Source organism: Lissotriton helveticus, chromosome 3_1 (genome assembly GCF_964261635.1).
Source record: "Lissotriton helveticus chromosome 3_1, aLisHel1.1, whole genome shotgun sequence".
NCBI classification, from domain to species: Eukaryota; Metazoa; Chordata; class Amphibia; order Caudata; family Salamandridae; genus Lissotriton; species Lissotriton helveticus.
In genome coordinates, this window is record NC_136061.1 from 455,686,317 (window position 1) to 455,758,405 (window position 72,089).

Below are 72,089 nucleotides of genomic sequence, written 5' to 3' on the forward strand. Positions count from 1 at the left end.
ATTTATTTAACCTTTATTATATTATGGTTGCAATAACTATTTTTATTTTATCGTGATGCACGATTTGCAAAATTAGTACGCACATTTGCAAAGTTTTGCTGAGTGTCATTTCAAAATAAAGGAATATAAAGGAGACAGGTTCTGAAATTACAGATGAGCTGTCAGGATTTCTATGGCTATCAATGAAAGAATAAGGCCATGGATGCTCAGACAAAGGACAGGTAGGAGATAAAAACATTCAGAGCAATTGAAACAGCCTAACATCAACGTCAGTGGGAACTGTCATGAACCCAGACTGAGTGGACTAGTTGAGGTCAACAGCCCCTTTTATGTTTATGTTACGGAGGGCTGATAACTCTGACAAAGGTCCCCTGCGTTGTGAAGAAAATAAGCAATGTCAGTGATCAATTCACTAATCACAATGCTGCTGAAATTCAGTCTTAGAAAGGCAACCACAAAGGAGAAGTTGTAATCATCTAAATAGGGGGTATTTGAGAAAACTTCCACTGATATGCATGACTGTGTACATCTACTGGCCGGTTGGCAACTGACACTAATTTTATTCCTTAAGTTAGACTTGAAGAAAAAATGCAAGTATGTTGTAGAATGAGATATTGTATTGATTCATTCTGTGATGGAAAGGAATTAGTATGTCAACTGGTTTTAAGTTATTATACAAAATAATTTTAATTGGCACTGACAATGTACCTGTAAGTCCCTAGTATATGGTAGGGCGTGTAGGTCTAGAGGTCCACTAGATTTAATGTACTAAGTGCGCACTACTATGGGGCTTGCGGTCATTTTAAAAGCCAGCCCTGCGTTGCAGGCGGCTTTTAAACTTAAAGTTATGCAACTTCGTCTTTGGAATTAAAGGTACTTCCAATGTCTCCAACTACCTTGATTTTACAAATTAGTCACCCGTAAGGTCACCCCTAGGTGTCTCAGGGGTAGGTTGCCTTGTAACTATAAGTATGTACATTATAAAAGAAGTTTAAAACTGCCAATTTCGTTTTCCCCCATTGTAGCTCAATGGCTGCAAAGGCTAACATGGGAATACTTTATTAAAGAATACCTATGAAAGAAAGGAGCTAAAAATATACTTCAAAGAATAAATATGCTAGTTAGAACAAATGCAACAACTTGCCACAGTAAGATTTAGTAGAAAGAAGTTATGGAACTTCTTTTTCTGCAAGCCAAAGTTCAGTCTACCAGCAGCCCTGTTCTGATTGGTCGGGATCTGCCAGGCTGATGTGTGAAGTGGCCTAACTAGAGACAAAGGATTTCAAATGAGAGGATAACTGCAAGCTGTACAGCAAAAGGCATGCCGGGGGTGGAGTAGCCAAACTGTTCTTCAAGGAGGGATTACAGTTTACGGCAGCACAAGCTCATCCCATACATCTTGCACCGCCAGCCAGGCAGGAGCCCCTATAAAACAATTAACTGAGGGTCTGGAAAGGGAGTGTTAGGGAAACTTAGCCACACCAATGGGATGGCTTAGCCAAATCTTGACCTCCAGGAGAAAGTTTCTCCACTTTGGATCTTGGAAGAATAGTGCTTTCTTGTACAAGAATAAGCCACACTTTGGAGGGAGTTGTCTTACCTGACGGTGGCACTCTGAAGCCCATTTGTCAGGGTTGCCCCTCTGCTTTTTGCCCAGGAACACTGGATTAAAATGGAAGAGGCACCTAGCAACTAAAATCCCTGCCTTGAAATTACAAGAAGCAGGACTGCACTGCTGGACCCTTAGACTGCACAAGAGAGGACTGCACTTACAAGGACTGCATCTGTGGCACACTTTGGTCTTCAGCCCAAAAAGGGTTTTGCCTATCTTAAAGGATAAGGAGTGACTCCATGATCATCAACATGTAAACAATTGTAGGAAGGGATACCTGCAACATCTATTTATTTATTGAAAGTTTTCTATAACGCGAACAAGAACCTTGGGTATCAGAGCGCTTAACATAGCATGAAATAGGTTAAAACACGTCTTATATAATATAACGAGATGACACTAAAGAAATTAGTTATGTGTACTTCCACAAAGGGTCGATGAAGGAAAATAATGTAAGATAAAAATAAATAAAGGTACGGTACATGTTTAAACACGAATATACAATGTTCTGAGGTAGGTTAGGGACTACTTATATTATATAAGCTGTACGAGGTCTTTCCGTATATGATAGTTTTTTGTGACTTTCCCGTAGTCCTCTATCTTCTCCAGTCCCAGGGTTAGTAGCATTGTAGGAGGTGTGGTCCCAGAACCCAAGAGGCAAACTTGAGCATTTGGAACCTACGGCTGGTTCTTTGGACCACTTTCTTTCATTAAGAAACACTTCTGGAAGTAAGTGTGAAAAACTCTTGATTTGTCCCAGTCCAGCATGACCTTTTTTAAGCCTTTGAGCTCCATTTGCTTCTAAGTGCTGGTTTTACTTTTAATCTTTAAAATGTATATCTCTGGTTCCCTACATTGGAATTTTGTCTGTTTTCGTGTAATTGTACTCATAAAAATATTACCTATTTTTATAAATTGGTGTTGAGCACAGTAATTATTTATTCAGACCTTGACTGGACCTTATATTGTGATTGTGGCCTTATTTCTAGTGGGAGGTACCTAACTACCTACTAATAAACCACCTAACGACACCATAAATGGATGGTTTTCCACTTACCCAAGAAGCTCATCCCATGCAACAGAAAATGGGTAAGATGGAAGCTTATTTAGAGAATTTACTATTTTTATAAGTCTTAACATACTGATACATGTCTGTTGACACTGGCATAGTAGGATCCTTCTTTGCAAAATCAGTTATGGCAATGAGCACAAACATTTTACTCTCACTTCAGTGAGAGAAAAGGGTGGTTCCTCTTTTAGGACTTTGGGCTGTTGTCCCCCACATTTGTGCCCCCAGGCTCTATTTGTAGCCCCCCACAGCCCCTTTCCATTGTACCCAACAGTGTAGCACTATAGCTGTTTAGATGTAAAAGTGTGGAGCAGAATATTACCTAATAGCCTTTTTAAGGGCGCTGAAATATCACCAGCATCGTGCACTCACCTCAAAGAAGTGAAAAGCTCATTTAGAATGAGGGATCTATCATAAATTATACTAAAAGTTTGCTAAATTGCGCTACAGAAAATTGTTTCTTATTTGTGCAGTTTACAAGCAACTTTATTGGAATCATATTTTCTTCACCCCTTGAAATACATTTCATGTATGTTTCCTCCAAGTCCTCCACCATTTCTCAGCATTTCAACAGGGTATCTCTGTGTTTTTTCATTTAACTGTGACAGGAACACACTTGCACTTGCAGGATCGGTGTAGAGTTAATTATTGTGATACGAGGCTGTGCAAGACAGGGCTGACCAACGTTTGCGATCTATAGAACTGAAGAGGATTGGTTGGATGGCTAGAGATGGCTACTGATGTTGCAGGAGATCTGAAGCAACTAGTGTGACAGGATGAGTCTGGCTTAGTGTCCAACATCATAAAGTTAGGAACTTTATATTATTAGGAAACACGTGTAAGTAATGTAACTGTAAGACTAATTTGGCAAGTAAGATTGGTCAAATCATGCTAGGATAGACTAGTGTGATACTATGAGTCTAGCTTAGTGTCTAACATCATAAAGTTAGGAACTACCCACGCTTTCCACTTACAGTGAAGGTGTCAGGTAAATTTGCAACAACCGTCCCTCATTAAGCCAACGCTGAAAGCAACCACTAGTCACAAAACAGAAAACAGGAAAACAATGTCTGAAATATTTTATTCAGTGCTGAGGAAACATCTCGCAGATTCATGGAGGCATACATTTTAATAAAGCTCTTGGACACGTCTAAAGGAGCCAACCCTGGCATTAGCTGCACCCCACTCAGTGAACCTCCTGTATTCAGCAGGTCTCAGGTAGTACTGTCGTCCTCTGTAGTTGGGCTCTTCAAAGAATATCCAGTGACCCTCAAGCACATTGCAGGAGTGGATGTCATTGTAGTTGAACTCTTCGAAGACATTTGGGCAATCCTCCGTGAACTCCATCATCTGACCTCGAAAATCTTCTCTTTCATAGACTCGAATTCGGAATAAACCACGGTACTGGCAAAAAGGGAAGACAATAAGGGGAATGTAAATGTGTGTTTTGTTATATGGAATGTAATTTTATGTCACAAAAACTGTTATAAGTCACAATTTACCTGAGAATAAAATCATGTGGATCACTGTATAAAAGCTGACAGTGAATGCACGTTAACTTTAGTGAGTCTGTAAAATGAAGTGTTCTGTTCGAACATCCGAGTGATTCAGTCCCTCTTGGCATTATCAACCATTTTACCAATAGGCCCTTCATCGAACAAAGTTACCATTAGGCCTGGGTGAAATTGCAATTACATTGCCATAAGAGGAAATATTTTGAGAATTTGGCATTAACCTTGCTCAGCAAAATTCCTAAAATCACCCCATTACACTTTGTTGAGTTATTTTGTCCTATTCTTGGCAGAAATATAGTACTGTAGTGCAGGAACAGCATGACCAATCAGAAAGCGAGCGCCCATTGTTCGAGGCACTTCTGTTTTTGGTGCTATTTTTTTTTAAGCACGAAATGTGCATTTGTGTCCAAAATGAGACACAAGAACACATTTCACACTAACATATAGCTCTAAATGGAAGATTTGTATTTCACATAATTATGTAAAATTTTGCCACATTTTCTTGTAATTTCACGTAACTACCCAAAAGCAAATTATGCGAATTTCGCACACCAGAAATGACATTCCATGTATGGACTTCTAAAGTTTTGACAGTGCACACCTATGTTGAACATTACAATGTTGAACATATGAACATGTTTTCTGCAGAATTTAAGCTCATGGCTCCTATATGCTCTTGCTGTGCAGTTTTGGCTATGAATTAGCCAAATAAAGATCCGTGCCCAGCCTATTAATGAGAAAACTAGATATTGCCTAAATCGATTTTAGATTTTCACTGCCTACTGCATGGTCTACAGGTAAATGAGAAGAAGGTGCATGTGGAACGCCGCCTAACTTCAATCACACAAATTCTGAGATAAACTCCAAAATAGAGATTAATTAGATACGCATATCAATAACGATCAATCGCCTTGCCCCTCTTAAGCTAGTGCATTAGTACCTCTACTCCTAACATCCTCCCTGATGCTCAAAGAAGTTAGGTGCTGCAAGTGCCTTTGAAAGAATCTGGAATAAATGTGGTGAAAGGACAGATTAGGACACATGAGACGTAGAATGCTGGGAATATTGAGGAGGTAGCCCGCAGGGAAATGGAAGACACAGAAAAGTCCCAGAAGATTGACATGTCCTGGAGTCAGGTGTGCAGCCCAAGCCAATATAAGACATGCACACTTCCAGGTCAATAAGGACAGCAAGGTATTTAGAGCCACCCTGTACAGAACGACCTTGTGTGGCAACATAAGTGGTTGTGGCTACTCACATCTCATTATAGTTTGTACCTGAATTGTTCCGTTCCTTCAATTTGTTGTATTTTTTCCCTGTTTGGCTCCCTGGATTTCCTTGTTCGTTGATGTCCTGTTACCTGCCTTATTTAATCTATTGGGCATTTCCTGTTCCCATGCTTCCTCCTTCCAGGTCCTGTAGTGGCTTTCCAGCTTTAGTTTGGTTCCTGAGCAGCACTTGCATTACTATTGGGGAATATTTACAGCATTCCATCTATTCACACCTAGCGAGTCCTGATTTATTTGGCCTCAAGTTTCCTTTGTATTGTGGAATACCTTTATTAATTTATGTTCTCTCGTCTCTAGGTGGAGATCAGACCAACTATATAGTTGGGACTTTAGACGCTGTGCCTTGTTGATCCAGTTCAGAGTTTCTGAATACTAGCCTGCAGTATGCATCTCTCTTTCACCTCCATTTCTCCTCAGTGTGTGTCTTCTGAACCATCCTTGACCTATTCCAATGTTGTGAGTAGACCTATAGGGGTAGAGGGAAGGATTTACCTCAACACCCACACGTTCTCATCACTGTGGTTGTGACAGTGTGTCTGCTATTTCTAAGCAGACTTATGAAGCGGCTGTTAACAACTGCACATATATAATTGAAAATAAAAAGCCTCCACATACTTCTATTCCTCCAGAATACAGTCAGCTGGTAATTGTTCAAGTATACTGAAGAACTATGCAGTTCTTTATGCTGGTATTTTGAGGACGATGCTCAAAATATCTGGCAATCATTAAGACACTTGTCCTTTCCGTGACCCAATTCATCAAGTTTACATCTTCAATTGATCCTGCTCCTGCCTTAACTGTCTCCAAAGCCCTTTGCATTTAGGCACAGTCGTTAATGATCTTTACGATACTTCTTTTGTCTGTGCTGTGCGTTAGACTGGGCCTCATCTTTCCTTAGCGAACGTACTCAAGCATCTCATATGCCTTCTCTTTGTTTATCCCCACAGCCGTTTCATGTGGGTTGTACTCAGGGCTCCTCATTAGGTCCTACTCTTTTTAATCTGTATCTAACCAACTTGGCTTTAATAAACAGGTCTTTCCTCTTTTGTCTGATGCCACAGAGAAATGACACTTAAGATTATTGCCTCCTTCAATGACTTTGACTTTTGGTGACTGCAGCATCAGTACCACACCTGTCTTTCTGCTAAGGCCACCTGGATGCAGGCAAGCTCACTTAATGTCAATAAAACAAAAGTGGAGCCCTGATATTTGGAGGACCACCTACATTATGGTCCCCAAACTGCTGGTCTTCTGAACTTGGACTCACTTATACTCCTGTTACATCTGCCATAAGTTTGATGATTGTCCTTTATATCAATGTGTACTTAGCTGAACAAATAAACAAAGTAACAAGCAAAGATCACCAGTGACTGAGATTAATTTAAGAAATCCTTTCATCACTTTGTGATTTGTTGTAGTAGATGCCCTAAGTGCAAACGGTGAGTTCAGAAATGTTCATTGTGCCATAGGACTCAAGCTGTACCTCACTGACAAGGCCTAAATGGGCCATAAAGGATCTGAGGATGATTGTGTTCCCATTACAAGGGTACATGTCAGTTTACTGATTGTGCTGTTTTGGAATCGGACCAAGGCTGGTCTGCATATGGCTTGTCACTAAACAAAGTAACATAGTGAGTGGAAAATGATGGAATAGAATGCAACCCCAAGAAATCACCAGTGACTAAGATTAATTCAAGCAATCCTTCCACCACTTTGTTTTTTGCAATTCAACAAAGTGTCATCCTTCTGCTTTTACTATGTTAAGGTGCTCAGGAAGTTCATTCCACTGCTCCGATGAACTGCAGAAAATTGATTATCAAAGCCATAATTTTCTCCCCTATAGATTATTCATGATTCTTAGGCCTTCCTGACCATCTCATTCATAAACTAAAACATGACAAACATGGTAGTAAGCTTTCTATAAGGGTTCATTTTCTTGATCATTCATTTTCCATCATCTCATTGACCTACACTGGATTCCATATTCCAGGTTCTTGAGGTCTGACTCTTTCGAGGTTCTCTTTCTTCCGAAGATTCATCGTAGGCACGTAGCTGGCAGATAATTTTCTGGCATGCAGTTAGACATTTTAGAACTCTTCAAGTTTTCTTATATTCTGAACGTTAGAATTTATTACTTCAATATGGCCTTAAAATCTAGCTGTCCCAAAAGCACTAATCCCAGTGGAACCTATAATTTCCTCCCAGTGCTAGGGCAGCCTTTCTTGGGTGTCAGTGCACTTTATAAATATTTCTTACTCATCAGCCTTGTATTATGACCCTTGCATCTCAAGCACTCCAGAAAAAAGCATTCTTCTTATTTTTGCCAAATGTATATGCCCAATCATTGACTTTGGCAAGGAAGTGTAAGGTAAAGGGTAGACGAAGATTAATAGGAAGGTGCATGTTAGACACGCGATATCTGCAGAACAGAACTCAGTTTTCCAAGTATTTGTTAAAAGAACACACGCTGTCTGCATGTAAAGTCATCTGACAGTATGTCAGTTTTTATTGCTGTTAGATCTGGGGGTCTCTAGTTGGCAGAGGTAGATACCACTGTTCAAATAGGGACCCTTGCTTCTAGGCAGGGCAAGGGGGATACACTCTTTAGATAAACGCTGCTCACCCCCTTGGCACCTTGGCACGAGCAGACAGGCTTATCAAAGGCAATGTGTAAAGTATTTTTACCAACACTCACAGTAACACAGTGAAAACATCACAAATGGACTCCACACCAGTTTAGAAAAATAAAGTATCTTTATCTAAACTACACAAGACCAAAACAACAAACATCCAACATACACAGTTCAAGAATATGATTTTCAAAGAGTTCTAGGGTTTGCTTCAAAATAATCCACTGTTGCGTCACGATTAGCCCAAATTACCTGTAGATGCGACAAAAGTTCCAAGTGGACGCTGCAGCGTTGAAAAACAAGCGATAAGTCAGTCCTGAGACCCTGGGGAGGGGATGCGACAGCCCGCTGCACGCAGTAGGCGTGTTGAGACGAATCCAGTCTGTATGGGGAGGGATGCTAAACCTTGTATGGATTCTGGTGCGCAAGTTCGGTAGGAAGCGCCTCGCACAGGCACGTTGCGACGATCTTCGGGGCGGCGACGATTTCAGGTGCGGCGGCAATGCACAGCATCAAACTTCTTCTGTCATGACCCCTCGATGCGATGGCTCTGCGACGATGTTCGCAGCGACCTGATGCGGTCCGCAAGATAGCGGTGCGGCGATCTCACCCAGGGATGACAGGCGCTGCGTCGATCTCGATCTTCACTGTGGCGGGAATTTCCTCACAATGTCGAGGATGCGCTCCGCAAGCGAGCGATGCGTGAACATTGCAGATTGTCTTCTTTTCTCCTTGTCCAGCTTCCCAAACAGCAGGCACAACTTCAAGAGGCCCCACGATTGGATCAAGCACTCTAGGAAGGGCAGAACTCATGCAGGAGAGCTCATGGGTGAAGCTGGGGGTGAAGTCCTTTTGTTCCTGGGACTTCTTAACAGTAGGCCAGCTCTCCTCAGGCCCTTGGAGATCTCTTCAAGCAAGGGGACACAGCACACAGCAAAGTCCTTCCCCTCTCCTTGGTAGCAAATCAACTGCAGGTCAGTCCACAAGCACACAGCAGGACAGTACTTCTTCTTCTGTCTTCCAGCTTTCTCCTTGGCAGAGGTTCCTTCTTGATTCCAGGATGGTCTAATTTTCTGTAGTCTGGGTAGCCCTTTTTATACCAGTCGTTCCCTTGTTCTCTGGAGGCAGAGAGGCCTTGGCTTAGTCAGAACTAGTTCTGGTCAGTCCTGGAGCACTTTGTTTTCCTGACTTTTTCTTTCCTTTCAGAGAGAGGAGCAGGGTCGTCAGCCACCCAGCATGAGGTGGAGCCAACATTGTGGAAGGCAGGCACAGCCCTATTCAGGCCCAGGTGCTCTCTCCTCCCACCATTCAAGATGCAGACGCAGCTATTCAGCCTAGGGCTGACTCGGCCAGCTTCATGGGGGGTCCCCAGCCCCTTTCACTCACAAACCAGTCAATTGACAAACAGGCCAAGGCACAGAGAAAGGTTAGACAAGAGAACAGCCACTTTCTAAAAGTGCTGTTCTCAAACACAGGATTTAAAAAACATCCTTCCTAAAAGATGTGTTATTAAATTCTGAGCTCAGGGATACCAGACTTTAATTTTCTATCTTGCTCCTATGGGAAGATATGCAAGTAAACATTATACACAGCATTTCCCATTATAGCCTATGGGCAAGATAGCCCTCTCAATAGTGAAAAACGAAAATGGTTGTAATTCACTACCAGAGCATGTCACACACACAGTACATGCTCTACCTTTCATATACACTGCACCCTGTCCAGGGGGGTACCTAAGGTCTTCTATAGGGTGTCTAATGTGTACAGAAAGGGAAGGGTTAGGCCTGGCCAGTGTGGATACTGGCCAGGGCAGCATGAAAGTTAGCAACTGCACCCAGGCACCGTGGTGGCAGGCCTGATACACCATTTTAGGGCTACTCATGTGGGAGGCACAATCAGTTCTGCAGGCCCTCTAGTAGCATTTGAATCACCAGCCCTGGCACACTCAGTGCACTTTACTAGGGACTTCTAGGTAATACAAATATGCCAATCATGGATAACCAATCACAATACCAATTTACTCAGGAAGCACTTGCACTTTGACACTGATCAGCAGTGGCAAAGTGCCCAAAGCATCTAAACCAGCAAAAATTAAATCCAGCACAGCATGAAAAATACAGGAGGTAGAGGCAAAAAGTCGGGGGAAACCACGTCAAAGATGCCAGGTCTAACAATTGCCCACTACAGTTCAGTTGAGTGCTCTTCACTTACCCAACAGACAGCATTATCTTGTAACTATTTATTCAGGCTATGGAATTTCAAAGTTTTAGGTCGGCAGATCCTTATTATAAAAGCAGGCAGCAAGACAAGCAGATCATGGTAATATACCATTTCTTAAAATAAACCTGAAAGATTTTTTCCTCTAATATAAATAAAATTTTGACCTGTGATATAATAGTGAAAACATATTTTAAGCTTTTCTTATTTAGTAATAAACAATAGCAAGAGTATAGGATCCTTTCTGAGGTAACACAAATCATTTGCAGATCACAATAAATTTTCTGTGTCCACCTCGTAGTCTATTCTTCTGTCTTATAAAACAACTACAGACCTTTTTTCAATCACATTATAAGCCATTGTGTAATCAGTCTAAAAGCTGATCTGCATTGTTAGAAATTGGGTGTTGGTTGAATGGGAATGAATCCCTACTCAAAAAACAGGTACAATCCTGATCACCAAAAGGTCACTAAATTAATGTGTGCTTAACCCTCTGGTAGCTTTCCACAAAAGCAGTCAGGTTTAACTTAGAGGCAATATGTAAAGCATTTATTCATCACACAAACAGTAATAAGGTGAAAACACAACACAAGAAAAATCGAACACCAATTTAGAAACATAGGGGCCTATTAGGATGGCGGCGGATCGCCCCTGCCAGGCCGGCAGTAGCCACCGCTGGCCCGGTGGGGGCGATCCGCCCGCCATCCATACCAGAGTGACTACCGCCATACTAGTATGGCTGGGGGATCCACGGCAGACAGAAAGACCGTCCGCCGCTTTTACATCGGTGGACTCATTGACCGGGCGGAAAAGGGGCATGATATGGTGGCAGTGTCTGCAAGACACCGCCATCCATATCACGATGCAGGTGGAGAGCTACCTTTTCATGGTGGAAGTATCAAAGATAAAAATGTCCTCCTGGAAGACTGCAAGAATTGCGTTCACAATAGTTTGATTAGTGAAGATGGACCCTCGCTTTGCAGGATGACAGAAATGTTAATGTTGCCAAATTTCAATGCATGACGGATTTGCCATCACTTTTTCTTTACCCTGAAGTTCCTGTTTCCTTGGTTGTGGACATTACCGCTTCAGGGGGAAAATGAAAGGGATAAGGAGATCAACTCTTGATTTGGCTCTGCCACCCCAGGCATTTGGCACCCAGTCCACTGAACTATAAATGATCCCCAGTGTCTGGACAAGAGGAAAATGTCGTCTAATTTACTATATTTTCTGTTGCTACCGCACATTTTCATATTATGTTGAGCATCAGGAATGGTGATGCCCTGTCCAAAAACCAATTTCTCTGAACAGCTTATGTGGTCTGTGTAGGTTATTTAAAAAACGGTGATGGGTTAAAACCATGATCTATTGACTTGGTAAGAGTATTCTGCATCATTCAGAAACTCTGTCCATCACCACCCCCCTTTTCCAAAATCGGTTTTATCCACATTATGTGTGGGAGGGTATACTCAGACGTGAGTCCCTTGCTCATTGCACCATCAGGATTCAAGCAAGCCGGGCCGAAGAAGGCTGTGATGCCAGAAACCGGTCCCCGGAAGCTTGTTTCCTTCCCAGTATAAGAATTGGCTTGGAAGTTTGGTTTGCCCTGTTCCCATCATGCACTGGGACAGGAACAGACTAATTTGCATATAGCCAGGTTCTGAGCTGGGATGGTGCAGTGAGCTAAAAAACGGTGATGGATTAAAACCATGATCTATTGACTTGGTAAGAGTATTCTGCATCATTCAGAAACTCTGTTCATCACCACCCCCCTTTTCCAAAATCGGTTTTATCCACACTATGTGTGGGAGGGTATACTCAGACATGAGTCCCTTGCTCATTGCACCATCAGGATTCAAGCAAGCCGGGCCGAAGAAGACTGTGATGCCAGAAACCGGTCACCGGAAGCTTGTTTCCTTCCCAGTATAAGAATTGGCTTGGTAGTTTGGTTTGCCCTGTTCCCATCATGCACTGGGACAGGAACAGACTAATTTGCATATAGCCAGGTTCTGAGCTGGGATGGTGCAGTGAGCTAAAAAACGGTGATGGATTAAAACCATGATCTATTGACTTGGTAAGAGTATTCTGCATCATTCAGAAACTCTGCCCATCACCCCCCCCATTTTCCAAAATCGGTTTTATCCACACTATGTGTGGGAGGGTATACTCAGACGTGAGTCCCTTGCTCATTGCACCATCAGGATTCAAGTAAGCCGGGCTGAAGAAGACTGTGATGCCAGAAACCGGTCCCCAGAAGCTTGTTTCCTTCCCAGTATAAGAATTGGCTTGGTAGTTTGGTTTGCCCTGTTCCCATCATGCACTGTGACAGGAACAGACTAATTTGCATATAGCCAGGTTCTGAGCTGGGATGGTGCAGTGAGCTAAAAAACGGTGATGGATTAAAACCATGATCTATTGACTTGGTAAGAGTATTCTGCATCATTCAGAAACTCTGTCCATCACCACCCCCCTTTTCCAAAATCGGTTTTATCCACACTATGTGTGGGAGGGTATACTCAGACGTAAGTCCCTTGCTCATTGCACCATCAGGATTCAAGCAAGCCGGGCCGAAGAAGGCTGTGTTGCAAGAAACCGGTCCCCGGAAGCTTGTTTCCTTCCCAGTATATGAATTGGCTTGGTAGTTTGGTTTGCCCTGTTCCCATCATGCACTGGGACAGGAACAGACTAATTTGCATATAGCCAGGTTCTGAGCTGGGATGGTGCAGTGAGCTAAAAAACGGTGATGGATTAAAACCATGATCTATTGACTTGGTAAGAGTATTCTGCATCATTCAGAAACTCTGTCCATCACCACCCCCCTTTTCCAAAATCGGTTTTATCCACACTATGTGTGGGAGGGTATACTCAGACGTGAGTCCCTTGCTCATTGCACCATCAGGATTCAAGCAAGCCGGGCCGAAGAAGGCTGTGATGCCAGAAACCGGTCCCCGGAAGCTTGTTTCCTTCCGAGTATAATAATTGGCTTGGTAGTTTGGTTTGCCCTGTTCCCATCATGCACTGGGACAGGAACAGACTAATTTGCATATAGCCAGGTTCTGAGCTGGGATGGTGCAGTGAGCTAAAAAACGGTTATGGATTAAAACCATGATCTATTGACTTGGTAAGAGTATTCTGCATCATTCAGAAACTCTGTCCATCACCACCCCCCTTTTCCAAAACCGGTTTTATCCACACTATGTGTGGGAGGGTATACTCAGACGTGAGTATCTTGCTCATTGCACCATCAGGATTCAAGCAAGCCGGGCCGAAGAAGACTGTGATGCTAGAAACCGGTCCCCGGAAGCTTGTTTCCTTCCCAGTATATGAATTGGCTTGGTAGTTTGGTTTGCCCTGTTCCCATCATGCACTGTGACAGGAACAGACTAATTTGCATATAGCCAGGTTCTGAGCTGGGATGGTGCAGTGAGCTAAAAAACGGTGATGGATTAAAACCATGATCTATTGACTTGGTAAGAGTATTCTGCATCATTCAGAAACTCTGTCCATCACCACCCCCCTTTTCCAAAATCGGTTTTATCCACACTATGTGTGGGAGGGTATACTCAGACGTAAGTCCCTTGCTCATTGCACCATCAGGATTCAAGCAAGCCGGGCCGAAGAAGGCTGTGTTGCAAGAAACCGGTCCCCGGAAGCTTGTTTCCTTCCCAGTATATGAATTGGCTTGGTAGTTTGGTTTGCCCTGTTCCCATCATGCACTGGGACAGGAACAGACTAATTTGCATATAGCCAGGTTCTGAGCTGGGATGGTGCAGTGAGCTAAAAAACGGTGATGGATTAAAACCATGATCTATTGACTTGGTAAGAGTATTCTGCATCATTCAGAAACTCTGTCCATCACCACCCCCCTTTTCCAAAATCGGTTTTATCCACACTATGTGTGGGAGGGTATACTCAGACGTGAGTCCCTTGCTCATTGCACCATCAGGATTCAAGCAAGCCGGGCCGAAGAAGGCTGTGATGCCAGAAACCGGTCCCCGGAAGCTTGTTTCCTTCCGAGTATAATAATTGGCTTGGTAGTTTGGTTTGCCCTGTTCCCATCATGCACTGGGACAGGAACAGACTAATTTGCATATAGCCAGGTTCTGAGCTGGGATGGTGCAGTGAGCTAAAAAACGGTTATGGATTAAAACCATGATCTATTGACTTGGTAAGAGTATTCTGCATCATTCAGAAACTCTGTCCATCACCACCCCCCTTTTCCAAAACCGGTTTTATCCACACTATGTGTGGGAGGGTATACTCAGACGTGAGTATCTTGCTCATTGCACCATCAGGATTCAAGCAAGCCGGGCCGAAGAAGACTGTGATGCCAGAAACCGGTCCCCGGAAGCTTGTTTCCTTCCCAGTATATGAATTGGCTTGGTAGTTTGGTTTGCCCTGTTCGCATCATGCACTGTGACAGGAACAGACTAATTTGCATATAGCCAGGTTCTGAGCTGGGATGGTGAAGTGAGCTAAAAAATAGTGATGGATTAAAACCATGATCTATTGACTTGGTAAGAGTATTCTGCATCATTCAGAAACTCTGTCCATCACAACCCCCCTTTTCCAAAATCTGTTTTATCCACACTATGTGTGGGAGGGTATACTCAGACGTGAGTCCCTTGCTCATTGCACCATCAGGATTGAAGCAAGCCGGGCCGAAGAAGGCTGTGATGCCAGAAACCGGTCCCTGGAAGCTTGTTTCCTTCCCAGTATAAGAACTGGCTTGGTAGTTTGGTTTGCCCTGTTCCCATCATGCACTGGGACAGGAACAGACTAATTTGCATATAGCCAGGTTCTGAGCTGGAATGGTGCAGTGAGCTAAAAAACGGTGATGGATTAAAACCATGATCTATTGACTTGGTAAGAGTATTCTGCATCATTCAGAAACTCTGTCCATCACCACCCCCCTTTTCCAAAATCGGTTTTATCCACACTATGTGTGGGAGGGTATACTCAGACGTGAGTCCCTTGCTCATTGCACCATCAGGATTCAAGCTAGCCGGGCAGAAGAAGGCTGTGATGCCAGAAACCCGTCTCCGGAAGCTTGTTTCCTTCCCAGTATAAGAATTGGCTTGGTAGTTTGGTTTGCCATGTTCCCATCATGCACTGGGACAGGAACAGACTAAGTTGCATATAGCCAGGTTCTGAGCTGGGATGGTGCAGTGAGCTAAAAAACGGTGATGGATTAAAACCATGATCTATTGACTTGGTAAGAGTATTCTGCATCATTCAGAAACTCTGTCCATCACCACCCCCTTTTTCCAAAATCGGTTTTATCCACACTATGTGTGGAAGGGTGTACTCAGACGTGAGTCCCTTGCTCATTGCACCATCAGGATTCAAGCAAGCCGGGCCGAAGAAGACTGTGATGCCAGAAACCGATCCCCAGAAGCTTGTTTCCTTCCCAGTATAAGAATTGGCTTGGTAGTTTGGTTTGCCCTGTTCCCATCATGCACTGTGACAGGAACAGACTAATTTGCATATAGCCAGGTTCTGAGCTGGGATGGTGCAGTGAGCTAAAAAACGGTGATGGATTAAAACCATGATCTATTGACTTGGTAAGAGTATTCTGCATCATTCAGAAACTCTGTCCATCACCACCCCCCTTTTCCAAAATCGGTTTTATCCACACTATCTGTGGGAGGGTATACTCAGACGTAAGTCCCTTGCTCATTGCACCATCAGGATTCAAGCAAGCCGGGCCGAAGAAGGCTGTGTTGCAAGAAACCGGTCCCCGGAAGCTTGTTTCCTTCCCAGTATAAGAATTGGCTTGGTAGTTTGGTTTGCCCTGTTCCCATCATGCACTGGGACAGGAACAGACTAATTTGCATATAGCCAGGTTCTGAGCTGGGATGGTGCAGTGAGCTAAAAAACGGTGATGGATTAAAACCATGATCTATTGACTTGGTAAGAGTATTCTGCATCATTCAGAAACTCTGTCCATCACCACCCCCCTTTTCCAAAATCGGTTTTATCCACACTATGTGTGGGAGGGTATACTCAGACGTGAGTCCCTTGCTCATTGCACCATCAGGATTCAAGCTAGCCGGGCAGAAGAAGGCTGTGATGCCAGAAACCCGTCCCCGGAAACTTGTTTCCTTCCCAGTATAAGAATTGGCTTGGTAGTTTGGTTTGCCATGTTCCCATCATGCACTGGGACAGGAACAGACTAAGTTGCATATAGCCAGGTTCTGAGCTGGGATGGTGCAGTGAGCTAAAAAACGGTGATGGATTAAAACCATGATCTATTGACTTGGTAAGAGTATTCTGCATCATTCAGAAACTCTGTCCATCACCACCCCCCTTTTCCAAAATCGGTTTTATCCACACTATGTGTGGAAGGGTGTACTCAGACGTGAGTCCCTTGCTCATTGCACCATCAGGATTCAAGCAAGCCGGGCCGAAGAAGACTGTGATGCCAGAAACCGGTCCCCGGAAGCTTGTTTCCTTCCCAGTATAAGAATTGGCTTGGTAGTTTGGTTTGCCCTGTTCCCATCATGCACTGGGACAGGAACAGACTAATTTGCATATAGCCAGGTTCTGAGCTGGGATGGTGCAGTGAGCTAAAAAACGGTGATGGATTAAAACCATGATCTATTGACTTGGTAAGAGTATTCTGCATCATTCAGAAACTCTGCCCATCACCCCCCCCATTTTCCAAAATCGGTTTTATCCACACTATGTGTGGGAGGGTATACTCAGACGTGAGTCCCTTGCTCATTGCACCATCAGGATTCAAGTAAGCCGGGCCGAAGAAGACTGTGATGCCAGAAACCGATCCCCAGAAGCTTGTTTCCTTCCCAGTATAAGAATTGGCTTGGTAGTTTGGTTTGCCCTGTTCCCATCATGCACTGTGACAGGAACAGACTAATTTGCATATAGCCAGGTTCTGAGCTGGGATGGTGCAGTGAGCTAAAAAACGGTGATGGATTAAAACCATGATCTATTGACTTGGTAAGAGTATTCTGCATCATTCAGAAACTCTGTCCATCACCACCCCCCTTTTCCAAAATCGGTTTTATCCACACTATGTGTGGGAGGGTATACTCAGACGTAAGTCCCTTGCTCATTGCACCATCAGGATTCAAGCAAGCCGGGCCGAAGAAGGCTGTGTTGCAAGAAACCGGTCCCCGGAAGCTTGTTTCCTTCCCAGTATAAGAATTGGCTTGGTAGTTTGGTTTGCCCTGTTCCCATCATGCACTGGGACAGGAACAGACTAATTTGCATATAGCCAGGTTCTGAGCTGGGATGGTGCAGTGAGCTAAAAAACGGTGATGGATTAAAACCATGATCTATTGACTTGGTAAGAGTATTCTGCATCATTCAGAAACTCTGTCCATCACCACCCCCCTTTTCCAAAATCGGTTTTATCCACACTATGTGTGGGAGGGTATACTCAGACGTGAGTCCCTTGCTCATTGCACCATCAGGATTCAAGCAAGCCGGGCCGAAGAAGGCTGTGATGCCAGAAACCGGTCCCCGGAAGCTTGTTTCCTTCCGAGTATAATAATTGGCTTGGTAGTTTGGTTTGCCCTGTTCCCATCATGCACTGGGACAGGAACAGACTAATTTGCATATAGCCAGGTTCTGAGCTGGGATGGTGCAGTGAGCTAAAAAACGGTTATGGATTAAAACCATGATCTATTGACTTGGTAAGAGTATTCTGCATCATTCAGAAACTCTGTCCATCACCACCCCCTTTTCCAAAACCGGTTTTATCCACACTATGTGTGGGAGGGTATACTCAGACGTGAGTCCCTTGCTCATTGCACCATCAGGATTCAAGCAAGCCGGGCCGAAGAAGACTGTGATGCCAGAAACCGGTCCCCGGAAGCTTGTTTCCTTCCCAGTATATGAATTGGCTTGGTAGTTTGGTTTGCCCTGTTCGCATCATGCACTGTGACAGGAACAGACTAATTTGCATATAGCCAGGTTCTGAGCTGGGATGGTGAAGTGAGCTAAAAAATAGTGATGGATTAAAACCATGATCTATTGACTTGGTAAGAGTATTCTGCATCATTCAGAAACTCTGTCCATCACAACCCCCCTTTTCCAAAATCTGTTTTATCCACACTATGTGTGGGAGGGTATACTCAGACGTGAGTCCCTTGCTCATTGCACCATCAGGATTGAAGCAAGCCGGGCCGAAGAAGGCTGTGATGCCAGAAACCGGTCCCTGGAAGCTTGTTTCCTTCCCAGTATAAGAACTGGCTTGGTAGTTTGGTTTGCCCTGTTCCCATCATACACTGGGACAGGAACAGACTAATTTGCATATAGCCAGGTTCTGAGCTGGAATGGTGCAGTGAGCTAAAAAACGGTGATGGATTAAAACCATGATCTATTGACTTGGTAAGAGTATTCTGCATCATTCAGAAACTCTGTCCATCACCACCCCCCTTTTCCAAAATCGGTTTTATCCACACTATGTGTGGGAGGGTATACTCAGACGTGAGTCCCTTGCTCATTGCACCATCAGGATTCAAGCTAGCCGGGCAGAAGAAGGCTGTGATGCCAGAAACCCGTCCCCGGAAGCTTGTTTCCTTCCCAGTATAAGAATTGGCTTTGTAGTTTGGTTTGCCATGTTCCCATCATGCACTGGGACAGGAACAGACTAATTTGCATATAGCCAGGTTCTGAGCTGGGATGGTGCAGTGAGCTAAAAAACGGTGATGGATTAAAACCATGATCTATTGACTTGGTAAGAGTATTCTGCATCATTCAGAAACTCTGTCCATCACCACCCCCCTTTTCCAAAATCGGTTTTATCCACACTATGTGTGGAAGGGTGTACTCAGACGTGAGTCCCTTGCTCATTGCACCATCAGGATTCAAGCAAGCCGGGCCGAAGAAGACTGTGATGCCAGAAACCGGTCCCCGGAAGCTTGTTTCCTTCCCAATATATGAATTGACTTGGTAGTTTGGTTTGCCCTGTTCCCATCATGCGCTGTGACAGGAACAGACTAATTTGCATATAGCCAGGTTCTGAGCTGGGATGGTGAAGTGAACTAAAAAATGGTGATGGATTAAAACCATGATCTATTGACTTGGTAAGAGTATTCTGCATCATTCAGAAACTCTGTCCATCACCACCCCCCTTTTCCAAAATCGGTTTTATCCACACTATGTGTGGGAGGGTATACTCAGACGTGAGTCCCTTGCTCATTGCACCATCAGGATTTAAGCAAGCCGGGCCGAAGAAGGCTGTGATGCCAGAAACCGGTCCCTGGAAGCTTGTTTCCTTCCCAGTATAAGAATTGGCTTGGTAGTTTGGTTTGCCCTGTTCCCATCATGCACTGGGACAGGAACAGACTAATTTGCATATAGCCAGGTTCTGAGCTGGAATGGTGCAGTGAGCTAAAAAACGGTGATGTATTAAAACCATGATCTATTGACTTGGTAAGAGTATTCTGCATCATTCAGAAACTCTGTCCATCACCACCCCCCTTTTCCAAAATCGGTTTTATCCACACTATGTGTGGGAGGGTATACTCAGACGTGAGTCCCTTGCTCATTGCACCATCAGGATTCAAGCAAGCCGGGCCGAAGAAGGCTGTGATGCCAGAAACCGGTCCCCGGAAGCTTGTTTCCTTCCCAGTATAAGAATTGGCTTGGTAGTTTGGTTTGCCCTGTTCCCATCATGCACTGGGACAGGAACAGACTAATTTGCATATAGCCAGGTTCTGAGCTGGGATGGTGCAGTGAGCTAAAAAACGGTGATGGATAAAAAACCATGATCTATTGACTTGGTAAGAGTATTCTGCATCATTCAGAAACTCTGTCCATCACCACCCCCCTTTTCCAATACCGGTTTTATCCACACTATGTGTGGGAGGGTATACTCAGACGTGAGTCCCTTGCTCATTGCACCATCAGGATTCAAGCAAGCCGGGCCGAAGAAGACTGTGATGCCAGAAACCGGTCCCCGGAAGCTTGTTTCCTTCCCAGTATATGAATTGGCTTGGTAGTTTGGTTTGCCCTGTTCCCATCATGCACTGTGACAGGAACAGACTAATTTGCATATAGCCAGGTTCTGAGCTGGGATGGTGAAGTGAGCTAAAAAATGGTGATGGATTAAAACCATGATCTATTGACTTGGTAAGAGTATTCTGCATCATTCAGAAACTCTGTCCATCACCACCCCCCTTTTCCAAAATCGGTTTTATCCACACTATGTGTGGGAGGGTATACTCAGACGTGAGTCCCTTGCTCATTGCACCATCAGGATTCAAGCAAGCCGGGCCTAAGAAGGCTGTGATGCCAGAAACCGGTCCCCGGAAGCTTGTTTCCTTCCCAGTATAAGAATTGGCTTGGTAGTTTGGTTTGCCCTGTTCCCATCATGCACTGGTACAGGAACAGACTAATTTGCATATAGCCAGGTTCTGAGCTGGGATGGTGCAGTGAGCTAAAAAATGGTGATGGATTAAAACCATGATCTATTGACTTGGTAAGAGTATTCTGCATCATTCAGAAACTCTGTCCATCACCACCCCCCTTTTCCAAAATCGGTTTTATCCACACTATGTGTGGGAGGGTATACTCAGACGTGAGTCCCTTGCTCATTGCACCATCAGGATTCAAGCAAGCCGGGCCGAAGAAGGCTGTGATGCCAGAAACCGGTCCCCGGAAGCTTGTTTCCTTCCCAGTATAAGAATTGGCTTGGAAGTTTGGTTTGCCCTGTTCCCATCATGCACTGGGACAGGAACAGACTAATTTGCATATAGCCAGGTTCTGAGCTGGGATGGTGCAGTGAGCTAAAAAACGGTGATGGATTAAAACCATGATCTATTGACTTGGTAAGAGTATTCTGCATCATTCAGAAACTCTGTCCATCATCACCCCCCTTTTCCAAAGTCGGTTTTATCCACACTATGTGTGGGAGGGTATACTCAGACGTGAGTCCCTTGCTCATTACACCATCAGGATTCAAGCAAGCCGGGCCGAAGAAGACTGTGATGCCAGAAACCGGTCCCCGGAAGGTTGTTTCCTTCCCAGTATAAGAATTGGCTTGGTAGTTTGGTTTGCCCTGTTCCCATCATGCACTGGGACAGGAACAGACTAATTTGCATATAGCCAGGTTCTGAGCTGGGATGGTGCAGTGAGCTAAAAAACGGTGATGGATTAAAACCATGATCTATTGACTTGGTAAGAGTATTCTGCAACATTCAGAAACTCTGTCCATCACCACCCCCCTTTCCCAAAATCGGTTTTATCCACACTATGTGTGGGAGGGTATACTCAGACGTGAGTCCCTTGCTCATTGCACCATCAGGATTCAAGCAAGCCGGGCCGAAGAAGGCTGTGATGCCAGAAACCGGCCCCGGAAGCTTGTTTCCTTCCCAGTATAAGAATTGGCTTGGTAGTTTGGTTTGCCCTGTTCCCATCATGCACTGGGACAGGAACAGACTAATATGCATATAGCCAGGTTCTGAGCTGGGATGGTGCAGTGAGCTAAAAAACGGCGATGGATTAAAACCATGATCTATTGACTTGGTAAGAGTATTCTGCATCATTCAGAAACTCTGTCCATCACCACCCCCCTTTTCCAAAATCGGTTTTATCCACACTGTGTGTGGGAGGGTATACTCAGACGTGAGTCCCTTGCTCATTGCACCATCAGGATTCAAGCAAGCCGGGCCGAAGAAGGCTGTGATGCCAGAAACCGGTCCCTGGAAGCTTGTTTCCTTCCCAGTATAAGAATTGGCTTGGTAGTTTGGTTTGCCCCGTTCCCATCATGCACTGGGACAGGAACAGACTAATTTGCATATAGCCAGGTTCTGAGCTGGGATGGTGCAGTGAGCTAAAAAACGGTGATGGATTAAAACCATGATCTATTGACTTGGTAAGAGTATTCTGCATCATTCAGAAACTCTGTCCATCACACCCCCCTTTTCCAAAATCGGTTTTATCCACACTATGTGTGGGAGGGTATACTCAGACGTGAGTCCCTTGCTCATTGCTCCATCAGGATTCAAGCAAACCGGGCCGAAGAAGGCTGTGATGCCAGAAACCGGTCCCCGGAAGCTTGTTTCCTTCCCAGTATAAGAATTGGCTTGGTAGTTTGGTTTGCCCTGTTCCCATCATGCACTGGGACAGGAACAGACTAATATGCATATAGCCAGGTTCTGAGCTGGGATGGTGCAGTGAGCTAAAAAACGGTGATGGATTAAAACCATAATCTATGGACTTGGTAAGAGTATTCTGCATCATTCAGAAACTCTGTCCATCATCACCCCCCTTTTCCAAAATCGGTTTTATCCACACTATGTGTGGGAGGGTATACTCAGACATGAGTCCCTTGCTCATTGCACCATCAGGATTCAAGCAAGCCGGGCCGAAGAAGACTGTGATGCCAGAAACCGGTCCCCGGAAGCTTGTTTCCTTCCCAGTATAAGAATTGGCTTGGTAGTTTGGTTTGCCCTGTTCCCATCATGCACTGGGAGAGGAACAGACTAATTTGCATATAGCCAGGTTCAGAGCTGGGATGGTGCAGTGAGCTAAAAAATGGTGATGGATTAAAACCATGATCTATTGACTTGGTAAGAGTATTCTGCATCATTCAGAAACTCTGTCCATCACCACCCCCCTTTTCCAAAATCGGTTTTATCCACACTATGTGTGGGAGGGTATACTCAGACGTGAGTCCCTTGCTCATTGCACCATCAGGATTCAAGCAAGCCGGGCCTAAGAAGGCTGTGATGCCAGAAACCGGTCCCCGGAAGCTTGTTTCCTTCCCAGTATAAGAATTGGCTTGGTAGTTTGGTTTGCCCTGTTCCCATCATGCACTGGTACAGGAACAGACTAATTTGCATATAGCCAGGTTCTGAGCTGGGATGGTGCAGTGAGCTAAAAAATGGTGATGGATTAAAACCATGATCTATTGACTTGGTAAGAGTATTCTGCATCATTCAGAAACTCTGTCCATCACCACCCCCCTTTTCCAAAATCGGTTTTATCCACACTATGTGTGGGAGGGTATACTCAGACGTGAGTCCCTTGCTCATTGCACCATCAGGATTCAAGCAAGCCGGGCCGAAGAAGGCTGTGATGCCAGAAACCGGTCCCCGGAAGCTTGTTTCCTTCCCAGTATAAGAATTGGCTTGGAAGTTTGGTTTGCCCTGTTCCCATCATGCACTGGGACAGGAACAGACTAATTTGCATATAGCCAGGTTCTGAGCTGGGATGGTGCAGTGAGCTAAAAAACGGTGATGGATTAAAACCATGATCTATTGACTTGGTAAGAGTATTCTGCATCATTCAGAAACTCTGTCCATCATCACCCCCCTTTTCCAAAGTCGGTTTTATCCACACTATGTGTGGGAGGGTATACTCAGACGTGAGTCCCTTGCTCATTGCACCATCAGGATTCAAGCAAGCCGGGCCGAAGAAGACTGTGATGCCAGAAACCGGTCCCCAGAAGGTTGTTTCCTTCCCAGTATAAGAATTGGCTTGGTAGTTTGGTTTGCCCTGTTCCCATCATGCACTGGGACAGGAACAGACTAATTTGCATATAGCCAGGTTCTGAGCTGGGATGGTGCAGTGAGCTAAAAAACGGTGATGGATTAAAACCATGATCTATTGACTTGGTAAGAGTATTCTGCAACATTCAGAAACTCTGTCCATCACCACCCCCCTTTCCCAAAATCGGTTTTATCCACACTATGTGTGGGAGGGTATACTCAGACGTGAGTCCCTTGCTCATTGCACCATCAGGATTCAAGCAAGCCGGGCCGAAGAAGGCTGTGATGCCAGAAACCGGCCCCGGAAGCTTGTTTCCTTCCCAGTATAAGAATTGGCTTGGTAGTTTGGTTTGCCCTGTTCCCATCATGCACTGGGACAGGAACAGACTAATATGCATATAGCCAGGTTCTGAGCTGGGATGGTGCAGTGAGCTAAAAAACGGCGATGGATTAAAACCATGATCTATTGACTTGGTAAGAGTATTCTGCATCATTCAGAAACTCTGTCCATCACCACCCCCCTTTTCCAAAATCGGTTTTATCCACACTGTGTGTGGGAGGGTATACTCAGACGTGAGTCCCTTGCTCATTGCACCATCAGGATTCAAGCAAGCCGGGCCGAAGAAGGCTGTGATGCCAGAAACCGGTCCCCGGAAGCTTGTTTCCTTCCCAGTATAAGAATTGGCTTGGTAGTTTGGTTTGCCCTGTTCCCATCATGCACTGGGACAGGAACAGACTAATATGCATATAGCCAGGTTCTGAGCTGGGATGGTGCAGTGAGCTAAAAAACGGTGATGGATTAAAACCATAATCTATGGACTTGGTAAGAGTATTCTGCATCATTCAGAAACTCTGTCCATCATCACCCCCCTTTTCCAAAATCGGTTTTATCCACACTATGTGTGGGAGGGTATACTCAGACATGAGTCCCTTGCTCATTGCACCATCAGGATTCAAGCAAGCCGGGCCGAAGAAGACTGTGATGCCAGAAACCGGTCCCCGGAAGCTTGTTTCCTTCCCAGTATAAGAATTGGCTTGGTAGTTTGGTTTGCCCTGTTCCCATCATGCACTGGGAGAGGAACAGACTAATTTGCATATAGCCATGTTCAGAGCTGGGATGGTGCAGTGAGCTAAAAAATGGTGATGGATTCAAACCATGATCTATTGACTTGGTAAGAGTATTCTGCAACATTCAGAAACTCTGTCCATCACCACCCCCCTTTCCCAAAATCGGTTTTATCCACACTATGTGTGGGAGGGTATACTCAGACGTGAGTCCCTTGCTCATTGCACCTTCAGGATTCAAGCAAGCCGGGCCGAAGAAGGCTGTGATGCCAGAAACCGGCTCCGGAAGCTTGTTTCCTTCCCAGTATAAGAATTGGCTTGGTAGTTTGGTTTGCCCTGTTCCCATCATGCACTGGGACAGGAACAGACTAATATGCATATAGCCAGGTTCTGAGCTGGCATGGTGCAGTGAGCTAAAAAACGGCGATGGTTTAAAACCATAATCTATTGACTTGGTAAGAGTATTCTGCATCATTCAGAAACTCTGTCCATCACCACCCCCCTTTTCCAAAATCGGTTTTATCCACACTATCTGTGGGAGGGTATACTCAGACGTGAGTCCCTTGCTCATTGCACCATCAGGATTCAAGCAAGCCGGGCCGAAGAAGGCTGTGATGCCAGAAACCGGTCCCCGGAAGCTTGTTTCCTTCCCAGTATAAGAATTGGCTTGGTAGTTTGGTTTGCCCTGTTCCCATCATGCACTGGGACAGGAACAGACTAATTTGCATATAGCCAGGTTCTGAGCTGGGATGGTGCAGTGAGCTAAAAAACGGTGATGGATTAAAACCATGATCTATTGACTTGGTAAGAGTATTCTGCATCATTCAGAAACTCTGTCCATCACCACCCGCCTTTTCCAAAATCGGTTTTATCCACACTATGTGTGGGAGGGTATACTCAGACGTGAGTCCCTTGCTCATTGCACCATCAGGATTCAAGCAAGCCTGGCCGAAGAAGGCTGTGATGCCAGAAACCGGTCCCCGGAAGCTTGTTTCCTTCCCAGTATAAGAATTGGCTTGGAAGTTTGGTTTGCCCTGTTCCCATCATGCACTGGGACAGGAACAGACTAATTTGCATATAGCCAGGTTCTGAGCTGGGATGGTGCAGTGAGCTAAAAAACGGTGATGGATTAAAACCATGATCTATTGACTTGGTAAGAGTATTCTGCATCATTCAGAAACTCTGTCTATCACCACCCCCCTTTTCCAAAATCCGTGTAGGTTATCCCTGATCGAAATCTGAGTTTAAGTCAGTTTACAATTCCAATCGTGTACGGTTGTTTTTCATGAGAATAATAGCTAGGCAATATCTGTTCACATTCGAAAACTTGCTCAAGGTTGCAAAGAGAAAAACATTTCATAGAAGGAACACTGTCTTTTTTTCTCAGTGTTTTCTATAGCGCGAACTTGACCCAAAGGTATTGGGTATTGGAGCACTTTACATGAGCACCAGTTGCTTACACAAAGACACATTCATTTTTGTTAGGCATGGGAAGATTAAGTGATTTGCCCAGAATCACAGGATGTTGAGCGTCATTGCCGAGACTCGAACCCGGTTCCCGCCGTTAGCCTACATCCTCTCTCCAATTATAGTAAGGCAGAGTCAACACCAGCGAATGTCATTACTCTGAATCCTGGACGGCAACTTCACTGTCAGGGACATGAAAAATAACCAGCCACGCCAGAGTTTCTTCAACATGCCAAAGCAATGTCAAGCTTCAGCTGATAAATGCGTGGTTAATGCAAAGCTGATCTCTAATTAGTGTCTTATTTCGGAGATTTGTTTGAAATTCTTTAAACTGCAAAGCGACATTTATCCAGACAATGTTTGCACATCCACATGTTTTATGTGTGCTTTTATTAGGTGGGAGAAATATCTTGCAAAGAAGCTGGGAATGAGTTTGAGTGAAAAAAGGTCAGAGGGATTAACTTTGCCTTTTCTGAATCAATGTTATGAATAGGTAAATGAACATTGCTTATCCACAAGAAAATTCCCAAGAGATGCAGTTCCAAGGCACACCAAATTACTGATCATAAATTATGATGTGTGTCGGGCTTTCCTCGTAAAACCTATATGTTACATACAAACCAGGCCTAATTATGTACCACCATGAGAGCAGAGCCTGAATGCATCAGGCTTAGGCTCTAGATCATTGCCATTTCTAATGTTAATGATAAAAGTATGTGCAAGATTGCCATATTTGCCATATTTTCAGACATTATTTTTAAAAGTGTAAATAGACAATATTCACACTAACAAGAAAGACATTAAAATGTTTGGCTCTCTGAAAGCTGAAGTACTCAGTGCAATGATAGAAGTGCAAGGCTATCAAGACTCACACAAATCAAGGTAGTAAGGAAATAGAATAGGCAACATTTAATGATTCTAATGATTCTGAGTCCTTCGACGGAATCATTGCAAATGGTCTGGAGCAATTATATGAAAACTTGCCGTCCACTTGGGAGATAAAGTACTGTTTAGCATATGACCACGAAACAGTACCTTGGTCACATTGACCTAACATAACATGTGTATTTATAAAGCACAAGTTCACCACTACAGGTATCTTGGTGCTGAATAACAGATGTTTATTGTTACCCAACTCAATGGTATTCATTTTATTGACCTCAGATGGATGAAAGGCTGAGTGGACCTGCTGGGATATGAACCTGTGACCAAGAGGTCAAACACAGGCCCCTGCAGTATACACATTAGTCCACTGAGCCACCAGACCCGGCAACTAGCCCCTTAGGCTTAGGCTGTAATCCATTTAGTGCCTGATTAAGATGGTGGTCGGACGAGCGTCCGATCGCCATCCTGTCAGGAACAGTACTGCTCGACTAGCTGTCAGCAGTCCCACCATCGGGATAAGGATGCGACCGACAATTTTGTATTGCGGCGTATGCTGTGCCTGCAGCACATACCACAGTCCAAAATAAACACAGTGCACATATCTGTGCACTTTGTGGCAGGCACCGGTGCCTGCCACATGGTGCTGGGATATGTAGGGGGGCACCATAAGTGCCTACCAAGGTCCATATCGCAGGGCCAGGTGGGAAGGGAGACACGCTAAGGGTCCCCAAGTCACATTCCGCCTGCCTTTTCATGGCTGGTTTACCGCCATGAAATGACTGGCAGAAAGGGACATTGTAATCCCTACGGTGGTGTAGTCCTCTCCGCCCACCCTCATAATGCGGCAGGCGGTCATGCAGGCTGTGACTGCCACCGACGGCCTGATGGTGGCGGTCCTACCGCCATCGTAATGATGCCCTAAGTTCCCAGTTGGCGAAAATAGGAGACCATAATGAATACATTCAGTAACTCATACTCACATTCCTTACATAAATATATATATAGACTTGAACATTAACTATAATACTTTTTTTAACATTAGTTTGTGTCAATAACTGACTGTAACGTCACACTAACCTTTCTTTTTTCCAGTAAATATATATACATGTGTATATGCATATTATTATTTGTCTAGTACAATTCCTCTAAGGGCTTAGGAGATCTATCCAGGTGTGGTCCCTGAGAAATGGAGCTCACAGCCGTGCAAACTTCACCCCGATCCTCCTTATCCAAATATTAAGCCTACCACCCCAAAGAACTCTCCTCGAACCAAACAGTCAGTTAAATGAAAGAATACATTAAACAGACTACTTGAATGGCAGTTAAAACTTGACTGAAACTCACATACCCTCATTGACTAGCATGTGTGCCTTAAGAATTTTTTCAAGCGCTTTGTTAGAAAAATATGCAATCTCGTGTTCTGGATGGATAAAGTCAGCTTTTTCCACAATTAAAGACCACCTACTCTCAACATGCCCTAAAACATGGCACGCCTTTGTTTGGGCACATCCAACTCAGAGTCAGAGGCTGACAACAGGATTTTGACTTTAAACCTGTTATTTAATCATGCATCCACCCACAACTCAATGTTTGCTGCTTTGATAAAGATTGGTGGAATACTAGTGCCTAAACAATGGATCTGTGGCAAACATCTCATATTCCAGAAGCATTAAGCACAATTTCTGTTCATGGGTTTTGCTCCATTATTACTATTCTTATAGCAAGTGATAAGTCAACAGCAATGCAAACTCCAAGCAGTACCTGTGGAATCATGCGGCAGGACCTGATGGCGTCACTGTGGCTCATCCACTGGGAAAAATCAGGATACTCCCCTCGCTTCACATAGTATTGGTTGCCTCTGTAGTTGGGGTTCTCATACAACATCCAGTTGCCATTATCCACCCGGATGGAGTTGCAACGACTGAAATAGGAGTTAAGCTCGGTGTAGTCAGAGCCGCACTCATAAGAGCGGCCCTGGAAGTTTCTGTCTTCGTAGAAGGTGATCTATTGGGATAAAGACAAATCGTGAGAAAATTCTTCCAAACAGGGTCCTGCTTCCATCTCTCTATCAAAAGCACTGAAGATACCAAGCATGCAAACCAAGATCTAGCTGGAATTATCATGTTAAGCTACATCTACACTTCTCTGGCTCTTTTATCAGGGAGGGATACTCTTGTCACTCTCATTATGTTCCATATTTTAGATCTCGAGGAGTATTGGAACCTTGTCCTTGAGGTGAACAGAGGAAAAGGAGTCATGAAAGGAAGAGTCGTGCAGAACACTAGTCCTTTTTGTGTCTGGTACTCAGCTTGCTCACGATTGATGTGGTAGTGGGGGGATTAGTATTTAGATAGAATGTCTCGTTTTAACATACAAGTATCTTTGCTACTACGTGGACGCAATCGCACAAATGATAATTTTACACTTACCTGAATCTCAGATAAAATAAGGTGAATAGCTTAAATGCAAAGTGTTGACTTATGGCCATATATGACAAAGGGATTGTTGTTTCGCCTGCCTGCAAGTTTGCTAAAGATACTTATTATAGAGAGAAAAAGAGTCGTCCTTTGAAACCCAACCATAGTTCTTAAATGGGCATTCTGAGTCTGTGCTAAGAGCTAGTCTATGGGTTCATTTACTCTTTTTTGAGAAATCACAAAAATGCCCTGGTGTACGCCGTAAAATCTATTAAAATATATTTCACGGTGCACATTCCTTTTCCCTATCCTTGCACATACCCAGTGCCACAGGTGGACAATCTGCCACCTCTGGGTTTAGATGGATGGTGTTCTCCTTGCTTATTTGTTGATCATTTAATAGTGGAAAAATCATCGTCCCTATCACCTGAAAACATGTTGAAGTTTGTTGCACTTTCCCACGGTAAATTGCACACTTTTGGAGCACCCTTTACTGTGCATTTATGTTGGGAAAATGAATTTGGAACGTTTGCGAATACTCGAAAAGTTCTAATTTTGTTAGTGTTCCCTCCATTCTCTAAGGCCACCCATCTTCCTCCTTTTTTGTCATCGTTTCTGACATTCTGGCACGGAGCCATATATTCTATAGACAGCAAGTTCCATCTTGACACTTCTAATCCATGTGTGTCATACATGTTTGGAGATGACACTTTTTGTACACTTATCTAAAAGTAAGGTGTGTAAACCGTGCTTTGTACAAACGTACTCATTTTAATATCTCAACAGGAGGACAAAACAAAGAGTATCAAACTCAGTCCCACAGAACACCTTTTTCTAGAAAGAAAACACAGTTATTTACTATTGATATTTTCTCCAGCCAATATTAGATACTTGTGGGGGTCAGAGCAGTGTACGAAAATTCAGGTAAGTGGTGTTCATTTAACAAATGTAAAGCGCTCGGATACCTTCGGGTCTAGTTCGCGCTATATACAAAATCCAATAATAATAAAATATGCACAAAGCATTGCTCATAAAGCTATTTGCATATCGGAATCTGTTAAACATGTGCACCATCATTATTATGAGTGCAAAACTTCTGTCTTAATTCACATACCTCATTCTCTCCTAAAGGATTTACCCACACAAATGTTTCAACGTTTGTAAATCATGGGAAGTAAGCATTCCAGGACGGAATTCGAGGTTTTTACGGACTACTAACAAACCGGTTCATACCCTGCAAACGTTCTGTGATTTATTCTTGTCAAAATCATTTTTGTGAATTTCAAGCAGTAAGAAATCTACAGTCATGTCAAGACGTACAGGAATAGAGAAATATTTCTGCTAATATTTCTAGTACGTATCATCCATGTAGAGAAAAAAAAAAGAAATCTACAGCCATGTCAAGACGTACAGACATAGAGAAATTGTTCTGCTAATATGTCTAGTACTTGTCAACCATGTAGGGAAAAATACTATTTCTATTGCATGTAATATGTACAATTTCCGGGTGTTTCAACCTTAACGTAAAGGCTAGATGAAGCATTCCAGGTGTCATCTGTCCAACAGATTAGTGTTCTTAAGTTCGGTTTCCAAGACAAGAAAGTCTGGAGAAAATGCGAAGTAACGTTTGGTTTGACTGAGAATGTCTAAATATAGGATGAGCAAGAATTGAAGGGTAGAACTAGGGCAAGACCTGAGGAATATGACCCATGTGTAGAGCAGAGAGCATCAGAGTGCCTTGTGCCTTACTTTCTAGTCTTACATGCCAGTTCTTCAGATTGGCACATGAAAATGGTGGACGTAAAAGGACATAAAGACAAGGAGTCTTGATTGACGATTGTGAGATCTGGTGGCGAGAGACAGCCCTGTGTGAAATATCCATTGGGCTGGCACGCCCAGGCTTGCACAAGCACTTTCTGTATGTATGACCTTACGCATTATTAGTGTTATGATGTAGCAAGAGCTTGTACATAACGAGACCGAGAAGAGGAAAGGGATTACATGGGAAGAAGTCTTTGTGGACTCGTTGCTTGGAGGACATAATTGAGGAAGAGGGATTTAGCCATCATAGACAATCCTGCTTCCACCCCAAAACCTGCCTGGCATGAAATGACAAATGAGCTAGGAATACTTAAAAAAGATTGCCAACATCCATTTCCGTGTTTGCCCAGGACCAGAGTGTTTGAAAATTCAGTCAGACTTGCCCAGAAACTATAAGAGTTTTCAACCTCCTCCAATCAGTGTCATATAGATACGCTTTGCCTATATGCTGTGTTAAGTTAGCATAAGCTTATTAGAAGTTTAAACGTCATTTTACCTTTTTGTTGCTTCTGCACACAACACATAACTGTTGTTTTTTAGCTTTGAGCCTAGTACAGCGTTTTGGTACACACGAGAATAATATGTTATTACTCTGATATCAGCTTTGCTTAGTAAGCTGTGTCTGTACAGTGAGTGCTGAAGCCTTCAAGGATAACTCGACACAGTGGTTGTTGTGAGGTCTGATCTTCACACCTTCCTAGACATAACATACATGCAGCGGCAGCCAAATTCTGGCTTTAGGCACGTTTTATATTGCTTCACACAGAGCACACTAACACACTTGATGGTGCTTCGCATGCAGAGAGCTGGTGGAAGATGATGTGATCCCTTACCACTAGGATCTTGAGGTATGGGGCCGCCCTGATAAAACCCAATGAGACCTTCTTAGATATAATATAATATATTAGATAGGGAGGGTGAGAATTAGGTGTTGTGTAACCCTATTCATTTCAGCATATTAGTATGCTGTCACCTTTTGCATTCTATGGACTAGTAACTATGCTGATTACGTTGCTTCTTATAATATGTTTGCTTGTATTATCTAAGATACTGCGTTTGAGAACACTGCATTAGCAAATAAATATTTCAAATATGCACGCGTCCTCATTTACTCCTTGTTCTGGTTTGAAATGATTGAATAACGAAAGAGTGTTCATGTGTTCCACGTTACCTGAGGTATTCTAAGTCCATGTTCTGGTTTGTTTAAGCATTGGGAGTTTGTAATGACCAATGAGACACTGTAGCTAGTCTGGTAGGGGATTTTGGGTACTAAGGTGAGTTTTAGTACACCCTAATTCACTGAGGTTCCAAGTTTCTATGCACAGTTCTGTAGGAGAACGGAATCCCTGCGACATCAGGAAGCACATAGGATCCCCTGTTTACCCTCCCACTCTTTTACTGCAGGCTGTAGTATCATAGGCCATTACTAGAGATCCTTATGAAGTCCAAAGAAGACTTGAATAGCAAAGGGTGTTAAAATCTAGCCCTGTGAAGATAAGGCGGCATATGCTGACTCCACATCTACCTATGGCGCTGGATTGAATAACTGAAGTATTTTCTATTTAAAATCAGGTATCTTTGTTGAACTTCGGCATCAACTGATATTTTTAAAGACCATGAACTCCGTCCCACTCTTCTGTTCCCAGCCAAGGTCAAGACGTCACTGAAGGGTAAAACCTAGCCTCAGACAGTGCATTCCATTAGGGATAGCCACGTGCAGTCCATTATGTGTGCACATTTGTGAAATCATGTGGTGGGCACTTAATGGAGTTAGGGTATTGAATTGTACTATTTGGAAGCATCTCAACTAAAAACACAGCAGATATTTTTAGAGTAATTGTATTTTTGTGTGTGTGTATTGTATCCTTTTTTGTCTAGTTCTCAAGTTGTGGATGTTCATACAAATGCTAATATACATTTTTCTCTCCACTACAACCCAAATCATTGGACATACTTAGCAAATATTTAAATAAACACAGACAGTTCACATAGGAAAATGTATTTAGTTTTTAAGCAACTTATTTCTGTGGACACCCACATAATCATTACTGGAATTCTGTGACCCCCACTGAATAATTATTAGAATTTGGCCACATCTATGAGTCATCAATCGAAACACGTGACCACAGCTTAAGCAATTTCAATGACTTGCAACTCAAAACACTACACAACAATACAGAAACAGACATTCATCAAACAAATACACAAATTATGAAATGTCATTTAATTCACAAATAAACATAAAACATAAACATTTTCATTTTAATGGCACGGCTTTGGCTCTTCTAAATGTAAATGAGGACACCCATCATGCATACTATATTCTGGTTGATGCATTTGTACTGCTCCAACTAATAAATCTGAGGACACCAACATAATTTTTAGCCGTAATTAAAATTCCTTAGTTTTTACTGAAAATTTAAAATATTTCACTTTCACGTTTTGCTTCTTTATTAATATACATTTTCTAAGCAGTCTCATCTACCCTAAGAAGGTGTTGTGAAACCTCAGGGGTCGCCGGACCACATATTAACAAACAATGTTCTAAGACATACTAGTTATCACAAAATTGGCAGCCCATCATATGTTTGGGTACACTTTCTCCACAAGCGATCTCAGCAACACAAACTGAGCACAGAGTGATTGCTAGTGTTCACAAGTCATAGTGTTGTCTGATGTGCACAGTCAGTTCTACAAAATGGGACTTGGTTGGTTGAAAAATGATACTCTAGCACCATTTTATTTGAAGTTTGCACCATATGCCAGCTTTAAACCAAATAAAATATATTGTGCTCCAGTGACATAATCAGACCACACATAACTTGAAGTAAAGAAGTACAGAACACTTGGCTGGCTGCCTGTCTATCTTTCACAGGTGCTCCCTCCTCTATCTAGAACTCTCTACCCCAGGACACCAGATAATTAAAAGACCACCTACAATTCCACGAAAATGTAAACGCCAACCTATTCAGGCTCCAGCCTAACCTATAACATCTATTCAGTCTTTTATTTCTTCCTCTTCTTACGTCTTCTCAACCTAGCCCTCCGTCTCTCTCCTCTTTCCCTTCTCCTCTTCCTTGACTTTTCGCTCACACCTTTTTCACCTCCCACATGCCCTCACAGTCCAGATCCATAATCGCCCCTTCTCTTCACCTTATCCTCCATCAATTCTATCCATGTATCTACTTTTTCCTTATCCGCCTCTGTGCCCTGCACTGCTTGGTGTTTCAAACATTTTGCTGATGCCTACTGTAGCTAGCTCTAAATTCATTGTTTCACTTTTTTTGTAAATAGTTCCCGATCATTGGGCCCGATTCACAGAACTAACTTGAGACAAAATCCTAAACGTACTACTTTTGGTATTCACAGAAGTTAGGATTTTGTCTTAAGTTTGTCTTAAGACAGACTTAAGACAAAATCCTAACTTAAGTCTGTCTTAAGTCTGTCTTAAGACAAACTTAAGACAAAGTCCTAACTTCTGTGAATTCCAAAAGTAGTAAGTTTAGGATTTTGTCTTAAGTTAGTTCTGTGAATTGGCCCCAACAACTTTTATCTAAAGATGTGACGATTTGTACTTGCAGTTGTGCATTGACACCTGACTAGGTAGAGTTGTGCCACACATAAATGTGAAATTAGTAACTCCATTGGAGCAGCAGATCTTGTCACACAGCACCTAGTAGGGTTTTGTACATCATCAGCCGCTCCACCTCTCTTTGAAGAATCAGGGACCAGATACAATTCTCATTTAAATACAGTGTGCAGTAAAAGAGCTGTGCAGTCTTCATTTACATGTAATTTGCCTTTGGGCGTCTGTTACAACTCTGAAATACATTATGATTTGAAGGACAGCACATTTTAATGAAATTATAGACTTGGGCCCTAATTACGTTGAAACACAGTAGGTGGCAGCTGTTCCATCATATTGCAATGAATGCTGTCTTAAAAAATCAGCTATTTTAACAAAGCATTGTGCAAGGGTGTGTTCGTGTGACATCTAGCTTCAGTTGTGTAATGGAAGGTTACCCTACAAAATACTATGCTTGGACTAACTGCAAAACTTTTCATGTATTGTATATGTGCTGTACATAGGAGCAAACACAATTTGTGAAAAGTTAGGAGAAACGAAAACACATCTCCTTGTTATCACCTTGCACAAATAGGTACTTTTTGGCATAAAACACTTTTTTAGGAATGTACCATTAATTTGATTCACCTCTGTCACAAAGTAATGCCATACACTGGGAAGCGCTATGTGCTTTATTTATAGGAGCACTTTCCAGTGTAATACGATTTTGTGCTAGATGGTAAATACTTTATCAAGACTTTGTGCCGGTTTGTGTCAATTAGGGTGACTTTGCACTAGTGCATAAATCTACCCCTGCATCTTACTCCGGAAGTGGACGCTAAAAACATCATTAAAGAAAGAAAGTGTAAATCATTGAAGGCCATTGAAAATGGCGTCCGTCTTTGAACTTATGGAGATGTTTTCTTACCTTTCCCATTGTGGCTGTTACAGAGACACGAGTTCCTCAGTGCTTCCAAGGGTAAAGTGCTGCGCCGCCTATATATATGTAGCGAGTGACCCGCTGGGGTGCTGCTGCATGCTATGCTGAAAGGGGTATTTCTTTGTTTAGTAAGGGCAGCTAGTATCTCTCTCGCTTTTTCTTTTTACTACTACAGTGCATCACAGACATGCCTGTTCTTTTGTTCGCTGCTAGAGAGAATGTGCTGATGTAAATACAGTGCAGTCAAGTTTATATCCCACACAATGTGTTAGTACAGTGCTGGAATAAACACAATGTGGCCCACTGCCACCACAGACTGCTTTCTTTCCTTTTGTGTTATAAATCCCTGCTTGTGTTGAAAGTTTGACAACATTCAAAATACCTTTCTTTCTCTTTTTCATTGTTTAATCTAACAGCAGCCATACTTTTATGTTGCTGCTAGAGTTGCAATATAAGGGCACACTGTTACAGAAATATGATTGCACTTTTGTGTTTTGTTACAGTTCTGCGTTAAGAGCACATAGAGTGCTAGGAAGTCACTAACCTCTGAATGACAGCCTCTAGGCCAAGCGCAAGGAGTAACCCCCAAGTAGTGATTTTGGAAACCAATATACAAAATGGTAGGCAAAATAATAATGGCAATGTTCACGCATGGTGCATTATGGGCTTTGTGGTAAAGAAAAACTGTGCAGGAAATCAGAAACAGCATCAAACGAGGATTCCGTGCACAAGTTTTCAACATGTTTGAAATGAAACCCAGTGGTTAATGACTGATGTCGAATGCACATCAAAACCAGGCTCTATCATGGATAGATTACATGCCTACAAGGAGAACAAATATATTTATCATACTGGTTAAGTAAACATTGACGTTAATGAGAGCACTGAGTGGCATGGACAAGCGGTCAAATGTGATCACTTCCTGCAACCCCTTGTGAAGAGAATTCCTTCATGCCTTCAAGACACAAGAGATGTTTTAAATTTGATTGCAAATACAGAGAGAATTGACAAGATTAACATCTTGATGACCTTAGACGTAGAAGTATTACACACAGACATCCCCCAAGAAGCTACTCCAAGTGTTGTGGAGACATGTTTACTGGCCAAAAACTGGACCTCGCAGACACCGATCAGCTTCATCATGGACTGTGCCACCATAGCAATGTGAGAGAACTTCTTGTTTCAAAACACCCTATACCACCAGATCCAGGGCATTTTGAAGGGGAGTACATTTGCCCCCAGCCTGGTATGCCTGTACGTGGCTGAGTTCGAACATACAAACATCCACAACAACAGCCCATACTCCTAACAACATCCTGGTTTGGCGTTGCTACATAGATGACATTCTCATCTTTTGGAAGGGAGCTGAAGCTACCTGCAACTCCTTCTTTGAGTGGAAAAACACACTGAAACCTTTCCTTAGGTTCACACGGATAGTTTAATCCACAGAGATCCATTTTTTGGACCTCACCATCACATTGGGGAACTGTGTAATATCAACTAACACCTTCAAAAAGCCCACGGATGCAATCATTTACTGCACTACGCAAGTTACCACCCAAAGGCCCTTCGGGACAACCTCCAATTTCTACGGCTACGCAAGAACTGCAACTCCAGTGCTAGCTTCAAGAACGAAGGGTCTTCACTAAGCACTTAATAAGAACTGAGAGGCATTGCTGGAACCCAAGCTCAAAGAGGAGGAAGATGTCCTTACATGTGTAACAACATACACACCAAATTCAAACAAGATACAAAAGGTGAGTAGAAAACATTGGAAGTTCATTCAGTCCGGCAACCTGGACATCCCAATGCCACACTTCGCCATGAAACGTAATAGTAACATACGGGATATGTTGGTCCATACACGTCCACCTGTGAAGCAAAAACAGACACAAAGCACACTTTGGAATTTGACTCCTGTCAATTGACATTACCCCTGTGGTCAATGCGGTGTTTGTTGTCTGACAAAGCATTCAAAAGAAGTAACCCTCATAAACAACCAGATCTGGACACAACGTGCTCATACCAACTGCAATACCAAGATCCGTATCTATCTAATAGTAGCAACATGCGATGTCTAAGAAACACCACGAAGATGAGTGTACCCTTCATTGCTCATCCACACATGGCTGAGCAAGTGTACTGGATGGTGCTGGATACCAACACCGCCTGGAATAAACATAAACTCTTTGAAATGGAGCAGCGCTGGATTTTCCACCTCTCGTCCGTGAGCAAAGGCCTGAACAACGAGATTCCAAGGAACGAACTCAATACGTAACCTACAAATACTGTGTATAGAATCATGTCTATACTAATACATTCTCTTTCCAGACCAGGGGCAGACCAGATGGTAGATGAGGAACACATCATGCCGATACCAGTTTATCCTTATCATTATCTTTTTACACACATCCCCTGAAGACCTGCGAAAAAACAACCAAAGAGATATATGAGGGGTTTTCAAGAGGACTCAGACCACATGATCTGACTAGCCATTGCTAGTCTCACTCTACTGTGGGTAACAAACTACTAACAGATAGAAAATTCTCTAAAAAAAAAACCAGGGGTAGTAGTCTCACACTACTGGGGGCAACAAAACTACCAACAGATAGACAATTCCCTAAACAATCAAATATGGCCGCCACGTTAGCTACGAATCATATAGCCATTGTGCGATGGTTCATAATATAAGATCACAAGCTGTCTACTTTTAACTAGATGTCCCAAAACCCTCATAAATTTAACTTAACTTCTCTTCTCGATATCATTGGTTGCCACATCTCCAAGATGGCCACCATCCAATCTATACACATCAGATATGGTCGGGACATCACCCACGTGATCCACAATACTAAGAGACGGACACCGCCTCACCTCCCCTGCAATCCAGGTAGGATGGTGGAGGGTAGGTTAGACGATACTGTCCAGATCAACTATCAAGTAAGTTTTGCTGGGAGGGGGATGCTGTCTATTGCGCGCAATGTACTCAAACTGCGCACAGCGCATATACTCTGAACTGCTCCTATTCAGTCTGGAGGCTCAAGCGGCCCACATACCCTACCCAGTGGCACACCACGTAACAATTTGTACGGCACTACGGGGTGCTGTTGTAATTAGACAGACATTTTTTAAGCTAATAGTACCAGGGGGATGGGGATAGGTGAGGACGCGGGAAAGCCTCAATCACTTGATCTACACACTGATACAGGGACTGGTGAGATACACAATCGTACTTTTCCAGAATAGCGGCAAGACCAGCACGAAGGGGTGTTCTCATCAACTACTTGCCCGGGTTATCAACCACCGAGGCTTAAACACACTGTGTGCTATGACATCCCTTCTGGTTTTACATTGTCAACACGTACTGTGGAAGCAGCATATGAGTAAACAACACTCTTTGACACATCCGGTATCTTCTGGCCAATGAAAATATCAATTTGTAAATACCACTTTGCATTTCAGGGATTTCACACCTCCTTTATGACTCCTCCTTTTTAGTGGAACAATAAATGTGTGTGTCTTATCGCAAATGATGACACTCGCTTTGGACTGGTAATGTTTTTTTGAAAAAAGACTGTGACTTCGGATGCTTCTTTTTTTGTGTCTTATGAAGGTGTCCCTCATTGGGGTCAGGCTTTCCATTTCACCTAAGAAGCACTACAAAACCTCTATTGAGGTTAGTCATTACAATGCCATTAAAAGTGGCGGCCTCCATGTCCATTGAAAATGACCAGCATTTCCAAGACTATATGTGGATGTCCTCTATCTACATGTTGTGTGTAATAATTTTAAGCTAAGGTCCGTTGAACTTTGGACGGTGAAGGTTGAACACCTCACTGGATAACAGAGCAGATACATGTCACTTCTATCAGCAGGATTTGTAAATACACTACTGCACTTGAATAGTAATTTCTGCACCTGCTCGGTACTCCTTGACCTTTATCTAAAAATTGTGTTGCTTGTTCCTTTCGCCTTATGTCTCCTTTTCATAAGTGGATTTGCTGACCGGCACCCAAGTAGGGAATAACGGTATTCACTAAGAGGTCTCTCTCTATTAGAGAGGAGACCATCAGCCCCCGGAAGGAGATAACTGATTATTGATCCTGAGGAAGTGCCGCCCAAAGATTGGGCTCCCATGGCACAAAACATGTTGACCACACCACACTAGTGACCACTTATGGCTAGTAGCTATCCTGGTACCTGAAGACCACAAGATAGCACCACTGTTTTTACTTAGTCCTGGTACCATGTTCTTATATAAAAAAAACTTTTTGGAAGTTACCAGAGTCTATTTTAGCCACCTCTCCCTTCCTCAACTCACTTAACTCCCTCTCCTGCATTCATCTATACGGCATCTCAAGATCAAAATATCTCTGATAAAGAAACCCCCAGGCCCATCAGGCATTGCAGCGCCGGCCAGGCGAGGAGCACACAATGATGAAGCATGACACCCTAACAGGTGAGTGTGGGCATTAAGATCTGATTTTCAGATCTTCCAGCGACACACACTTTAGCCACTTGGCTTACTGTTCATGTCCACTTGGCAAAGGAGGAACTGCCCTGATTTTGATAAGAATTGTACATTTTCCCGGGAGGAGCTAGAGTGTAGGACCTTATTTAAATATTTTGCCCTTCCTTCCCCCATTAATTTAGATATCTAGCGGTCATGTGTCTATATGAACTGCCTTCTGCAGCATCCTACCTGTTCCATTATCCTTTTTTGCAGAGGCTGCCCCCAAAGGGGGCCGGAAAGCCGGTGCCATAACGAATGCGGGAACCCTACAAGGATCCAGTTTTAGCTGCCTGAAAGTGCCCCAAAGAAGAAAGGGCTCTTCCTTTATGGCAACCTCCCGCCAGAGAGGTGCCTAGTCACCTGGCCAATGGGGGGCCGGGTGAGCTTTTGAACCCCCCAATCACTACAACCGCTTGTCTCAGCGGGAAAATCGTGGGTGGATAAAAGGTACCATTCCCCATACTACAGCTCACTACGAAATCATGGAGCTCGGGAGCGACGCCGAAGGACATTCGAGAGCAGGAGGATGGCGAGTGTCGTGGTGACAATCACCGTGGGATCGTGGAGTTGCTTACAGGATTTATCTTGGCATCAGGATAACTTTACCCAGACTCCACGGTGATCAAGAATTCCATGGCATCAGGAAGCAGTTCACCTGGCCTGCGGAGCAGCAGAGGCGGTGGAGTCAGTGGAGCTACTGGGCCCTCAAGCAGCGTGCTGGATCCAATGACAGAGCGGAGCACCACGGTGTCCAGGAGGACGAGGTCGTGACGAGGCAGCAAAGGTCCGGAGTCAGCAGAGCCGATCGCAAAGTACAACTGCGCTCCCTTCCCGGATGGTGTAGCTCTGGAAACAGCGAACCAGAGTGCATTCCCCTACCACAGCATTGGCAGTTTCAAGTCAAACCCCACCTACACAGCCTGAAGACTAAAGTGACACGATCGAGCTGAGCCGGCTTTTGGAGGATGTCGGTAGAGTCAGACTCACTACGTGTGCTGGACTGGCTTCGGGATAATCTAGATAAGCTGGAATTTAAGTGTGTGAACTTGGTATGAACATTTTTAGTAAATATAATAACCAACAATAACAATAAGAATTGTTATTCAGCCCCAGGATACCCTTGGGTGAATGTGCCAATAGTTATACAACAGCCACAGTCGTCTCTTGGGTGCTTGTGAGCGAGGCTGCAGCAGCCCTCGCTTTGTTGTGGGCCAGATCATCTAGCACAGGGGCACTGTCATGGCCTTCATCTAAGCAGGCCATGGTTCGAGCCTCAGTCCCTGGAAGTGCCCTGAAATATATTTTTTATAAAAGAGAAACATTTTTGCTTTAGAGACATGGTCTAAGGTGGCAATCCCTGTGACCAGGCTCAAGCTTCGTATCCACAGCTAGGGTTCTTGGCAAATCTCCAACCTCCCAGTGCACTGTTGGTGAGTGCACAAGTTGGAGCAGCCTTTGGTGCATACATAAGGCGGCAGCTACCCGCTGCGTTTCAAGATAACACAGCAATAATATTAAGGGAAAGCAGGAGAACCACACAGGATGGCAAACCGCAATGGAGGGGACCAACCAGCGAAGCTAGGTGACTTGTTGCGGCAAATCAGGGTAGCATCTGAGGTGCACTGGACCAGCTGGCTGCAGGCACACATGGAGGAGGAGGCCGGGAGGGGATCCAAGCAACCATCTTAAGCCTGCGGTCAGGCAGCATTCGGGAAGAGACAATGGGCCCCAGTGAAAGCACCAAAGAAGCCAACAGCCAAGAGAGAGTCCAAGATGGATGACCTGCCACCTGTAGCCATCCCAGTGACTGCAGGGCCGAGCGGAAAGGCCAACACGATGAGTGGTGAGCATATTTGTGCGATAGTTCAGGAATACTTGAAGTCATTTGCACCTTTGTTATTTAATGGCCTGGGTGCACAGAGGCTGGCGGAAGCGGGCACTTCTCCTCAAGCGGGGAGGGGGGTTTCAGGGCTACCATGGCACCTAATAGACCCAGGAAGCTCGCAGCAGGAACGCTTATGGGCCCAGCTGGTGATGCCAGCTGATCCCAGGCACAGGAGACAGGGGGGTGATGGCGTCCGTATAGAGGCAAGATGTAGTGCAAGCAGAGCGAACGACCTGGGTAGAGTTGGTCAAAGCCCTGATGCACACACTAGGCCAAAACCAAGCCCGCATCACTGATCATGAAGGCCACCGGGTTAGCGAGCCTCATTCCCTTAGCAGCTAAGGGGAGAATATGGAGAAGAGTTCATATATATTTTCTCCTTGTTACAGATACAATTGGATAGGAGAGACAGCAGAAAGGAGAGGAAAGAAAGGAATTTCCATAACTGGATGGATGCCTTCAAAATCATGGCCAGTATTATTGTTGAGAAATTCCGACACAAGGCAGCAGATCCAATATTCACAGGGCAAACAGGCAATTGAAGGGGGAACCATGGTTAGAATATGATAAGGGCTTTATATTAAAAATGCAGACCCACCCTGAGATGGAATGGAATGAGGTTGTGTCCGGTTTTATACACAAAATAATTATGACAAAAGAGGTCAAAACAGGGGTGAAAGGGTGAGCAGCCCTTTTGGGGTTCCTTTTACAAAGGCAAGGGCAGGTAATTTCAAAAGCCAAAAACATACAACAATTGGACCCACCACCCACCAGCGGGCCGGCAGCCATCTGCTGGAAATACGAGGCCAATGAGTGCACATGGGGGGCCTCATGTAAGTTTCAACACATATGCTCCCTCTGTGAGTGGGCAGCCGGCAGCGGGGTCCAGATGCAAGAAGGAACATGGAGGAGACAAGAAAGAGAAGAAGAAGAAGCACTCAATCAATCAATCAGGTCATTTGTAGAGCGCACTACTCACCCGTAGGGTCTCAAGGCGCTGGGAGGGGGGGGGTGCCGCTACTGCTCGAACAGCCAGGTCTTGAGCTTCTTCCTGAAGGAGAGGTGGTCTTGGGTCAGGCGCAGATTGGTCGGAAGTGAGTTCCAGGTCTTGGCGGCCAGGTAGGAGAAGGATCTTCCTCCTGTTGTCGCTCTTCGGATGCGGGGGACGGCGGCGAGGGCGTGGTTGGTTGATCTGAGGAGGCGCTTGGGAGTGTAGAAGTTGATCCGGTTGTTGAGGTAGCTCGGGCCTTGGTCGTGTAGGGCTTTGTGCGCGTGGGTGAGGAGCCGGAAGGTGATTCTCTTGTTGACCGGGAGCCAGTGCAGATCTCTCAGGTGTCCGGAGATGTGGCTGCGTCGGGGGATGTCGAGGATGAGTCTCGCCGAGGCGTTCTGGATCCGCTGGAGTCTCTTCTGGAGTTTGGCAGTGGTTCCGGCGTAGAGGGCGTTGCCGTAGTCCAGTCGGCTGGTGACGAGGGCTTGGGTGACCGTCTTCCTCGTCTCGGTGGGGATCCACCGGAAGATCTTACGTAGCATGCGCAGGATGTTGAAGCATGACGAGGAGACGGCGTTGACTTGTCTGGTCATGGAGAGGGAGGAGTCCAGGATGAAGCCCAGGTTGCGTGCGTGGTCCGTCGGTTTGGGTGCGGTGCCCAGGGCGGGGGGCCACCAGGAGTCGTCCCAGGCGGAGGGCGTGGAGCCCAGGATGAGGACCTCCGTCTTGTCTGAGTTCAGTTTCAGGCGGCTGGTCGTCATCCATTCGGCTACGTCTCTCATCCCTTCGTGCAGGTTGGCTCTGGCGGTGGCGGGGTCGTTGGTCAGGGAGAGGATCAGCTGGGTGTCGTCGGCGTAGGAGATGATGTTCAGGTTGTGTTGGCGTGCGATGGCCGCGAGGGGGCTCATGTAGACGTTGAAGAGGGTTGGGCTCAGCGAGGATCCTTGGGGTACGCCGCAGATGACTTTGGTGGCCTCTGACTTGTACGGTGGTAGGCGGACTCTTTGTGTTCTTCCGTCGAGGAAGGAGGTGATCCATTCCAGTGCCTTCTCCTGGATTCCGATGTTGCTGAGGCGCTGTACTAGGGTGCGGTGGCAGACAGTGTCGAAAGCCGCGGAGAGGTCCAGGAGGATGAGGGCCGCTGTTTCTCCGTTGTCCATCAGAGTTCGAAGGTCGTCGGTGGCGGCGATGAGGGCGGTCTCGGTGCTGTGGTTCGCTCGGAAGCCGGACTGTGAGGGGTCGAGGGATCCATTCGTCTCGAGGAAGGCGGCCAGCTGTTTGTTGACGGTCTTCTCGATGACTTTGGCCGGGAACGGGAGGAGCGAGATGGGACGGTAGTTCTTGAGGTCGGTGGGGTCTGCTGTGGGTTTCTTGAGGAGAGCGCTGAGTTCGGCGTGCTTCCAGCTCTCAGGGAAGGTGGCGGAGTCGAAGGAGGTGTTGATGATGTCCCGCAGGTGGGGTGCGAGGACAGCGTCGGCTTTGTTGAAGACGTGGTGAGGGCAGGGGTCAGTCGGAGATCCGGAATGGATGGAGTTCATGGTGCGGATGGTGTCTTCGGTGCTGATCGGGGTCCAGGTGCGGAGGGTGGTGGTGGGTGGCGTCGTTGCGGTTGTGGCTTGCGTTGGTTGGTTGTTGAAGCTGTTGTGTGTGTCCGTGATCTTGTTGTGGAAGTAGGACGCGAGGGAGTTGCAGAGGTCTTGCGACGGGGTGATGTCGTTGTTTCCGGCGTTGGGGTTGGAGAGCTCTTTCACGATGTTGAAGAGTTCCTTGCAGTTGTGTGCGTTGTTGTCCAGCCGGTCCTTGTATGCACTAGCACAGACACAAGGGGGGCGGGGGGACTAGAGGACTTGAGCAGCTACCGGCTATCCGCATCCCCCTTTAACACGCACCAGCTCAGGCGGCTAGCTAACAAATACCATAACAAAGAGTGTGCAAGGATGCTAGTGAAAGGTTTTGAGGAAGACGTTGTGATGCCATGTGAGGGCCCCTTACCCACGGGCAAAGCCAACACTTTAAATCAGCGCTGCAGCACCCAGAGATTGTGAGTCAGAAAATAGACAAAGAGAAATCCCTAGGTAGGAATGAAGGCCCCCTGCCCCTCCCAGTACTAAAGGGATTAGTGATCTCTCCATTGGGGGTAGTTCCCAAGAAGGAAGCAGGTCAGTTCAGACTCATTCACCACCTTTCCTTCCCTAAGGGGGAGTCGGTTAATGATGGCATCAGCTCAGACGTATGTTCAGTGGGCTATGCATAAGTAGATGATGCCATTGACCTAGTAAGGGCAGCAGGCTATGGTGCCCTCATGGCGAAAGCTGCCATAGAGCAATGCCAATGGGATGTTCAGTGTCTAGTGCATATTTTGAGTAATTTAGCATCTTTTTGGAATGGGCTTCGAATGACCGACACCCCACAGGAGGCAAATTGCACTACCTCGACGACTTCCTCCTCGTAGGTCACCCCAGGTCAGCAGAGTGTGGTGAGACTCTGGCAGCATTTCAAGATCTAGCTGGGGAGCTGGGAGTGCCATTGGCTGCACATGAACTGGAGGTCCCACCACTGACTCACATTTTTACGGATTGAGCTTGGCTTAGTTGCAGGAATGTAAGGCTCCCAGAGGTGAAAGTAAGAGAATTCAGGGACGACATAAGAAACTTGTTTGGTAGGGAGAAAGCAACCCTCCGAGAGGTACAACAGCTTATTGGAAAGCTCAACTTTGCAGCCAGAATCATCCCTGCCAGCAGGGTCTTTACCAGATGTCTAACACAGTTAACTGCCAGGCTCACGCACAAAGACCATCACGTCAGGTTGGGGATCAAGCATGACCTCATCATATGGGACACATTCCTAGCGGAGTTTAATGGCCTGTTAATTTGGAGAGAGGGCAGGGTGACGGCCAGGCAGATTGCCTTGTTCACAGATCCGGCAGGTAGCACAGGCTTTGGAGCAATCCTGGGGGACAAGTGGTGTGCAGGGCTATGGCTGGACAGCTGGCATAAACAGGGCATCCCCAGCAACATCACATTTCTAGAGTTGTTCCCAATTGTAGTTGCACTGACGGTCTGGAAGCAAAATTTGAGGGACATGAAGCTGACGCTCTGGTACGATAACAAAGGAGCAGTGCAGGCAATTAACAGAGGCACAGTCAGGTGCCCGACACATTGAGGCTAATGCATTGCTTGGTTAAACTACAGTTAGAAGGGAACATAGAGCTGAGAGCGCACCATGTACCTGGGGCAGAAAATGCAGTGGTGGATGCCCTGTTCCACACACAGATGAGCAGATTCAGGGAGCTTGCACCGGGTCCGGAGTAGGACATTACCCCCTTCCCAGGTGGGATGGACTTGTCAATACTAGTGAACCAGGCACTTACCCCTGATGCGGCCAAACGCTACAAGAAATACGCAGGTACAGTATTGCGAATAGGAAATATCCACACTGGTTGATGCAGGCGAGACAAGGAGGGCTGTGGAGCAGTTCATTCAGTGGGCATGTAACAAAAAGTCAATATCCTGGCCCCAGGTCCACCTGCCAGCAGTAGCACACTTCTCCAAGTTACTTATGGGACAGGATCCCATTGCCTGCTACTGCATCAAGGCAGCGATGAAGGGTTCGAAACGCTCGGAAGAGGTAAAAGGGGATAACCGGAGACCCATACACTTCAATATATTGGCTTTGCTCATGGATACACTGGGGAAAATAGCGAATGACACATATGAGCTGAATCTGTTCAAAGCGGTCTTTGCGACCTCATTCTTTGGGGTATTTAGGCTTAGCGAGCCAATGGCCCCAGCTAGGACAGGCCCGCGGGGTATTGCCTACAAGCAGCCGATGTCAGACCTGGAGTGACGGAGGTGGAACTGTGGCTGAGACGGTCAAAAACTTATCAGGACGGCAAAGGGGCAGTAGTTATGGCGGGAGTGTATCAGGGACCCCAAATACTGTGCAGCATGCTGCCTACTAACTTACATAGCATCACATCCGGTGGGGGAGGGCCCCCTGTTCAAGCATAGAGATGGGAACCTCTTAAGTAAATTCCAGTTGTCAGCAGTAGTGCACCAGGCCCTGGGTTGAACAGGACTCCAAGGGGCCTCCTTTGGCTCTAATTCATTTTGGATTGGGACAGCGACCACAGCAGCCCAGCACGGGATATCCGAGGCAGGGATCAAGGCCGTTGGCAGGTGGCAATCCAAGGCATACAGGACCTACATCAGACCCAACTGCTGTAGACAAACACAAAGACACGGGGAGGGAGCGCTCAGGGCATGATCACAGGGGTACTTGCTCACCTGACATAGTGTTTAGTGCCTCCGCAGGCAGCCCACCCCCCGCCAGCTGGCACGGGTGGTGGGGCACTCATTTGTTTCCCAGATTATTTGTGGTGGCAGCGGGGAGGCCACAAGCGGAGTGGCGGGCCAGTCAAGACATGCGTCCGATGGTGGGGTCCCCGGGGATGAGATGAGGAGCTACAGGCATACACAGCCTGGCACCCAGACATATTGATAATTCATCTGGGTGGGAACGAATCAGCCCGGCTGGGGAGAAAAGAGCTCCTCCTCGCCATTCAGGCAGACCTAACAGAGGTGGCACAGTGCTTTGGGAGCACCACCATCATATGGTCCGAGTTGATTAGCAGGCTGGTATGGTGAGGAGCAAAGTCGCAAAAGGCGGTCGAGTACTCAAAAAGAAACTAAATACCGCTGTAAGCAAATTTTAGCAAGACCAATGGCCTAGAGAGCGTTAAGCATGGCCTCATCCATCAGGCTGCCTGGAGCTCTACAGGCGAGACAGGTTTCACATGTCAGAGGAAGGGATGCGTGTATTTTGGAAAAACCTGTGGAGCGCAATAGTTTTAGCAGGCTGCAACTAACAAGAGACAATGAAGAGAACAAACTGATAGCACAGAGGGGAGCCACTAGAAGATGTGAGCCTCCCTGGTGGTGTGGCGGATGAGAGAGGCACATTGGCTGGTTATGGAGGCACACTGACATGGCAGTGTGTAGAAGGAGGCCCCTCACTTTGGGATGCCTTACAGCAGGTTGAGTAGGCCTGACAAAAGGTGGTAGCAAATGGAGATGGCGCTCACAGCCCAGACCCTGCAGATTGCAGGGCACAAAAAGATATTAGCAAGGTAGCAAGTTGGGGCCTAACTCCTGGGACAGGCTACCCCCTCATGCAAAGGAGCGGGGAAACCTACAGAAAAATGTTTGACCCCAAATGTGGCAAGAAAGGAGTTACTCCTGAAATATTGCGGAATAACAAACTGTCAGGGTGATTTACGATTCTAAGATAGGCAAATGAGTTATGACAAACAAGTGCTTTATGACCAACAAATGATTTATGACAAATGCTTTATGACCAGTAATGCAAATGATTTATGACACTAATTTATGACTGTTAGACCTGGCATCATTGGCGTGAGCCTCCCTTACATTTTGACGGGTTTGATATGTTTTTGCTGGTTAAATGCTTTGGGCACTGTGTCACTGCTAATTAGTGCCACAGTGAAAGTGCTCCCTATATTAAATTGATGTACTAATTGGTGATTCCATGATTGGGTTATTTGATTTACCTGTCAGCCCATAGTACAGTGCACCATGGGTGCCCAGGGCTTGTAAATCAAATGTTGTTGGTGGACTTGCAGCACTGGTTGTGCCACCCACAGAAGCAGCTTGTAAAGTGTGTCTCAGGCCTGCCATTACAAGGCCTGTGTGCAATCTAGCACTGTCATGCCGACTTGGCCAAGTGCACCCGCTTGCCAGTCCCTAAACCTTCCCTTTGCTTCATATTAGACACCCTTATGGTAGGCCCAAGGGCAGGGTGCTTGGTAAGTATAAGGTAGGACACACTCTGATGTGTGTAGCATGTCCATGTGAATTACAGACATTTTCGTTTTTCACTATTGAAGGCTACCTGTTCTCCATAGGCTAGAATGGGCAGTTAGATTATTATATTCTTATAATCCTAACGGACTCAGGGAATTTAGTATGCCTGAAGAATAATAAAATACATCTTTTAGTAAAGTTGGTAATATTCTGTGTTTGAAAATAACACTTTTAGAAAGTAGGTGTTTTCTTGCCTAACTGTCCAGGCCTGCCTCTGCTAGGTTGTGTATTCCTTGTCTGGGTTTGTGAGTGACAGGGCTGGAGGATTCCAGGAGACAGGCTGGGGCAGCCCAGTGGTGAATAGAGAGATCTGCATCTAGATAGGAGGGAGGAGTTGCACCTGGGACCTGAATAGGGCTGGGCCTTCCCTCTACAATGCTGGCTCCACCTCCTGTGGCTTGTCTGATGTCTCTGCCCTGCACTGTGAAAGGAGAGGAGGAATCATGTCAACAAAGTGCCCCAGAGCTGTAGCTTCCCTCCCCTGTGCTGGCTCCACCTCCTGTGGGGTGGCTGATGTCTCTGCCCTGCACAGTGAAAGGTAGATTAGAGTCATGTAAACAAAGTGCTCAGGAACTGGTTTGGACCAATCATTTGACACCATGTAAAAAAAAAGAGAGAACACCGATGTAAACTAAATGAAACAGAAATCTATATTTTTATATATATATATTTTTTATACCCGGATTTGTGCGAGTAAAAGTTTAAACCTATACCATTACTATAACATTATCCTCCTTACAGTCATATAGTCCAATACCCCTTTAGATTGTATATCTTAGTGGCAGTATATATGGATAGTGTGTTTATTTTAATCCATCCAGGTATTCCTTTGTTTTAATCTCAGAAAGGAAGAATTTTCTCCGGCCCCATAGACAACTTTAAGCCATGCAGGATTGTTTAAATACGCCAGTGCCTTCTTATCCTGGAACTGCTTTATTAGGTGGTGTAGCCTCCATCTTCTTTCCACGGTTGAGTGGCAAAAGACTGGACGTACAAAGTATGAAATCCCGTTGGAGGTGGGCTTAGCTTCAGGTCTGGCTTTTTCGAAAATCGGCTGCCAGAGCAAAAAATTGCCAAAAAAAACAAGAATAGCCCTGGGGTAGGCCCCAGGTTTCACAGGGGTTTTCAACGTAAATGGCATATGGTGGGCCCGCTGGATTTCAACATCTCAGTTCCAACTAGAAAGCTCAGGTAGAGACTCGCAGAGAAGTTTAATCACAAAGGAGCGGGTGTCAACCCCTTCTGCGGCTTCTGGTACACCCAAAATGCGTAAATTGTTTCTGCGCTGGCGGTTTTCATACTCCTCTAGTTTCCACCTAACGTCCGCCAGTTCTGATTCATGAGATTCAACCCGCTCTTGGTTTGTTGCAAGTTCTGACTCGTTCGAGAGCATCCTAGACTCCATCTCTGTCAATCGGTCTCTGAAAGAACTACAGGTTTTTGCTAGTTTTCGAACCACCCCTTGTACTTTGCGTACTGCAGCTTGTGCCCTTTGCCCATCCTGTGAGGTTTCTTCATGGTGGGCTGCTATTGCTTGCAACACCGTGTCGAGAGATGTGGGTGGTGGGTCTGTAGATATATGTTGGTTTAGCTGTGTTGTGAGACCTACTAGAGGAGAAGGGCGGGTGAATTGATCTGTAGGGGTATAGTCCCAGGCAATTTCTGCTCCACCATGTACTTTCTTCCCCCGTTTATTAGCTATCTTGGACTTAGGCTTAACGGTAAGAGTTTCTAAAATGTCTTCGCTCATACTGCCTGATTCGTCGGTTAGATATGAGGTAGAGGTAAATGTAAATGTAGTATACTTGTAAAGCGCACAGCTGCCCCAGCAACGGGGCGTCCCGGCACTGTATAACTCTGGGGAACCCGTCCTGGCTTTCCCTGTGGGATGGTCCCTTGCTGGGAGTCCCCAAGGTGGAGCCAGGCATCCCCGGAATTGGTGGGGCCATTGTGGAGATTAGGCAAGCTAATGCCCAGAGTTGCTGAGTGGAACCCCTGATTAGAGTAAGCACCGAAGCGAGAATTATCGAATCCGCTGACCAAGGTCCACGACCCTGCCGCGTCGGGAATTGAACCCTGGTCCCGGGCTGACTTCTGCTCTCAGGCCTGCCGCCTCTAACCAGTGAGCCACACTACTCCACAGGTATCAGTCCACCCTGCTTCTAATTCAGCATCATCGGAGAAAGAAAAGAAGTCGCGCTAGCTTCTTTCTCCATATCTACCTGTGTAACAGCATTATCAGCATTATCAGCTTTATCAGCATTATCAGTTCTCTTATGGTTAGGAGGGCTGCTGGTATCTGGTATTTCCAAGGCATTAACCGTACCACCCTGTACTGTTTGTCTCGACCCCCCACATCCAGCGCCATCCAGATCAGCTTTTCGCTCCTCAGTAGTCACTGCTGTGTCAATGTTTTTACCCATAGTACCCTCGGTATTACAATCGCTCGCCTCAGGAGTAGCTGAAGTGTGCTCTAATGACGCATCCGGGGTATTGCTCACTGCGATCCTTGGGTTCTTGCCACCGGGTCCTTCTGACAGTGTGAGGCCGACTACTGCCGCGATCATCTCTGGAGTCACTGCAGTCCCCGCATTGGTAGCAGGCTCTGCTTGGCGCTTCCTCTCGTGCCCCGGAAGAAATCCGGAGCCTCTGTGCATCAGATCCACAACCGTCGGACCTGCCGTGCCTTTCCTAGTATCGACAAATCCCTGCCCACCCTCCTCCCAACCCCAACCCCTACCGCCCTCCTCCTCCCTCCTCACACCCGAAATAAGGCAAACATACTCCATCAGAGTCTGGTAGTGATGGGCGTGCAACATGCTATCAGAGCCCGACCAATCATCTGACACCATGTCAAGGCTGGCCCAGCGGGACTTGGCCGAACGGGCTGACCGGCACGGCATTAACAACTCACAAGGTTCGGCAGAGAAAGCTGGAAAAGCGGACAAACCAGAGAGGGCGGAGAAAGCTGCTGCAGCGCCCGCTGTGTTGGAATCGCCGAGAAAAGGAGCCGTGACCCGACAAGTGTTAGAAACCATATTACACCTTTATTAGTAGGTACAACAGAAGAGAACACAGCATGTCAAACAATAAAAATCACTAGAATATTGCGAGTAATCATGGAACAAAATATAAATCCCCATGGGGAGAATAACTATGTGTAGCTGGAATGTTGCAGGACTTCACAACAGGAATAAACAGGGACCGATGAGCGAAATAATTAGTCAAAACTCCTTCGATGTAATATGTCTTCAAGAAACCCACCTGCCCTGGGATAAAAAGGACCTAATAAAAATCCGGGGTTACAACTTGCTAGTAAGCACTACTCAAACCTCAAACACTCACGGAGTAGCTATATTAGCTAAAAACTTTATAGGTCAGCCGATACGTAAGGCAGCAGACTCCCAGGGCAGATGGGTTATCATTGAACTGGCTCTGGGCCTAACTCTTAGTTCAGTTTATGGGCCAAACCAGGATGACCCTTCTATTTTTGAGAGTCTGTAACTCGAGCTGGCCTCCTGGTCAGGATCACTTATAGTCTGTGGCGATTTTAATATTTCACTTGGGCCCACATTTAATAAACCAAATAAACATAAATATCTAGGCCGAAAAGTATTTAGCGCTATTAGCCTACTTAGAGACAGCTATGACCTGGTTGATATTTGGACTCTTAAAAATCAACCAGACCAAGAATATACATTCTTCTCATACCCCCATAATAAATACGTCAGAATTGACTATATGTTTACAGCACAGGAATTATCAAACCAAGCAACAGTTGCTAAGCATCCTAAGCTAGTCTCCGACCATCATGCTCTCGCTCTTTCAATCGATCTACCCAATCTTGACAGACATTGTTCCACTTGGACATTTGATAGAAAACTCTTGGTTAATAGGGACTATACTGAATATATCAAAAACTGGGCTCAGGGTTTTTTTTACATTAACCGTTACAGTGCCCCTAGATGTGTGGTATGGGATTGTTTTAAGGCTGCCCTTAGGGGGGAAACGGTTACCTATGTAGCCAGAATAAAAAAACAACGGGTTGTTGAACATAACCAAAGGGTCGCCGAGCTCGCTAGGCTAGAAAAGGAACACACAGCACTAATAGCTCAAGGGGCTGATGGAAAAGACTCAATGCGCCTAATGCTATTATTAAAAACGGACTTGAATAATGGGCTGACCCAGAAATTAGCAGAGATCTTTAGAGCCCACCAAAGAAATATGTACGAAAATGGTGAAAGGGTAGGTAAACAACTGCCCTTGCTTACCAGACAGAAAATCTCTTATAATGCGATCTCATCCATTAAAACAAATGACCACGTATATACACAAACAGAAGATATAGTTGAGGTGTTTCAGCACTACTATCAAAAACTGTATCAGAACGATAGCTCTGTCAATGGAGAGGAAGCAAGAGAATTTTTAAATGACTTTGTCATAAATATGGGCATGGGTTTAGATACAACTACTAAAGAAGACCTAGAGAAAGAAATTACTCTTACACAGCTACAATTGGCTTTATCTGAGCTATCATCTGGTAAAGCCGCAGGCTCAGACAAAATTCCCCTAGAACTTTATAAAATCCTAGGCGAGTTTATTCTGCCTCTCTTACTCGACCTATTTCTCGGGATTCAATGGAATGGCATTTCACCCGAGTCCTGGAAAGATACAAACATAATTATTTTTCCCAAAAAAAGGCAAACCTACCAATCTACCATCATCATATCGCCCGATCTCACTTATTAACTCCGACTCAAAGCTATACGCAAAGATTATGGCTAATCGGGAGGGTTGTTGAATATCTGGTCTCCCCGTGGCAGCACGGCTTTATCCCCAGGAAAGGTACCAGGGACCATACTCGCAGAGCCATCTCATTATTTGATATCATGTCCATGACGGGGGGCCGGATGTCAATGATCCTCCTAGATGCCGAGAAGGCCTTCGACCGTGTGTCATGGGAGCTTTTGTGGGCAGTGCTTGAACACCATAATTTTGGGCCTAATTTCCTTAAATCTATAAAGGCAATGTATAAAGATCCAAAGGCCAAACTTCAAATTATGGGGCGCGAATCAGGTATAATTAGAATATCAAGAGGTACCAGACAAGGATGCCGTTGGTCCCCGATCTTGTTCGCTCTCTATATCAATCCCCTGATTGTGAGACTTTTAGAAATCAAAGAATCAAACCAGTGGTGGTGGGAGTATATGAAACTAAAATATTAGCTTACGCTGATGACGTTGCAGTCCTAACACCTGATCCGGCGGAAGCTATTATAGAAATTGAGGCAATCGCACAAGATTTTGGCTCCTACTCTGCATACTCCCTTAACAAGGAAAAAACTGTGATACTCAGTACTGATAACATCGACCTTATAGATCCTAGGAAAGCCGAAAAAGCCACATATTTAGGGGTATACATAAGTCCTGATGCTCAAAGTATTTCCAAATTTAATTATGAACCTCTAATCAATACCATCAGAAAAGATCTAACCCGAATATATAGTTTACATCTGTCAATTGTGGGAAGGGGGAACTTTGTAAAAATGAATGTTCTCCCAAGGGTACTATATCTATTTTGTGCTATCCCCTTGATAATTGAGGATAAGCTTATTAATGCTCTTGAATCCCAGATCTCCAAATGTATCTGGCAATATGGTAAAATTAGGAGATCCCTGAAATATTTATCCCTCCCACAGCATAGAGGCGGCCTAGCGATTCCCAATATGCTGCTGTACTTTTGGGCGGCTTTCCTTCAACAGCTGACACCACTTATTAATACTACTCCATCCACCCAGAATGCAGAGGGTTGAGAAATACCTTCTATCTTCGAGCTAGCTCTGGGGAACAAGGCCAAAGGTCTCCTGCTGAGGTAATTAGAGCCAAGCTATTTTAAAAAGGTTACATTTACAATTATATTTAGTGCTTGGAAAGTCTTGTCGAAAGTCGCTAAATATATGCTAATCCCTAAACTTAATCGCTACACTCCTCTGTGGCGCTCCTCATTGCTCCCAGAGCAGGCCAACAATGTCATTTCAAAAAAATGGGAAAGACTAGGGATTGCCACAGTCTGGGATTTTCTAGGTGAAGACATGCATGCAACCTTCCCAAATCTTCAAAGTAAATTCAATATATCTAATGCTGATTATTTCAAATTTATTCAAGTAAACACTATAGTAAGCTCAAAATTACCTAGGATTAATTGGGAAAGGGTGCCACTTATAGAAAATGTTTGTAAAACTAGTACGAGAATTGGCACAATTTATACAAGCCTTCTTGAAAAACTACAGGATGATCTAGAGCGCACCGAAATATTATGGGCTGGTAAATTAGCTAATCCAAATGTTGATATTGACATGATTTTGATATTAATTTCGCGTGTGCTTCTTTCATCTAGTTTAAAAGCACAATTATACAAAACAATTTATAATTTATATTACACATCTGCAAAACTACATGCTTGGGGAAAAAGGTTAAGTGATGAATGCCCAACATGTGGCAAAGGCCCGGCTACGCTATTACACTATTACACATGTTTCATGACTGTGAGAAACTGTTGTTATTTAAGAAAATGATATTGGAATTTTGGGAAGAGGTCTTTGGGCGTAAAATACCAGATTCCCCCACAATATATATGTTGGGCTATGATAGTACGCTAGAATTAAGCTTGGAGGAGGAATCTATTCTCTTTACTGGAACAGCAGTATACAGAATAATACATGCTGCTCGTTGGAAAGACATTGACCAAGCTTTCAAATGTGGCTAACCCGTGATGGAGCAAGGTGATGAACAACATTTTGTTCAAACTTGCAAAGTTAAACTTCCATAATAAATGTAACTGAATTAACAAGAATGTGATGAAATTATTAATCAACTTAGTTTTTAAAAATGCATCTATCAGAAAACACGTGGGATTAACTTATGTGCTTTATGTTGCATTGCAATGCGAAGAGAATAATAAACTAACTTTGTCCATTGTCTTTGTCAGTATTAAATGCGGCTGTTTAACTAATGGCATATGCTTATTATGTATGCCTATGTTATGTCTTTTCTGTGATAAAAATGCATAAAAGAGTTCCAGCATTCCTAAAGAAGAAGGTAGATATGAACGCTGCTTTGTGTGCTTAGCTAGGTAACATAAATTAGCGGGTTTTTAATTAGCAAAGGGGGTGGGTAACAAAATGGGTCTCAATTCTTTAATTAATTGATGTCTTGTGTTTGTTTGAGTAATAGTTTCCAAGTGAGGCCTAAGACTGAGGCAAAGAAATGGCTGACAGAGATGCAGTTGCGAAAACCTGTCCAGAGTGGAGCCTTGCACATGCGCTGAAGTGGAAACTTTTACCACATTGACATTTTTGACAGAAAAGCAGTTTAATGGTTGTGCTGAACGTGCACTTGGAGAAAAGGCTCAAGGACAGGAAACAAGGCGTGACTGCCAAGGCTAGGAAGTTGTGGACTGTTACTTGAGAGAAAAGTAACTCTTTTGAGGAAGCCAAATGATGTGAAAGCAAAGGACAATAGGGCTTAAGAAAAGCCTGATCTTGGTTTGGGAATGGAGATGATCTAATATGGACTGACATAAAACAGCCAATGAAAACCCTGGATTTCTAGGAAAGTATACAAATGTAGAAAGTTTAGCTAGATAGTAAGGTATAAAACCTGACCTCATGGGCAGGAGGGTGCTCTCTTCACTTTCCGGGTCCTGTTTGACGTGACATGCTGTCGGACTTTTGGCGCACGTAAGGACAGCAGTCTTTGAAAGGATTTTTTCTTTCTAGATGATGAGGGAAATAGACAGGGAGATAGATTTAGGGAACGGAAACTAGTATTTGCTAATAATTCATGATGCTGTGTTTGCTTTAAAGGTGTCAGTTTATTAAAACACTTCCTTATGCTGCTTTCTTATTTGCTTAGAAAATAAAGATTCTAAAACGTGAATGCTTTTATTCTCTGAAAATAAAGTTAATAAAAATTAGATTTGAAATGACAAGCTGGTCTTGTTTATTCATGGTCTAGTTTCCATCAGTTGATCCATTCGGCTTAGTGGCCTAATTAAATGATAAATGATTAAAACCATGGTAAGAAAAGTCAAACTGCAGTTGTATATAATCTGTAAATAGTTTGTGAATAGTTCTGATTAGATAGGTCACATGATTCAGTCGCTCAAAAATTGTCTCATTGATGTTATGGGCCTATATTTGAGTTTCATGGTTAATGGTGAGTTTTGTGGTGATAGATAGTGTTTTTGAGACAGTTTTTCGATAGGAGCGCTGGATCAATTCCTTGGTAGCAGAGTTACGGTTACTATGGTAACTGACATGTTACATGGTAATTACATAGGATCAATGTTTAACATATGTTGAGTTTGTTCGGTTGTTATATGTAGTTGAAAGGTATTTTCCAGCAGTGTGAAAATTTCTAGTTGTGCCGGCAAGAGTAGTGTGACAGGTGAAGTTACACAGTGCATTTGTCTGTTTCAAAATAGTGGTATTGTCATATATCACTAGTGTTGTGGACGTACAGCACAAGTTTAGGGATTTTAGGTGTGTAAGGTAGAATGCATAGTGAGGATTGTCTATGAAATCGTAGCTTTCGAGTATAGGGACTGGTGTCCTGTTTTAAAACTCACTGTGAAAAGAGTAGTAGAATTTATCCAAGCTTGAGTGAAGGGTAAGGAAGCGTTGTCTATCTTACTGGCAAGTGAGGATTTCTATTGGTGGGTTAAAGTCCTACTAAAGATTTCTATATGCATGGTTAGGGTTTTCTTTGTATGGATGTGTAAATGCATTTGTAATATGCGTTCGAGTTAAACTCTGAATAGTCTCTAAGGAGATGTAAAATATCTCTGTATGTGCATTTAGAGAGAAACAAGTTCGTTATTACCTGCTAGAAGGGTAGAGTAGCCTTACGTTATCGGTGAATTAAAATATTCTGTGAAAATAGCATTGTCTATTTCACGCAAAAGAATATCTGAATGACTGTGGAAGCTATCACTTTATTTTAGCGAAACAGACAAATGGTTTGTTTTTGTGGAGTTACTAACTGAATTCAATTGAAAGATTTGTAAAATATGGCGCTGTGAAAATATTCTGTAAAGGAGGTGTCAGAGCGGAGCGAGAGACAGAGAAGCTGCAGCGGCACTATACGTCACTAGTGTCGCGCTGTGATTGGCTAACATATGTCACAGTATTCGCGCACTGATTGGCTTATGTGACTAGGCAGGCTTACAGCTGATTGGCTCATCCTGAAAGCAGTAATTCTGTTGGTTGAGCAAAGTAGTGACGTAGTCTAACCTGATTGGCTTGTTGGTGAGTATCGCGCACGGATTGGTTGGTGTTGCGGAATAACAACTTCCTTGTTACGATCTTTACCGAAGTAAGAGAAACAGTTTAAAAACATGGATTATTATTACATGAAAGAGAAAAAGAAGCTTTCCTTGTTTCAGAATTTGAAAAACAAACTTAAACCTGACAAGAAAATTGAAACGCGAGGTGGAAGGTTACTTCATAAGTACAAAACACCTGCAGCTTATATGTTGGGTGAATATGGCTATTACACGTGTCTGTGGATTGAGAATTGGATGGAATATACCAAAAATGATGGTGTATTAGCATGGCCAGAAGATGGATCATTTAACATTAAGGTTTTGAAAAACTTAGGAGAGAAGATGATGAATCTTGTACCAAAGCCCAGACCTACTCAATTTGAGGCTTTAGCTGAATGGGAGGATGAAATGTTTGATCTAGAGCGAGAGAATAGAGGTGTAATAAGAGGTACCAGATTAGATATTAATAGAGAAACACATGAGGATAGAATGCGTCGATGGAGACGTGCAGATATGTGTGATGGATTGTACCCAGCGAGATTACTTGGTGAGGCAACTGGTCAAAAGAGTGCTCAAAAGAAAAATAATAATGGTGAAGAAAGTGAACAAGAGGATGCGGTATTAGAAGAAATTATTTTAACTACAAAACCGCCACCTTATCAACCAGTTTGTTCATGGTCTTCCCCAAGAGTTCCACCAGGAACTTCCCCAAGTGCTCCACCAAAAGAAATTATTGATGAGACATCCCCTAGATCAAATTCGAATAATGAAAAAACACCTGAAAGAATAGAAACAAGATGCAACTCTAGTATATCTGGAGAAAATAGAAATTATGCTGAAACACCTGTTCAAAGAAATGCAACCCCAAGAATTGAAATAAGAACAGAAAGATGTGAGGATTTACCAAATACCTCAGAATATTTCCGATCAAAAGATGAACTAATACAGCAGTTAAATAAAAGCATGGAAGCAGTAACAGTACCAGTAACGATTGGACCCGTTCTTCCAGTATTTGATCAAAGGGAAGTTAGACATTCAGCTTTAACTGTTCCGTTAAATGCAGATATTCAGAAAGTGGCTGAAAAATTGTATTCAGATTTATCAGAAATTAATCGAGAGAAAACAATGATGCCTGATTTGACTTTTATTCAAAGTCTGTCATTTAAAACTCCATCTGCTGCAGAATCAGATTCTGGAACTCCAGAAAAGAGTCCGAATAAAATAGATTTAACGAACACCCCACAAACCCCAGAAAATAAATTACTTGCTGTTGCAAAGTTGAAAGCAGATTTAGAGGAATTAATAATTGGAACAATTGGAACTGACAATTTGAAGCTGTATCAGGATGATGAAATATTATTTATTTGTAAAAGCATAACATGGAAAACGAAAACAAAGTATGATCAATTGGAGGAAATGGCTGCTGAACTAGAAGTAGATTTGAGTAGACAGAACAATTTGCAGAAACATTACAGGGTGGATTTCTCTGAAAAAGACATTGAAAACATGAATACCACAGGAAGAATGATTCATATAAAAGATTTAATTGTGTTTCTAAAAAGATTGGGCGAATTAAGTAAATGGAGAGTAAAATGGACAAAGAAAAGAGAGGAAGACAGAAGAGAAAGAGGAGAAGTAGTAAACGAGTTTCCAATGAGAGAAATACCGGGAGGAGGGTATGTGCATGTCCCATGGACAAGACAGGACATTTTACTGTTTACAAATGATTTTCCTCGGCTGAGAGAAAAACCTGTGGAAGGGTACCGACAGGTAGACAGATTTGTGAAAGTTTCAAAAGTCCTGTGGGTTGATCTTGATGAATTCTTTGACATAGTTGTCCCATCGGATCTATGGACAGAATGTAAAATTTCTGTAGATTAGCCAAAAGAGGAACATCCTCGAGATAAAGAAACAGATGCTCCTTCATCAGATGTTATGAATGTGTGCGAAAAGGTAATAGTGTGGTTGAAAAACAAGATTCCCCCAAAAGAAGTAGTTTGGGTTAAAATAGATAGAACAAACCAAGAGCCAAAAGAATCAGTACATTCATTCTATGAAAGATTACTGCTGGTATTTAAACAATACAGTGGTTATGAAAAATTGAGTGAAAAGGATATAAGCCATTTCATATATAGATTTCTTTATGGCTTAAGACCTGAAATTGGTGAAATGATAAGATCTGGAATAGTTGGCTGGCAATCGCTTACAGTAGATGATATTTTGAGAAAGGCAAAATACTACAGTGATGAAATAGATGCTAAACAAAAGAAGCTGAAGGAAAAAGCTATGTGGGCACAGGTGAAAGTGGCTGAACAACAAATAGCGACATTAGGAAATAAGGTTGCTGATCAGAATCAAGGGAAATTCAAAAGTAATTATAATAAAACGAAATTGATGGGAAATATAGAAGAGTTAAAACAGAAACTCCAATGTTTTAATTGCGGCGAAACTGGACACTGGAAGCGCGAATGTAAGAATCCGCCCAGAAATTTTAAAAATGCATCATTAAATCCACAGATGCAGAATGAAATCAATCAGCAGCAACAACTACAGCGACAGGTAGTGTTTCAGCAGAGTCAGATACCACAATAGCAGCAGAGTCAGATACCACAACCGCCACTCCCAAACTGTGTAAATGTGCAGAGATACAGTGCAGAAACAGGATTCAATGGAGGTGAACAGGTAAACAAACCGCCAAGAGTGAATGTGTCGAATGTGTCACAACAATTTTTGATGAAAGAAGATGGAGGGAGTGAATCTGATGATCACTTCTGACGGTGCCTGAGAGAGGAGGAAGAGTGTGTGCTTGGAGCCACTCTTGAGGTAGATCAGTCTGGTCCATTTGTAAATGGTAAAGTGAATGATGTAGAAATCACTTTTCTAGTGGATACCCATTCTACTGTTAGATCAGTAGAAATAGAAAACCTGCCTCTCTCTGGTGAAAAGATCCAAGTAGTAGGTGTAGCTAATCAACAAATAAAAACAGATTTAACTGAACCAGTTGAAGTTGAAATAGGTAAATTTAAGGATATGCATAGATTTGTAGTTTGTAACAGCAGTCCTGTAAACCTGTTAGAAAGGGACATTCGTTGTAAGATGAACTGTAAAATATATTGCTCACCGGATGGTATTGAGCTCCAAACTCCAGAAGAAGATGAACTTTACAAGTTAACAATGTTAATGGTTGAAGCAGAGGAAAGTAAATTATTTCCTGTGTTTGACAAGAATAATCTACCTGAAGAATTAAAAGAGACAGTCAATGTTAAAATTTGGGATTTCACTGGAGATGAAATGGGTCTGATGAAAAATGTAGATCCAGTAAAAATATCAGTAAAACAAGGAGCAGATTATCCAAACATTCCTCAGTACAAATTTAAAGCAGAAGTGATTGAGGGAGTAATTCCTGTAATTAACAAATCCATTAAACAAGGTGTCCTAAAAGAAATTGAGAGTAGCCCATGCAATTCTCCGATTATGGGAATTAAAAAGCCAAACAGAACTTTCAGAATTGTTCAAGACCTGAGAAAGGTTAATAAAATTGTAGTATCATGTTGCCCAATTGTGCCAAACCCAGCGGTAATTCTATATCATATTCTGCATGATGCAGAATGGTTTACAGTTATTGATTTATGTAATGCATTATTTACTGTTCCATTGCATCCAGAGAGCTAGCAAATTTTTACGTTCCGGTTCAAAGAGCGCATATTAGCATGGTGTTGTATCCCTTAAGGGTATACTGAAAGTCCATCAATCTTTAATCAGTTGTTAAAGAAATCTTTGGAAAATCTAGATTTGCCTGGAAAATCTATGTTAGTGCAGTATATTGATGATCTCCCTGTGGCAGGAAAAACAAGAGATAATTGTGTGACTGATACCATTACTATTTTAAATCATCTGGCAGATGAGGGACATAAAGTATCTCCTGCAAAATTACAGTTTTGCAAACAAGAAGTGAAATATCTTGGTCACAGAATTGCAAAGGGAGTCAGACAAGTGACAACAGAGAGAATAAAAATGATTCAAGCGATGCAACCTCCAAAAACACAAAGACAGGTTAGAATGTTTCTGGGAATGGTAGGTTATTGTCGCCAATGGATTAGTGGATTTTCAGTAATTGCAAAACCACTGCAGAGACTGACAAAGGCTGACATAAAAGACCCAATTAGTCTATCAGAAACTGAGTTACAAGCTTTTGAACAGTTAAAAAGAAGTTTGTGTGAAGCTCCAGCATTGGGAATGCCTGACTATGAGAAAGGGTTTGAGCTGCATTGCAGTGAGAGAGAAGGATGTGCATTATCAGTTCTGATTCAAAGACATGGAAGACTGAGAAAGCCAATAGCATATTTCTCAGCTGCAACTAGTGTGAGTTTGGAACAAAGTGAAGGAATAATAATGGGATTTCCTGTAAAAGTATATGTACCACATTCAGTTGATATTCTCCTTACAAGAATCAGAACACAGCACATGACAAATAGCAGGCTAACAAAATATGAAAAGGTTATCCTTGGGTCAGATAACGTTTCGATTGCAAGATGTGTGAACTTAAATCCTTCCACATTACTACCTGATGGTACTGAGACAGAAATCAGAGATGAAGTTGATCATGAATGCCTGGATGTGTTGGAATATTGCACTAAACCCAGACATAACATTAAAGATGTCCCATTACCTGAATCAGATAATGTTCTGTTTGTTGATGGTTCATGTTTAAGAACAGAAGAAGGTGTTCTGAATGCAGCATATTCTGTTTGCACTGTTGCAGACGTAATTGAAGCCTCCTGTCTCAAAGGAATTTGTTCAGCTCAAGTGGCAGAATTGATTGCTTTGATTCGTGCATGTGAATTGGGAAAAGAGCAAAAAGTTACCATAGTGACTGATAGTCAGTATGGATTTGATGTAGTCCATGACTATGGCCAGCACTGGTCTCAAAGAGGTTATTTAACTTCTGCAGGATCAGCCTCTGATCAGAAATGCACAGTTGATCAAAAGACTGATCGACGGAATTCAACTTCCAGAAAAAATTGCAGTTGTAAAGTGCACTGCACACAAGAAAGGAGAAGATTATATAACAAAAGGAAATGCATATGCTGACACAATAGCAAAATTATGTGCTAAAGAAAATATGGCAATTAATCAGGAAAAAGCAAATGAACATGTTTTGAACTCACTTATGCTAACATCTGTAGTTGAGACTTGGCAGGGAGTAAAACAGTTGCAAGATGAGGCAAATGATGAGGAAAAAGATACATGGTTAAAAGCAGGATGCAGACAGAGAGAAGAAGATGAGGTTTGGGTTTACAAAGATGACAGACCAGTAATGCTAGACAGTATGATTTCTGACATGGCGCGCATGTACCATGGTCGAGGACATATTGGAAGTGATTCAATGATCACATTATTTAGTCAGACATGGTACAATCCAAAATTCAGGATAATTGCAGAATCCCTTTGTCAGAGATGTCTTACCTGCCAACAGATAAATCCTAATAGAAAAACTGTTGTGAGCATGGGAACTATAGGACGGGAAGGTGGTCCATTTCCCAGATTACAGCTTGATTTCATTGACATGCCACCTCATACTACACTGAGATATGTCTTGGTGATAGTCTGTCTGTTTTCAAGATGGATGGAAGCATTCCCAACACGCCGCAATGATTCAATTACTGTGGCAAAATTGCTCTTGAGAGAAAACATACCAAGGTACGGATTTCCTGTGACGGTCGAGACAGATCGTGGCACACATTTTGAAAACAGACTGCTACAATGGTTTGTGAAGCTCTGGGCATAAAACAAAAGCTACACTGTGCTTACAGACCAGAAGCATCAGGTGTTGTTGAACAAGTGAATGGTACAATAAAAAACAGAATAGCAAAAATTAAATCTTAATGGGCAGGGTCATGAGGCAAGCATTCGTTCCAGTTGATAAACTGTTGAGCATTAATGATAGTATCATTATGGATTATTGCAAAAATCTATCTGATGTGGAGACTTCTGTGTTCCATCAGGTGGGAACTGGAGTGATCACAAAAGAGAAGGAACAAGCTCATGATCTGTTACCAGGTGACTGGGTGAGGACAAAAGTTCACCGAAGAAGAAACTGCCTAGTACCAAGGTGGCAGAAAGCAAGAAAGGTGATTTTAATCACAACAAATGCAGTAAAGTGTAAGGGTTTGAAGAGATGGATTCATGCTAGTCACACCATTCGTGTGCCAGCACCTGAGAATCCTGATGAAGGTGATACAACAGCTGATTCGGATTCTGAAGAAGAGGCTGAAAGAAATCCAGATCCTGAAGATCGACAAGAAAGTCGACATCTGGAAAATTCAATTGCGCATGAAGCATTGAATGAGGAAACTGAAGAAATTGTGATACAAGATTCTGAAAATGATGAAGATCTGCTAGATCAAGAAGCAGAAAAAGTAGCTGAACACGAAGTGATTCAAGATCAAGATCAGGAGAGTATTGAAAAGCAGGTTGGAAGCTCTGAAGACAGGAACAGAAATTCTGAAACTGGGAAGTTGGAAGTAATTGAAGAAGAAGAAGAAGAAATTCCGAGTACCAGCTATAAGAATGATTTTCCTAACAGAGTGAAACTGCAGAGTAAAGAAGTGCATAGATCTAGAGAAGAATCAGATTCAGCAAAACTGATTATTAATGAATCGGCTGATAACACAGAAAGCGAAACGGATGAAAGTGGAGATGAATCAAAAGTGAGAAGATCAAGGAAAAGAGCTTGGAGAGTGGAATATAATTTGGCAGAACTGAAAAAAGAAATTATCTAGAAAAGGAGATAATTGGACAAATGAAAATGAAGGTCTAAAATTCAAATTAGCAAAAGAGCAAGTTAATGAGATCCCAAGTAAAAAAAGGAAGAGGTCTTGAATAAGAAAAAACAAGCAGGAAAGAAAATTGAAGTGATTAACAGCAGAGCTAAGAGAGTAATAAAGCCAAACCAAAAGTATAAGTCGCCTGAATGGACTTATATCATCATCCCACCAGTAGTTGAAGTTAATAGTAGTGTGATAAATTTAGATGATGCAAGTGATAATGATTGATTTTGTTGTGACACAAGGTTGAAGAAATTGTGTTAGGTGACACAAGGACGAAGAAAGTGTGTTAGCTGGAAAACACATTGCATTGATGTATGACATAAGGTCGAAAAAAAACTGTTAGAAATTAAGGTTTCTGTTTTTTTTTTTAAAGTAAAAAAGAGGGGTGTATATTTAGTAATTAAAAATGTTTGATTTTTTTTAAAGGCTCTTGTTTCAAAGTAAAGATGCCTTCTACTAATAATAATTCGAGATGTTCGATTCTTAGAAGATGTTGCAAATTGTCTTCAATATGTGTAATCCTGATAATTATGGTTTGGTTGATTTTAGCTGCCATTTTTCCTTTTGGAATAGATAAGGAAATGTGCAAAACTAATATGACTAGTAAAGCTGTGGTTAATCATGATAGGGTAGATAAGTCTAATAAAATCATTGAGCATAAACCAGAGATTCACCAAGATAGATCTGTAGGAGATTTTTCTAGTAACACGTTTTCAAGACTTTTATCTGAATATGTTAAGGTGATGGATGTAAAAGATTGCTACATTTGTGTGAAATTACCTACTTCTGTTTCAGAGAGTGTTACTTATAGTACGCTTCCTTTTACTTATGGCATTACTTGCAGCGTAATAGCTAGCTTGTTTTATCAAACAGGTCGTTTGGAGTATTACTACTCTGATTTTGATGAAATGTTTGCATATTTAAAAGTTGTAAATAGCTTGAACAAACTGAAACATGCTAAACAGATGAGGGAATTTTTCATAGTAACTAATGAACTCACTTATGAGTATGCTTTTAGAAACAATTTAACATGTAAATTGAGAACTGAAGAAAAGTCATTTTTGAATATGGTTGAAGAGAGAAGGGCTATTTACAAGCGAAATGAGATGTTGAAACAAACTAAATCTAAGTTTTGGCAGATGGAAAATGAAAAGCTCAATGGTAGAAACGAAAATGTTGCTATTCACATAGATAAACCTGTCAGTGGAAAACTTTGTATAAGGAGAGATAATACTTTGTTTGACAATTACTTTGTAGGTGCTAGTCAATGCGAAGATACTTATCACATTTTAGGGGGATGGGGATTTAAAGGAAGCAAAGATCCAATTTTTCCTGGAATTTATTTTGTATGTGAAAACAAAGCTTATTTCAATCTCTCAGACCACTGGCGTGGGACCTGTTATGTTGGTTTAGTTTTTCCAAAAAATGTTCATGTAGATAGAAATGCAAAAGGTTCATTTGAAATTGGCAAACACCTGAATAGATTTAAAAGAGAAAGCTTCTCAGAAATATTGGGTGACATATTTGGTGCAATTATACCCATGGTAGGAATTACCCTGAATGCGGGAAAAATCAGAAAAATGTCTACAATTGTTGATAGATTATCAACTGATACTGCAAGTGGATTTCAATTAGTGAACACAGAGCCTATTGCTATGAGAAGTATGGTAATGCAAAATCGTCTTGCTTTAGACATTTTGCTAGCAAAAGAGGGTGGAGTCTGTGGAATTTTACATGTCTAGCATTGCTGCACATATATTCCAGACAAGAGTCAGAATATAGAAATGTATATCAAGAATATAACAGAATTACATGCTGAGGTTGAACCTTTAGAAGATGAACATTTTTCAGAACGTTTGAGCAAAAGATTTGCAGCAATCAGAAACTGGTTTCAAGAGATTGGTAGTTCAATCATTGGTAAAATATTTTGTCCTTTAATAGTCATAGTCATAGTGATGCTTTTGTTAAAAATTAGTTGCATGATACACAAGAGAAAGAAATATGTAAGAGAAAAAAAAAGAATTTACAAACTCAGAAAAGAAAAAGTAAAGGAAATAGAATTAGAAGAGTTTCGCAGAACACAATATGAGAGTTGCAGACAAACAGCTGAATCAAACGTTTAGAAATACTAATACTAAAAAAGTCCAAAAATTGTTCAAGGGTTGATCATTTTTTAAATTTTGGGGTGTTATGTAGTGACTTTGGAATCACCAGATGAGGGAGTTGATGGAGCAAGGTGATGAACAACATTTTGTTCAAATGGGGGTGGGGTCGCACACTACTCACACACCGGCGGTGTCGCCCCTAAGGACTCTGGTCAATGTAGTAAAGTGTTTGCGATGCATCATCTTTCGATCTTCTGCTATCTTCGCTGTCTTTGCCATCCCTGGACACGTGTTTCGGGGTATCACCCCTCGTCAGCAGGGATAGGCCATGTACTGGGGTTGCCGATGGCTGCCAATATCTGCCAGGTATAGTACCACTCAGGCGCGTAGGTGCGGGATCCCAGGCTTGTCAGGGGTAAATACCCCGAAACACGTGTCCAGGGATGGCGAAGATAGCAGAGAATCAAAAGAAGATGCATCGCGGAACATGAACTACACTTACCACAGTCCTTAGGGGCGATCCCGCTGGTGTGTGAGTAGTGTGCGACCCCACCCCCAATTGTAATGTTAAAGCTCCCTCGAGCAGTTGGCCGACAAGCCTGGGACCCTGCACCTGCGCGCCTGAGTGGTACTAAACCTGGCAATGTTTGGCAGCCACAGGCAACCCCAGAACACGGCCTAATCCCTGCTGATGAGGGATAAATAACCCGAAACACGTGTCCAGGGATGGCGAAGATAGCAGAGAATCGAAAGAAGATGCATCGCGGAACACAAACTACACTTACCACAGTCCTTAGGGGCGATCCCGCTGGTGTGTGAGTAGTGTGCGACCCCACCCCCAATTGTAATGTTAAAGCTCCCTCGAGCAGTTGGCTGACGAGCCTGGGACCCCACACCTGCGCGCCTGAGTGGTACTAAACCTGGCAATATTTGGCAGCCTCCGGCAACCCCAGAACACGGCCTAATCCCTGCTGATGAGGGGTAAATACCCCGAAAAACGTGTCCAGGGATGGCGAAGATAGCAGAGAATCGAGAGAAGATGCATCGCGGAACACAAACTACACTTACCACAGTCCTTAGGGGCGATCCCGCTGGTGTGTGAGTAGTGTGCGACCCCACCCCCAATTGTAATGTTAAAGCTCCCTCGAGCAGTTGGCTGACAAGCCTGGGACCCCGCACCTGCGCGCCTGAGTGGTACTAAACCTGGCAATATTTGGCAGCCACCGGCAACCCCAGAACACGGCCTAATCCCTGCTGATGAGGGGTAAATACCCCGAAACACGTGTCCAGGGATGGCGAAGATAGCAGAGAATCGAAAGAAGATGCATCTCGGAACACGAACTACACTTACCACAGTCCTTAGGGGCGATCCCGCTGGTGTGTGAGTAGTGTGCGACCCCACCCCCAATTGTAATGTTAAAGCTCCCTCGAGCAGTTGGCTGACGAGCCTGGGACCCCGCACCTGCGCGCCTGAGTGGTACTAAACCTGGCAATATTTGGCAGCCACCGGCAACCCCAGAACACGACCTAATCCGTGCTGATGAGGGGTAAATACCCCGAAACACATGTCCAGGGAGGGCGAAGATAGCAGAGAATCGAGAGAAGATGCATCGCGGAACACGAACTACACTTACCACAGTCCTTAGGGGCGATCCCGCTGGTGTGTGAGTAGTGTGCGACCCCACCCCCAATTGTAATGTTAAAGCTCCCTCGAGCAGTTGGCTGACAAGCCTGGGACCCCGCACCTGCGCGTCTGAGTGGTACTAAACCTGGCAATATTTGGCAGCCACCGGCAACCCCAGAACACGGCCTAATCCCTGCTGATGAGGGGTAAATACCCCGAAACACGTGTCCAGGGATGGCGAAGATAGCAGAGAATCGAAAGAAGATGCATCGCGGAACACGAACTACACTTACCACAGTCCTTAGGGGCGATCCCGCTGGTGTGTGAGTAGTGTGCGACCCCACCCCCAATTGTAATGTTAAAGCTCCCTCGAGCAGTTGGCTGACGAGCCTGGGACCCCGCACCTGCGCGCCTGAGTGGTACTAAACCTGGCAATATTTGGCAGCCACCGGCAACCCCAGAACACGGCCTAATCCGTGCTGATGAGGGGTAAATACCCCGAAACACATGTCCAGGGAGGGCGAAGATAGCAGAGAATCGAAAGAAGATGCATTGCGGAACACAAACTACACTTACCACAGTCCTTAGGGGCGATCCCGCAGGTATGTGAGTAGTGTGCGACCCCACCCCCAATTGTAATGTTAAAGCTCCCTCGAGCAGTTGGCTGACGAGCCTGGGACCCCACACCTGTGCGCCTGAGTGGTACTAAACCTGGCAATATTTGGCAGCCACCGGCAACCCCAGAACACGGCCTAATCCCTGCTGATGAGGGGTAAATACCCCGAAACACGTGTCCAGGGATGGCAATGATAGCAGAGAATCGAAAGAAGATGCATCGCGGAACACGAACTACACTTACCACAGTCCTTAGGGGTGATCCCGCTGGTGTGTGAGTAGTGTGCAACCCCACCCCCAATTGTAATGTTAAAGCTCCCTTGAGCAGTTGGCTGACGAGCCTGGGACCCCGCCCTGCGGGTCTGAGTGGTACTAAACCTGGCAATATTTGGCAGCCACCGGCAACCCCAGAACACGGCCTAATCCCTGCTGATGAGGGGTAAATACCCCGAAACACGTGTCCAGGGATGGCGAAGATAGCAGAGAATCGAAAGAAGATGCATCGCGGAACACGAACTACACTTACCACAGTCCTTAGGGGCGATCCCGCTGGTGTGTGAGTAGTGTGCGACCCCACCCCCAATTGTAATGTTAAAGCTCCCTCGAGCAGTTGGCTGACGAGCCTGAGACCCCGCACCTGCGCGCCTGAGTGGTCCTAAACCTGGCAATATTTGGCAGCCACCGGAAACCCCAGAACACGGCCTAATCCCTGCTGATGAGGGGTAAATACCCCGACACACGTGTCCAGGGATGGCGAAGATAGCAGAGAATCGAAAGAATATGCATCGCGGAACACAAACTACACTTACCACAGTCCTTAGGGGCGATCCCGCGGGTGTGTGAGTAGTGTGCGACCCCACCCCCAATTGTAATGTTAAAGCTCCCTCGAGCAGTTGGCTGACGAGCCTGGGACCCCGCACCTGCGCGCCTGAGTGGTACTAAAACTTGCAATATTTGGCAGCCAGCGGCAACCCCAGAACACGGCCTAATCCCTGCTGATGAGGGGTAAATACCTCGAAACACGTGTCCAGGGATGGCGAAGATAGCAGAGAATCGAAAGAAGATGCATCACGGAACACGAACTACACTTATCACAGTCCTTAGGGGTGATCCCGCTGGTGTGTGAGTAGTGTGCGACCCCACCCCCAATTGTAATGTTAAAGCTCCCTCGAGCAGTTGTCTGATGAGCCTGGGACCCCGCACCTGCGCGCCTGAGTGGTACTAAACCTGGCAATATTTGGCAGCCACCGGCAACCCCAGAACACGGCCTAATCCGTGCTGATGAGGGGTAAATACCCCGAAACACATGTCCAGGGAGGGCGAAGATAGCAGAGAATCGAAAGAAGATGCATCGCGGAACACAAACTACACTTACCACAGTCCTTAGGGGCGATCCCGCAGGTATGTGAGTAGTGTGCGACCCCACCCCCAATTGTAATGTTAAAGCTCCCTCGAGCAGTTGGCTGACGAGCCTGGGACCCCACACCTGTGCGCCTGAGTGGTACTAAACCTGGCAATATTTGGCAGCCACTGGCAACCCCAGAACACGGCCTAATCCCTGCTGATGAGGGGTAAATACCCCGAAACACGTGTCCAGGGATGGCGAAGATAGCAGAGAATCGAAAGAAGATGCATCGCGGAACACGAACTACACTTACCACAGTCCTTAGGGGCGATCCCGCTGGTGTGTGAGTAGTGTGCGACCCCACCCCCAATTGTAATGTTAAAGCTCCCTCGAGCAGTTGGCTGACGAGCCTGAGACCCCGCACCTGCGCGCCTGAGTGGTACTAAACCTGGCAATATTTGGCAGCCACCGGAAACCCCAGAACACGGCCTAATCCCTGCTGATGAGGGGTAAATACCCCGACACACGTGTCCAGGGATGGCGAAGATAGCAGAGAATCGAAAGAATATGCATCGCGGAACACAAACTACACTTACCACAGTCCTTAGGGGCGATCCCGCGGGTGTGTGAGTAGTGTGCGACCCCACCCCCAATTGTAATGTTAAAGCTCCCTCGAGCAGTTGGCTGACGAGCCTGGGACCCCGCACCTGCGCGCCTGAGTGGTACTAAAACTTGCAATATTTGGCAGCCAGCGGCAACCCCAGAACACGGCCTAATCCCTGCTGATGAGGGGTAAATACCTCGAAACACGTGTCCAGGGATGGCGAAGATAGCAGAGAATCGAAAGAAGATGCATCACGGAACACGAACTACACTTATCACAGTCCTTAGGGGTGATCCCGCTGGTGTGTGAGTAGTGTGCGACCCCACCCCCAATTGTAATGTTAAAGCTCCCTCGAGCAGTTGTCTGATGAGCCTGGGACCCCGCACCTGCGCGCCTGAGTGGTACTAAACCTGGCAA

At 44.2% G+C, this 72,089-nt stretch overlaps 1 protein-coding gene across 1 annotated transcript; it reads right to left on the reverse strand.

The window, feature by feature from the left end:
- Window positions 1–3,745: 3,745 nt before the first annotated feature.
- On the reverse strand, window positions 3,746–36,075 carry LOC144824620 (gamma-crystallin-1-like). Its single transcript, XM_078683674.1, has 3 exons — window positions 35,943–36,075; window positions 28,973–29,215; window positions 3,746–4,085 (listed from the first exon to the last, which is right to left on the reverse strand). Exons 1-3 carry the CDS (start codon window positions 35,949–35,951, stop codon window positions 3,810–3,812), a joined length of 528 nt encoding a protein of 175 aa, XP_078539800.1. The 5' UTR covers window positions 35,952–36,075; the 3' UTR covers window positions 3,746–3,809.
- Window positions 36,076–72,089: the final 36,014 nt, after the last annotated feature.

What these genes read in the sequence shown, in the direction of transcription:
- LOC144824620 (XM_078683674.1), bottom strand. An exon ending in CCTGCCGCATGATTCCACAG is followed by an intron (nt 4,086 to 28,972) that starts GTACTGCTTGGA and finishes CCTTTTTGCCAG; the next exon opens with TACCGTGGTTTATTCCGAAT.